Below are 72,089 nucleotides of genomic sequence, written 5' to 3'. Positions count from 1 at the left end.
GAGTGCGGAACCTGTTTAGTTTTAACGTTAATTTTTATTATTACTATCTGTATGGTGACGGTGTCATTTTGATAGCAGGAGCATGAGAGTGTGCATAACCTTAACAAGGACTCTAGCCTGTGTGAGTGCTAACACAGAGCTAGGCTATGCTGCATCGCAAGCTAGGTAGTGTGTGTTGTAGCTGCCCACCCAGGGCGGGAAATGTTGTTCAGTATAAGAAATCAATTTACCTGTTGTTGGTATGGGGAGTTAACAGGGGGGGGGGGGGTTATCACGCTTCAGCACTAAATGGCAGTGGTGGCGAGGAGAGACGTTAGGGTACCTACAAGTTCAAACAAATGTGTTGCATAATTATAGGAACATAATTGTCAATGACTCAAGTGACTAAAAGAATTAGTTGGAATGTGCGGGGACTAGCTGATGCGACGAAACGCCAAAGTGTGTTTAATTATATGATGCGGTTCCACCCAGCTATATACTGCTTACAGAAAACTCATTTGACTAAACAATCATTGCATACAGTGAGTAAGGCCTGGGCGGGATTTTCGTCGCATGCAGTGTTCTCCTCACATTCAAGGGGGGTAAGCATAATGGTACACAGAAGTATCCGTTTCTTATGTTTACAGGAGCATGTAGATGAGGAAGGCAGGTTTATATGTTTATTTTGTGAAATAGATGGAGTGCGCATGGTTCTGATATCAGTTTACATTCCTCCTCCATTTTCGGGGGTCCCTTTAAGGAAAATATTTGATATCCTAGCGCAATATGCTAGTGTCCCTTGGTTAATAATTGGGGATTTTAATAATGTTCCAGATGAGCGAATAGATAGATGCAGAGTTCACGATATTGGCAGGTATCAGAGAACGTCTCCTCTTAACCGCCTCCGGACCGCCTAACGCAGGATTGCGTTCCGGAGGTGGTCGATTCATTCCTCATTAACGCGCCGGCGCGTCATCTCACGAGACGCGAGATTTCCTGTGAACGCGCGCACACAGGAGCGCGCGTTCACAGGAACTGCAGGTAAACGAGCTCATCTACAGCCTGCCAGCGGCGATCATTCGCTGGCAGGCTGTAGATCCGATTTTATTAACCCTTGAAAGGTATATTAGACGCTGTTTTGTTAACAGCGTCTAATATACCTGCTACCTGGTCCTCTGGTGGTCCCTTTTGCTTGGATCAACCACCAGAGGACACAGGCAGCTCTGTAAAGTAGCACCAAACACCACTACACTACACCCCCCCTGTCACTTATTAACCCCTTATTAACCCCTGATCACCCCATATTAGACTCCCTGATCACCCCCCTGTCATTGATCACCCCCCTATAAGGCTCCATTCAGACGTCCGTATGTGTTTTGCGGATCCGCGGATCCACGGATTGGATCCGCGGATCCACAAAACACATACGGACGTCTGAATGGAGCCTCCAGGGGGTGATCAATGACAGGGGGGTGATCACCCCATATAGACTCCCTGATCACCCCCCGGTCACTGATCACCCCCCTGTAAGGCTCCATTCAGACGTCCGTATGTGTTTTGCGAATCCGCGGATCCGCAAAACACATACAGACGTCTGAATGGAGTTTACATTCCTCCTCCATTTTCGGTGGTCCCTTTAAGGAAAATATTTGATATCCTAGCGCAATATGCTAGTGTCCCTTGGTTAATAATTGGGGATCTTAATAATGTTCCAGATGAGCGAATAGATAGATGCAGAGTTCACGATATTGGCAGGTATCAGAGAACGCCTCCTCTTAACCGCCTCCGGACCGCCTAACGCAGGATTGCGTTCCGGAGGCGGTCGATTCATTCCTCCTTGATGCGCTGGCGCGTCATCTCACGAGACGCAAGATTTCCTGTGAACTCGCGCACACAGGAGCGCGCGTTCACAGGAACTGCAGGTAAACAAGCTCATCTACAGCCTGCCAGCGGCGATCATTCGCTGGCAGGCTGTAGATCCGATATTATTAACCCCTGAAAGGTATATTAGACGCTGTTTTGTTAACAGCGTCTAATATACCTACTACCTGGTCCTCTGGTGGTCCTTTTTGCTTGGATCGACCACAAGAGGACACAGGCAGCTCTGTAAAGTAGCACCAAACACCACTACGCTACACCCCCCCCTGTCACTTATTAACCCCTTATTAACCCCTGATCACCCCATATTAGACTCCGCGGATTCGCAAAACACATACGGACGTCTGAATGGAGCCTTACAGGGGGTGATCAATGACAGGGGGGTGATCACCCCATATAGACTCCCTGATCACCCCCCGGTCATTGATCACCCCCCTGTAAGGCTCCATTCAGACGTCCATATGTATTTTGCGAATCCGCAAAACACATACAGACGTCTGAATGGAGCCTTACAGGGGGGTGATCACCCCATATAGACTCCCTGACCAACCCCCTGTCATTGATCACCCCCCTGTAAGGCTCCATTCAGACGTCCGTATGTGTTTTATGGATCCGCGGATCCGCAAAACACATACGGATGTCTGAATGGAGCCTTACAGGGGGGTGATCACCCCATATAGACTCCCTGATCACCCCCCTGTCATTGATCACCCCCCTGTCATTGATCACCCCCCTGTAAGGCTCCATTCAGACGCCCGTATGTGTTTTGCGGATCCACGGATCCGCAAAACACGGACACTGCGGATCCGCAAAACACGGACACCGGCAATGTGCTTTCCGCATTTTGCGGATCCGCACATTGCCAGAACTATATAGAAAATGCCTTTTCTTGTCCGCAATTGCAGACAAGAATAGGACATGTTCTATAGGCTCTACAAAAAACGCAGGGTTCAGGGGGCGAGCGTAAAGATAGCTCAGGAAGATTTAAGATGCCATTTGATTCAGGTGGCAGATAGGAAGAGACAGTTCTACAAACAGCAGTTCTTTTCAGAAGGGGAAAGTGTAGGACATTTACTCTCGGTTATTTCAAAAGCCCAACAGGGGTCAACGTGTATAACAGAGTTAGTAAATGGGCAGGGTCAGAGTAAACGGACTACTGGGGAAATTCTAAAGGTCATGGAGGACTTTTATTCTGATCTTTACACATCCAAGACGAGTCGTGTGGAGTCAGAGATGATAGATTTCCTGCATGGCATTGACCTCCCTAAGCTGTCACCTGAGAATAGGATAATGTTAGATGCCCCTATTAGTTTAGAGGAACTGGATGTAGCACTAGATTCCATGGCAAATGACAAGGCCCCAGGCTCAGATGGGCTCCCTGCGTAGATATACAAGAAATTTAGGGGTGTTCTGCTCCCGGAGTTGCTAAAGGTTCTCCAAACAGTCTTTAGAAGCAGGTTCTCTTCCAGCTACAATGCAAGATGCTCTTATAGTGGTACTGCCTAAGCCAGGAAAGGACCCCAAGTTACCTGATTCCTATAGGCCCATCTAACTGTTAGCAGCGGACGTTAAAATATTAGCTAAAGTTTTGGCGATGAGATTATCAACGGTAATACTGACAATAGTGCACCCTGATCAGACTGGTTTTATGCTTCAGAAATCCACTTCTATAAGGCCTCATGCACACGACCGTATTTTTTTGCGGTCCGCAAAAACGGGTTCCGTTTTTCCGTGATCCTTGACCGTTTTTTCGTCCGTGGGTCTTCCTTAATTTTTGGAGGATCCACGGACATGAAAAAAAAGTCGTTTTGGTGTCCGCCTGGCCGTGCGGAGCCAAACGGATCCGTCCTGAATTACAATGCAAGTCAATGGGGACGGATCCGTTTGACGTTGACACAATATGGTGCAATTTCAAACGGATCCGTCCCCCATTGACTTTCAATGTAAAGTCAGGAGTTAATATACCATAGGATCAGAGTTTTCTCCAATCCGATGGTATATTTTAACTTGAAGCGTCCCCATCACCATGGTAACGCCTCTATGTTAGAATATACTGTCGGATATGAGTTAGATCGTGAAACTCAAATCCGACAGTATATTCTAACACAGAGGCGTTCCCATGGTGATGGGGACGCTTCAGGTTAGAATATACTAAAAGAACTGTGTACATGACTGCCCCCTGCAGCCCCCCCCCCCCCGTAGTTAACACATTGGTGGCCAGTGCGGCCCCCCCCCTCCCTCCCCTGTAGTTAACTCATTGGTGGCCAGTGGGCCCCCCTCCCTCCCCTGTAGTTAACTCTTTGTTGTCCAGTGGGCCCCCCCCCCCCTCCCCTGTAGTTAACTCGTTGGTGGCCAGTGGGCCCCCCTCCCTCCCCTGTAGTTAACTCATTGGTGGCCAGTGGGCCCTCTCCCCTCCCTCCCCCTCCTAATTAAAATCTCCCCCCCTATCATTGGTGGCAGCGGAGAGTACCGATCGGAGTCCCAGTTTAATCGCTGGGGCTCCGATCGGTAACCATGGCAACCAGGACGCTACTGCAGTCCCGGTTGCCATGGTAACTTAGCAATTTGTAGAAGCATTATACTTACCTGAGAGCTGCGATGTCTGTGTCCGGCCGGGAGCTCCTCCTACTGGTAAGTGACAGGTCTGTGTGGCGCATTGTTTAATGACCTGCCACTTACCAGTAGGAGGAGCTCCCGGCCGGACGCAGACATCGCAGCTCGCAGGTAAGTATAATGCTTCTACAAATTGCTAAGTAACCATGGCAACCAGGACTGCAGTAGCGTCCTGGTTGCCATGGTTACCGATCGGAGCCCCAGCGATTAAACTGGGACTCCGACCAGTACTCTCTGCTGCCACCAATGATAGGGGGGGAGATTTTAATTAGGAGGGGGAGGGAGGGGAGAGGGCCCACTGGCCACCAACGAGTTAACTACAGGGGAGGGAGGGGGGGCCCACTGGCCACCAACGAGTTAACTACAGGGGAGGGAGGGGGGCCGGCCACACTGGACAACAAAGAGTTAACTACAGGGGAGGGAGGGGGGCCTACTGGCCACCAATGAGTTAACTACAGGGGAGGGAGGGGGGGGGCGGCCGCACTGGTCACCAATGTGTTAACTACAGGGGGGGGCTGCCCCCTGCTGCCTGGCAGCACCTGCCAGGCAGCAGGGGGCAGTCATGTACACAGTTCTTTTAGTATATTCTAACCTGAAGCATCCCCATCACCATGGGAACGCCTCTGTGTTAGAATATACTGTCGGATCTGAGTTTTCACGAAGTAAAAACTCAGCTCTGAAAAAGCTTTTATCTTCGGATCCGTCTGTATTAAAATAACCTACGGCCACGGATCACGGACACGGATGCCAATCTTGTGTGCATCCGTGTTCTTTCACGGATCCATTGACTTGAATGGGTCCGTGAACCGTTGTCCGTCAAAAAAATAGGACAGGTCATATTTTTTTGACGGACAGGATACACGGATCGCGGTCTTGGCTGCAAAACGGTGCATTTTCCGATTTTTCCACGAACCCATTGAAAGTCATAGGGGTCCGCGAAAAAAAACTGAAAACGGCACAATGGCCACGGATGCACACAATGGTCGTGTGCATGAGGCCTTAACATAAGAAGAGTTTTCTCTAGTATACAGTGTACAGCAGATAATGAGGGTGACAGAGCGATTTTATCACTAGACGCGGCCAAGGCGTTTGATAGTATAGAGTGGGGCTATCTATGGTGTACACTGCGGACAATGGGCTTTGGGGAATGCTTCATTAAGTGGGCACAAACGCTATACTCTGCACCAAGGGCACGTATTAGAGTTAATGGAGAGTTGTCATCAAGCTTCAAGCTGTTTAGGGGGAAACGGCAGGGATGTCCACTGTCTCCTTTGTTGTTTGCGCTTGCAATTGAGCCCCTAGCGGCTGCGATCAGGTGTTCACAGGCGATTGTGGGATTTAAATATGGTTCTGTTCACAATAAGGTGGCCATGTATGCTGATGACACCTTGCTGTTTCTGGGAGACACGTCGACATCCCTGGCCGAGTCTATGTCATTGCTTGGTCGCTTTGGAGGGCTATCAGGCCTGACTATAAACTGGCACAAATCGGCTCTTATGTTCTTAGATGGACAGGTATCCTCGGCTATAGCTACAGTAAACAATATCCCCTGCGTTAAGACTATTAAATATTTAGGGATCAACATATCATCTAAACTGATGGACTTTGAGGAGTTGAACCTGTCCCCAATACTGATAAAATTCAGACTTCGCTCCAAGACATGGTGCAAACTGTTTTTGTCAGTGATAGGCAGGGTTAACCTGATCAAGATGGTTATGATGCCCCAGTTATTATATGTACTACACAATGCCCCGACGTGGATACTACTTGACAGATTTCGGAAAATCTATTCTATATTTAGGGACCTGATATGGAAGAAAGGCCAATCCAGAATTAAATTAGAGACCTTACAATATCCAAAGGAAGCAGGGGATCTGGCGGTGCCTAATCCATGGTTATATTACCTGGCGGCACAATGTCAGCACTTTAGGGGATGGAAAGATAGTGACATGACGGACATGACAGGTCAAATATTGAAACACGCATTGGGGGTTAAGGAGTTATTGTGGATATTGGAAGGATCAGGAACACCCTTTGTAGATAGTCGTTCACATTTGGTGTGTCTAATGAGGAAGGTTTGGGAGAAGGTCAATCAGTTGAGGGGTGCAGTCGGAATCACGGAACTTACACCTCTATGGAACAATCGCAATGTACCTGAATTCTTACATCTCAGAGGATTTACCAAACAATGGCAGGATAGTGACCAAATTTGGAGATATAATGGAGAAAGAGGTACTCAAAACATTTACTAAACTACAGGAGGAGTACGGTATACCAAAGAACAGCTTTTACCAGTTTTTACAAATAAGGCATGCATTTAATGAGATGTGTAAAAATGACAATACCAAGATACGTAAAGATGCGTCTTTACTAGAGTTGAGCGAACACCTGGATGTTCGGGTTCGAGAAGTTCGGCCGAACTTCCCGGAAATGTTCGGGTTCGGGATCCGAACCCGACCCGAACTTCGTCCCGAACCCGAACCCCATTGAAGTCAATGGGGACCCGAACTTTTCGGCACTAAAAAGGCTGTAAAACAGCCCAGGAAAGAGCTAGAGGGCTGCAAAAGGCAGCAACATGTAGGTAAATCCCCTGCAAACAAATGTGGATAGGGAAATGAATAAAAAAAAAAAAAAAAAAATTAACCAATATCAATTGGACAGAGGTCCCATAGCAGAGAATCGGGCTTCACATCAGCAGAGAATCAGTCTCTTCATGCCATAGCAGAGAATCTGGCTTCATGTCAGCAGAGAATCAGTCTCTTCATGCCATAGCAGAGAATCTGGCTTCATGTCAGCAGAGAATCAGTCTTCATATCATAGCAGAGAATCAGGCTTCACGTCACCCACCACTGGAACAGGCCACTGTCACATATTTAGGCCCCGGCACCCAGACAGAGGAGAGAGGTCCCGTAACAGAGATTCAGGCTTCATGTCAGCACAGAATCAGTCTTCATGTCATAGCAGAGAATCAGGCTTCACGTCACCCACCACTGGAACAGGCCACTGTCACATATTTAGGCCCAGGCACCCAGGCAGAGGAGAGAGGTCCCATAACAGAGATTCAGGCTTCATGTCAGCAGAGAATCAGTCTTCATGTCATAGCAGAGAATCAGGCTTCACGTCCCCCACCACTGGAACAGGCCACTGTCACACATTTAGGCCCAGGCACCCAGGCAGAGGAGAGAGGTCCCATAACAGAGATTCAGGCTTCATGTCAGCAGAGAATCAGTCTTCATGTCATAGCAGAGAATCAGGCTTCACGTCACCCACCACTGGAACAGGCCACTGTCACACATTTAGGCCCAGGCACCCAGGCAGAGGATAGAGGTCCCGTAACAGAGATTCAGGCTTCATGTCAGCAGAGAATCAGTCTTCATGTCATAGCAGAGAATCAGGCTTCACGTCACCCACCACTGGAACAGGCCACTGTCACATATTTAGGCCCCGGCACCCAGACAGAGGAGAGAGGTCCCATAACACAGATTCAGGCTTCATGTCAGCAGAGAATCAGTCTTCATGTCATATCAGAGAATCAGGCTTCACGTCACCCACCACTGGAACCGGCCACTGTCACATATTTAGGCCCAGGCACCCAGGCAGAGGAGAGAGGTCCCATAACAGAGATTCAGGCTTCATGTCAGCAGAGAATCAGTCTTCATGTCATAGCAGAGAATCAGGCTTCACGTCACCCACCACTGGAACAGGCCACTGTCACACATTTAGGCCCAGGCACCCAGGCAGAGGAGAGAGGTCCCGTAACAGAGATTCAGGCTTCATGTCAGCAGAGAATCAGTCTTCATGTCAGAGCAGAGAATCAGGCTTCACGTCACCCACCACTGGAACAGGCCACTGTCACATATTTAGGCCCAGGCACCCAGACAGAGGAGAGAGGTCCCGTAACAGAGATTCAGGCTTCATGTCAGCGCAGAATCAGTCTTCATGTCATAGCAGAGAATCAGGCTTCACGTCACCCACAACTGGAACAGGCCACTGTCACATATTTAGGCCCAGGCACCCAGGCAGAGGAGAGAGGTCCCATAACAGAGATTCAGGCTTCATGTCAGCACAGAATCAGTCTTCATGTCATAGCAGAGAATCAGGCTTCACGTCACCCATCACTGGAACAGGCCACTGTCACATATTTAGGCCCCGGCACCCAGACAGAGGAGAGGTTCATTCAACTTTGGGTTGCCCCGCAATATAATGGTAAAATGAAAATAAAAATAGGATTGAATGAGGAAGTGCCCTGGAGTACAATAATATATTGTTAAGGGGAGGTAATTAATGTCTAATCTGCACAAGGGATGGACAGGTCCTGTGGGATCCATGCCTGGTTTATTTTTATGAACGTCAGCTTGTCCACATTGGCTGTAGACAGGCGGCTGCGTTTGTCTGTAATGACGCCCCCTGCCGTGCTGAATACACTTTCAGACAAAACGCTGGCCGCCGGGCAGGCCAGCACCTCCAAGGCATAAAAGGCTAGCTCTGGCCACGTGGACAATTTAGAGACCCAGAAGTTGAATGGGGCCGAACCATCAGTCAGTACATGGAGGGGTGTGCACAGGTACTGTTCCACCATGTTAGTGAAATGTTGCCTCCTGCTAACACGTTCCGTATCAGGTGGTGGTGCAGTTAGCTGTGGCGTGGTGACAAAACTTTTCCACATCTCTGCCATGCTAACCCTGCCCTCAGAGGAGCTGGCCGTGACACAGCTGCGTTGGCGACCTCTTGCTCCTCCTCTGCCTTCGCCTTGGGCTTCCACTGGTTCCCTTGTGACATTTGGGAATGCTCTCAGTAGCGCGTCTACCAACGTGCGCTTGTACTCGCACATCTTCCTATCACGCTCCAGTGTAGGAAGTAAGGTGGGCACATTGTCTTTGTACCGGGGATCCAGCAGGGTGGCAACCCAGTAGTCCGCACACGTTAAAATGTGGGCAACTCTGCTGTCGTTGCGCAGGCACTGCAGCATGTAGTCGTTCATGTGTGCCAGGCTGCCCAGAGGTAAGGACAAGCTGTCCTCTGTGGGAGGCGTATCGTCATCGTCCTGTGTTTCCCCCCAGCCACGCACCAGTGATGGGCCCGAGCTGCTTTGGGTGCCACCCCGCTGTGAACATGCTTCATCCTCATCCTCCTCCACCGCCTCCTCATCCTCGTCCTCCTCGTCCTCCAGTAGTGGGCCCTGTCTGGCCACATTTGTACCTGGCCTCTGCTGTTGCAAAAAACCTCCCTCTGAGTCACTTCGAAGAGACTGGCCTGAAAGTGCTAAAAATGACCCTTCTTCCTCCTCTTCCTCCTGGGCCACCTCCTCTTCCATCATCGCCCTAAGTGTTTTCTCAAGGAGACATAGAAGTGGTATTGTAACGCTGATAACAGCGTCATCGCCACTGGCCATGTTGGTGGAGTACTCGAAACAGAGCAACAGGGCACACAGGTCTCGCATGGAGGCCCAGTCATTGGTGGTGAAGTGGTGCTGTTCCGCAGTGCGACTGACCCGTGCGTGCTGCAGCTGAAACTCCACTATGGCCTGCTGCTGCTCGCACAGTCTGTCCAGCATGTGCAATGTGGAGTTCCACCTGGTGGGCACATCGCATATGAGGCGGTAAGCGGGAAGGCCGAAGTTACGCTGTAGCGCAGACAGGCGTGCAGCAGCAGGGTGTGAACGCCGGAAGCGCGCACAGACGGCCCGCACTTTATGCAGCAGCTATGACATGTCGGGGTAGTTGCGAATGAACTTCTGCACCACCAAATTCAGCACATGCGCCAGGCAAGGGATGTGCGTCAAACCGGCTAGTCCCAGAGCTGCAACGAGATTTCGCCCATTATCGCACACCACCAGGCCGGGCTTGAGGCTCACCGGCAGCAACCACTCGTCGGTCTGTTGTTCTATACCCCGCCACAACTCCTGTGCAGTGTGGGGCCTGTCCCCCAAACATATGAGTTTCAGAACGGCCTGCTGACGTTTACCCCGGGCTGTGCTGAAGTTGGTGGTGAAGGTGTGTGGCTGACTGGATGAGCAGGTGGAAGAAGAGGAGGAGGAATCTGAGTAGGAGGAGGAGGAGACAGGAGGCAAAGAATGTTGCCCTGCGATCCTTGGCGGCGGAAGGACGTGCGCCAAACAGCTCTTCGCCTGGGGCCCAGCCGCCACTACATTTACCCAGTGTGCAGTTAGGGAGATATAGCGTCCCTGGCCGTGCTTACTGGTCCACGTATCTGTGGTTAGGTGGACCTTGCCACAGATGGCGTTGCGCAGTGCACACTTGATTTTATCGGACACTTGGTTGTGCAGGGAAGGCACGGCTCTCTTGGAGAAGTAGTGGCGGCTGGGAACAACATACTGTGGGACAGCAAGCGACATGAGCTGTTTGAAGCTGTCTGTGTCCACCAGCCTAAATGACAGCATTTCATAGGCCAGTAGTTTAGAAATGCTGGCATTCAGGGCCAGGGATCGAGGGTGGCTAGGTGGGAATTTACGCTTTCTCTCAAATGTTTGTGAGATGGAGAGCTGAACGCTGCCGTGTGACATGGTTGAGATGCTTGGTGACGCAGGTTGTGGTGTTGGTGGTACATCCCATGTTTGCTGGGCGGCAGGTGCCAACGTTCCTCCAGAGGCGGAGGAAGAGGCCGAGGCGGTGGCAGCAGCAGAAGAGGCTGAGGCGGCAACAGCAGAAGAGGTAGCAGGGGGAGCCTGAGTGACTTCTTTGTTTTTAAAGTGTTTACTCCACTGCAGTTCATGCTTTGCATGCAGGTGCCTGGTCATGCAGGTTGTGCTAAGGTTCAGAACGTTAATGCCTCGCTTCAGGCTCTGATGGCACAGCGTGCAAACCACTCGGGTCTTGTCGTCAGCACATTGTTTAAAGAAGTGCCATGCCAGGGAACTCCTTGAAGCTGCCTTTGGGGTGCTCGGTCCCAGATGGCGGCGGTCAGTAGCAGGCGTAGTCTCTTGGCGGCGGGTGTTCTGATTTTGCCCACTGCTCCCTCTTTTGCTACGCTGTTGGCTCGGTCTCACCACTGCCTCTTCCTCCGAACTGTGAAAGTCGGTGCCACGACCTTCATTTCATGTGGGGTCTAGGACCTCATCGTCCCCTGCATCGTCTTCCACCCAGTCTTGATCCCTGACCTCCTGTTCAGTCTTCACACTGCAGAAAGACGCAGCAGTTGGCACCTGTCTTTCGTCATCATCAGAGTCGTGCTGAGGTGGTATTCCCATGTCCTCATCATCAGGAAACATAAGTGGTTGTCCGTTAGTGCATTCTATCTCTTCCACCCCTGGGGAAGGGCTAGGTGGATGCCCTTGGGAAACCCTGGCAGCAGAGTCTTCAAACAACATAAGAGACTGCTGCATAACTTGAGGCTCAGACAGTTTCCCTGATATGCATGGGGGTGATGTGACAGACTGATGGGCTTGGTTTTCATGCGCCATCTGTGCGCTTTCTGCAGAAGACTGGGTGGGAGATAATGTGAACGTGCTGGATGCACTGTCGGCCACCCAATTGACTAATGCCTGTACCTGCTCAGGCCTTACCATCCTTAGAACGGCATTGGGCCCCACCAAATATCGCTGTAAATTCTGCTGGCTACTGGGACCTGAGGTAGTTGGTTCACTAGGACGTGTGGCTGTGGCAGAACGGCCACGTCCTCTCCCAGCACCACGACCATGTCCACGTCCGCGTCCCTTATTAGATGTTTTCCTCATTGTTTCCGTTCACCACAATTTTGAAAATGGCAAATTTGGGAATAGTTTTTCTACCCAGAAGAAAAACTGTGCTTTTACGGTCACTACAAATAATTTGACCAGCTAAAACAGTACAGATTTGGTTGAATAGAAATGTGAGGCCTATTTTTTTTGCGCTGTGTGACAGGTATACCTTTAATCACAGAATTAGACTTGTATCTGCACGGTAGCGTGTGTGTTAAGTTTTTCTGAATGACACTATCAGCACCTTGAATCTAAGATATCCTTTTTGGGATAGATTTAAAGTAGGCCTGATATAGCATAAACTACTTATTTTGAGAATGGCAAATTTGGGGATAGTTTTTCAACCCAGAACAAAAACTGTGCTTTTACGGTCACTACAAATAATTTGACCAGCTAAAACAGTACAGATTTGGTTGAATAGAAATGTGAAGCCTATTTTTTTCGCGCTGTGTGACAGGTATACCTTTAATCACAGAATTAGACTTGTATCTGCACGGTAGCGTGTGTGTTAAGTTTTTCTGAATGACACTATCAGCACCTTGAATCTAAGATATCCTTTTTGGGATAGATTTAAAGTAGGCCTGATATAGCAGAAACTACTTATTTTGAGAATGGCAAATTTGGGAATAGTTTTTCAACCCAGAACAAAAACTGTGCTTTTACGGTCACTACAAATAATTTGACCAGCTAAAACAGTACAGATTTGGTTGAATAGAAATGTGAGGCCTATTTTTTTTGCGCTGTGTGACAGATATACCTTTAATCACAGAATTAGACTTGTATCTGCACGGTAGCGTGTGTGTTAAGTTTTTCTGAATGACACTATCAGCACCTTGAATCTAAGATATCCTTTTTGGGATAGATTTAAAGTAGGCCTGATATAGCAGAAACTAGTTATTTTGAGAATGGCAAATTTGGGAATGGTTTTTCAACCCAGAGCAAAAACTGTGCTTTTACGGTCACTACAAATAACTTGACCAGCTAAAACAGTACTGATTTGGAGGAATATAAATGTCAGGTCTATTTTTTAGGCGCTGGGTGACAGGCTCAACTTGCCCCTGATGTAGTATATGGCCAAAAAATAACCACACTATTGATGGTTAAATGCACTTGGGTGACACAGGCTCAGCCTGCACCTGATGTAGTATATGGCCAAAAATTAACCACACTGTTGATGGTTAAATGCACTTGGGTGACACAGGCTCAGCCTGCACCTGATGTAGTATATGGCCAAAAATTAACCACACTGTTGATGGTTAAATGCACTTGGGTGACACAGGCTCAGCCTGCACCTGATGTAGTATATGGCCAAAAAATAACCACACTGTTGATGGTTAAATGCACTTGGATGACACAGGCTCAGCCTGCACCTGATGTAGTATATGGCCAAAAAATAACCACACTGTTGATGGTTAAATGCACTTCGGTGACACAGGCTCAGCCTGCAGCTGATGTAGGATATAGCAAAAAATAACCACACTATTGATGGTTAAAAGCACTTGGTGGTAGCTTGTGCTGGCGCACCACAAGCCACAAAATGGCCGCCGATCACCCCAGAAAAAAGTGATATAAAAACGCTCTGGGCAGCCTAAAAAAAGTGAGCAATTCGATATTAGCACTTCAATGATCCACAGCTGGAGATCGATCACAGAATGAAGTCTTTTGGAGGAGTTAATCTGCCTAATCTCGCCCTAACGTCGCAGCAGCAACCTCTCCCTATGCTTGAATCAGCAGAGTGACGTGCAGCGCTACGTGACCCAAGCTTATATAGAGGCTGGGTCACATGCTGCACTGGCCAATCACAGCCATGCCAATAGTAGGCAAGGCTGTGATGGCCTCTTGGGGCAAGTAGTATGACTCTTGTTGATTGGCTGCTTTGCAGCCTTTTAAAAAGCGCCAAGAAAGCGCCGAACACCGAACCCGGACTTTTACAAAATTCGGTAGGAACCCAGTACAGTTCGGGTGCGCTCATCCCTAGTCTTTACGTCTAATAGTGGAGAAAGGGGATAAAAAAGGGATCATTTCAATGATATATCAAATGTTACTGAATAAATATCTGGAAGCGTTTCCCCTGTCCAGAATGAAGGGCTGGGAGAAAGATATAGGGGAAATATCTCAGGAGCAGTGGGAAGCTATATTAGAAGCCATACCGACAGTATCATTGAGCGAAGGTGGGAAGTTGTCTCAACTTTCCATTGCACACAGAGTCTATAAAACTCCGGTCTTTTTACACCGCATTGGCATCCGAGTGGATGCAAAGTGTCCACGATGCCAAGCAGAATCGGTGGATTTATTGCATATGCTGTGGCAATGTTCACAATTAGATGGCTTCTGGTTGGACGTGTTGGCAATGATTCAAAATATCTTTTCACTGCAGATACCTCGGGAACCAAAAGTATGTGTCTTGGTTTATGTGTCAGATATTGGGAAAGAGGAGACAGATAGGATTGCAGCGAGCAGACTATTATATGTAGCAAGGAAATTGATTGCCCTACATTGGATTCAGTCATGCCCTCTAGTCATTGAAGAATTTAGAAGGAAAGTTAACACGATGTTAGTTTATGAGAAAATGGTGTTTAAGAAGAGAGGATGTCCGCAAAAATTTGAAAAATTGTGGGGCCGCTGGAGGTCTAGCTCCGAATGAAAATCGGAGAAGTCCATAAAGTGCTGAAGTGGGAGTTGAGGGGGTGGAGGGGTGGGAAGGGTATGCTGTGGTAATATTAGCATTTATATGGATACCTGTTGTATTATACTCATTAGTAGAATTGATTTTGTATATCAAAATATTGGATATAATATGCTTGTATTTATAACAATGTTCTATTGATGCACATTTTTACAATAAAAATGATCTGATTTAAAAAAAAAAAGAGATGCAGGAAAGATCAACAGGACAACAGGCAACTCGTATATAAACATTGCACACTCCATATCCCAGCAACAAGCTAAAACAATGCACCCTCCTCCATATCCCAATTTATTAAAGTTGTTCGTTCAAGGAAGATTTTTGTTCAGGAAAACCAGCATACGAACTCGTTCTGTGTCCAGTCTACTTGGTTTCCTATCAACTATGATGCCTGATGTGCTGAATAGTCTTTCTGAAATTACAGTGGAAGGTGGTGTAATTAAGAACTTTTTAGAGAGTGTTCTCAAATTCAGATATTTTTTGTTTTCCTTCAAGTACTTGAAAATATCAGAGTACGCATTTACCATATTTTTCGCCCTATAAGACGCACTTCCCCCCCCCCATCCAAATGGGGGGGGGGGAAAGTTAGTGCGTCTTATGGGGTGAATATAGGTGTGAACATAGGGTTAAAAAGCATGTCCGGCGCTTGTGGCCTCTGAAGTCACTGTACCTGCAGCGCTGCTGTGCTGCGATGCGATCATATGTCCGGCGGCGCTTGTGTTGCTTGGCAAAAGGAGCGATGCGGGTGTTCGTAGGCTGTGATCGGGTGCCGCTGCAGATGGTGATGCAGGGGCTGGTCGGCTCTGCGGGCTGTTCGTGGAATGGACCGGCCGGCCTCAGCAAGTGCTGGATGGTAGGGACCGGCCGGCCTGAAGCGCGGTTATGGAGGGGGGAGGAGGAGGAAAGTTGAAGCGCAGGAGCAGGAAAACGAGGGGCGGAGAAGGCATGTGTGACAGGGAAGTCTGCTCCGCCCCTCATCTCAGTCGTCACACTGCCTGCGCCCATAGAGGTATGCCATGTTCAATAACTCTGAATGTCAGTGAATGGACATTCAGAGGCTGAAAAATTGTCCAGATCGGTGTTTAGCACATTATCAAACATTTCCTTCCCCCACTTCACATTTACTGGTGGCAAAAAATTTAACTGGCTGCATGCAGAGCTGTGCCCTGCCAGAAAGACATCCCTAAGGTACCCCTAATGACCCCACTGCTAATAAATTGCCCCCCCTCCTAATAAAGTGCCCCCCCTCCTAATTAAGTGACCCCACTCCTAATAAAGTGACCCCACTCCTAATAAAGTGACCTCACTCCTAATAAAGTGACCCCACTCCTAATAAAGTGACCCCACTCCTAATAAAGTGACCCCCCCATATGAAGTGACCCCCTTATTAAGGCGTCATGCAGACATCCGTGGAGCACTGTCCGTGATATCCCAGCCTGCCGTCCTGCTGAGTGCATGAAGCGCATGTTGTCATTGGTTGCTATGAAGCTGTGCCCTTTGTGCACTCAGCAGGATTGGATTTCACGGACCGTGCTCCTTGGATGTCTGCATGACGCCTTAAAGTGTCACTGGATGCCCGCTTTTCCCAATAAGTACCGTATGTCAGCAGCATATTCCCCCCCCCCCCCATAACTTGTGTCAGCAGCAGATCCCCTCCATAACATTTTCATCCACTGATGTTCTTAGCTACAGTACCCCCTTAATTGTAGTGCTAACAGTTCTTCCATTACTGTATTCTATTGCAGAAAATTACCGTAGTCTCCTGCTGCATACTGTACATTTCTGAACGATGTCAAAGCAGAAAAGGCTTTCTTATAAAATCCCTTTTAAACTAGAGGTGATAAAATACGTCAAAGAGCATGGGAACAGGGCAGCGGAGAGACATTTTGGGCTGAATCCAACTGAAAAGATGATTCGTGAATGGAGGAAACAAGAGGATCGGTTGGAGAATGCGGAGAAAAGTAAACACACTTTTCGTGGGTGTGCTGCAAAGTGGCCACAGCTAGACGTGGACATGAAAGAGTGGATCACATGTCACAGGAACAACGGCTTCTCAGTATCCACAAAAATGATCATATATGAAGCCAAATGTCTTGCTGCAGAGAAAGGCTTTGACGACTTCACTGGATCGGCATCATGGTGCTACAGATTCATGAGAAGATGTGGCCTTGCTATGTGCACCGAAACAAGAATTGCACAAAAAATGCCCAAAGAATGAGTCCAAGATTCTTTCTTTTCATAAATTTGTGCTGGATTCAAGAAAGAAACATGGCTATGAAATAGGCCAGATTGGGAACATGGATGAAGTCCCGTTAACCTTTGATGTGCCATTGAATAGGACCATCGATGTGAGAGGCACAAAAACCGTAATGGTGAAGACCTCAGGACACAAGAATATGCATTACACGGTTGTCTTGTCCTGCTGCGCAGATGGCACCAAGCTGCCACCAATGCTGATTTTTAAAAGGAAGACCATGCCAAAAGAGGTGATCCCATGAGGAGTGATTGTCCATGTTCACGACAAAGGGTGGATGGACGAAAATGGCATGAAAGTATGGATCGAAAAGGTGTGGTCCAAACGCACTGGAGGACTTCTGAAGAAACCTGTTGCCCGCGCGATCATCATGACGTACTATTACGTCAAATTGCGGGAATGCATTGGTTCCCATGACGTAGTAGTACGTCATAGGTCGAGAAGGGGTTAAGGACTATTGTGTGTGACAGCAGCAATATATGTTTGTAGCGCAACCTGAGCATAGGAAGGGACAGAGTGTAGGGAGTGTTATTGGAAGATTTTTATTATTTTCAGAGACCCAAAAGTCCTTTTAAGGACTATTGTGTGTGACAGCAGCAATATATATTTTTAGCACATCCTGCTCTAAATAGCGTCTAATAGGCAGCTGCGGACAGTGAAATTATCCGCGCCACATCTCCTGTGTAAAGTGCGCGCATCCCTAAAATATCAGTGACATCCAGTGTACTTTTTCCGTAGACAGTGTCCGCTGCGGACAGTTAAATTATCCACGCCACATCTCCTGTGTAAAGTGTGTGCATCCCTAAAATATCAGTGTCATCCAGTGTACTTTTTACGTAGACTGTGTCCCCTGCGGACAGTTAAATTATCCGTGCCACATCTCATCTGTAAAGTGTGCGGATCCAAAAAATACCTGTGACATCCAGTGTACTTTTTCAATAGACGGTGTCCGCTACGGACAGTGACATTACCAGTGCCACATCTCCAGTGTAAAGTGTGGGCATCCAAAAAATATCAGTGACATCCAGTGTACTTTTTCAATAGACGGTGTCCGCTACGGACAGTGATATTACCAGTGCCACATCTCCAGTGTAACGTGTGCGCCTAATAATTTTATCTGTGACATGCAGTGTACTTTTTTACGTAGATGCTTTGGACAGTGACATTACCAGTGGTACCTCTCCTGTATAACGTTTCCTCATCCCAAATACCTGTGACATTCCCTGTAATTTTTTATTAGCCGCTGGTGACAGCATTGACATTATCTGCGGAATATCTCCTGTGTGATGTTTCCACATCCCAAATAACTTTTGAAATTTTTTTGCGCATACACTTCCAAATCCTACGCTACTGTACGTGTGACATACTTTAAAGCATATATCACATTCAAAATGAAGAAGGCAAGCAGTAAGGGACGGGCAAGTGGCCGTGATGCTGATGGGGAACGCAGAGGCCGTGGCCGTGGGCGCGTTGAAACTGTGCCTGCTGCCAGAGCACAAGAAAAACTGTCATCCACGATACCTAGCTTCATGCCCCAGTTTGCAGGGCGACGCAGGACACCACTCTTGAAGTCAGACCAGTGCGACCAGGTGGTCCATTGAATTGCAGCCCTATAAGATGCACTCCCCCCCCCCCCAACCAAATGGGGGGGAAGTTAGTGCGTCTTATGAGGTGAATATAGGTGTGAACATAGGGTAAAAAAGCATGTCCGGCGCTTGTGGCCTCTGAAGTCACTGTACCTGCAGTGCTGCTGTGCTGCGATGCGATCATACAGTACAGACCAAAAGTTTGGACACACCTTCTCATTCAAAGAGTTTTCTTTATTTTCATGACTATGAAGGCATCAAAACTATGAATTAACACATGTGGAATTATATACATAACAAAAAAGTGTGAAACAACTGAAAATATGTCATATTCTAGGTTCTTCAAAGTAACCACCTTTTGCTTTGATTACTGCTTTGCACACTCTTGGCATTCTCTTGATGAGCTTCAAGAGGTAGTCCCCTGAAATGGTCTGCCAACAGTCTTGAAGGAGTTCCCAGAGATGCTTATCACTTGTTGGCCCTTTTGCCTTCACTCTGCGGTCCAGCTCACCCCAAACCAGCTCGATTGGGTTCAGGTCTGGTGACTGTGGAGGCCAGGTCATCTGGCGCAGCACCCCATCACTCTCCTTCATGGTCAAATAGCCCTTACTTTCAAAGTTTTCCCAATTTTTCGGCTGACTGACTGACCTTCATTTCTTAAAGTAATGATGGCTACTCGTTTTTCTTTACTTAGCTGCTTTTTTCTTGCCATAATACAAATTCTAACAGTCTATTCAGTAGGACTATCAGCTGTGTATCCACCTGACTTCTCCTCAATGCAACTGATGGTCCCAACCCCATTTATAAGGCAAGAAATCCCACTTATTAAACCTGACAGGGCACACCTGTGAAGTGAAAACCATTTCAGGGGACTACCTCTTGAAGCTCATCAAGAGAATACCAAGAGTGTGCAAAGCAGTAATCAAAGCAAAAGGTGGCTACTTTGAAGAACCTAGAATATGACATATTTTCAGTTGTTTCACTCTTGTTTGTTATGTATATAATTTCACATGTGTTAATTCATAGTTTTGATGCCTTCAGTGTGAATCTACAATTTTCATAGTCATGAAAATAAAGAAAACTCTTTGAATGAGAAGGTGTGTCCAAACTTTTGGCCTGTACTGTATGTCCGGCAGCACTTGTGTTGCTTGGCAGAAGGAGCGATGCGGGTGTTCGTAGGCTGTGATCGGGTGCCGCTGCAGATGGTGATGCAGGGGGTGGTCGGCTCTGCGGGCTGTTCGTGGAATGGAGCGGCCGGCCTCAGCAAGTGCTGGATGGTAGCGCAAATTCCCAGCCACCCACCCACAGGCCATAGCACTAAATGCGCAGCTTTCCAAATTACTGGCCCTCGAAATGTTGCCATTTAGACTTGTGGACACTGAGGCCTTCCACAGCCTGATGTTGTAGGCCGTCCTGTGGTACTCTGTCCCCAGCCGCCACTATTTTTTCAGGTGTGCCGTGCCCGCCTTACACCAACATGTGTCCCGTAACATGCCCTGACCAACACAGTTACTGGGAAAGTCTACTTAACCACGGACACATGGACAAGTGCATTTGGCCAGGGATGCTACATTTCCCTGACCGCACACTGGGTGAATGTTGTGGAGGCCGGAAGCGAGTCGTACCCTGTGATGGCACAGCTGCTATCGACACCATGGATTGCGGACCCTACGTCGATCAGGGTTTCCGCCAGCACCTACGTTAGTGGCTCCAACCCCCACTTTTCCTCCTCCGCCTCCTCCTCCACTTCCATCTCCAAATTATCTGCATGCAGCACCAGTCAGTCATCAATCGGTTGCTGGAAGCAGTGTAGCACTGCAGTGGGGAAGCGGCAACAGGCCAAGCTGAAGCTGATATGCTTAGGGGACAAACAGCACACTGCCGCAGAGCTGTGGCAGGGGATAAGAGACCAGACTGAGCTGGGGCTCTCGCCACTCAACCTAGAACCAGGCATGGTTGTGTCTGATAATTGCCGTAACTTGGTGGCGGCTTTGGAGCTCGGCAAGCTCACACACATACCATGCCTAGTCCATGTCTTAAACTTAGTGGTTCAGCGGTTTCTCAAAACCTACCCCAATTTGCCCCAGCTACTGGTAAAGGTGCGCCGCGTGTGTGCACATTTCCACAAGTCATCGACAGCTTCAGCTGGTGTGTCAACGCTGCAGCAGCCCTTGAAATTGCCAGCTCACTGGCTGTTGAGCGACGTGCGCACGCTCTAGATCTCCACGTTCCACATGTTGGCCAGGCTTTGTGAGCAGCAGAGGGCAATAGTGGAATACCAGCTGCAACATGGTCGTCAGCTTTCCAGTCAGCTTCCGCTATTCACAAGCGAGGAGTGGGCATGGATGTCTGACCTCTGTGAGGTTTTAAGAAACTTTGAGGATATCAACACAGATGGTGAGCGGTGATAACGCTACTGTATTATCAGCGTAACCATCCCACTTCTGTGTCTACTCAAACGCTCGCTGATCACAATTAAGGACGAAGCATTGCATGTGGAAGAGGTAAAAATGAGGGAAGACATTAGACAGGGTGATAGCCAGACCACCCTCAGTTCGTCTTCCGCTACAGAGGGTAGTACCCATGGAAGTTTAATTCCATCTATTCAGCGTAGGTGGGCTGAGGAGAAGTAAGGGGATGAGGAGATTGAGAGTGATCCTCCTGATGACGACAGCGAAGTCTTGCCTGTTGGTGCTCTGGCACACATGGCTGACTTCATGTTAGGCTGCCTTTCCCACGACCTGCGTGTTATACGCTTTTTAGACAACACGGATTACTGGTTGTTCACCCTTCTCGACCCCGCTACAAAGAGAACTTCTCATCTCTCATTCCTCTGGTGGAGAGGACGAGCAAAACAGAGTCCATAGTTCCTTGGCCAACCAAGGAGGGGAGACAAGGGGAACACACAGCAGTTCCAACAGAGGTAGGGCAACACTCTCCAAAGCCTGAGACAGTTTCATAACACCCTGCCAGCACCTTCACCTTGATGCGTGGACTAGTGTCACAAGGAGAGAAACATTTTGGAAGATGGTGAAGGAGTACATAGCAGACCGTGTCAGCGTCCTCAATGATCCCTCAGTGCCTTACAACTACTTGGTGTCCAGCTGGACACGTGGCACGAAGTGTCGCTCTACGCCTTGGAGGTGCTGGCCTGCCTTGCCGCCAGTGTTTTGTCTGAGTGGGTATTTAGTGCTGCTGGTGGCATTATAACAGATAAGCGTATCCGCCTGTCAACTGAAAATGCTGACAGGTTGACTCTTATAAAAATGAACAAGGCTTGGATTGACCATGACTTCTCGACTCCACCAGAGGAAAGCTGATGAACATAAAGGCACTTTAAATGTGTTGTTTATAATGTACTGAATACACTGTATTCTCATGCACCTTTTCCACCACAAATAAGGGTATATGGTTGAATCTTCCTTTTCTCATCCTCCTTCTCCTCTTCCATCATATCAACAGATGCTTATTCATCGCATATAATGCCCTCGCATATATGACCTTCGCATATAATGTTTTACAGGGTCACCTCACCAGCAGGCCCGCACCTAAAATCTTTTACAGGGTCAGCTCACCAGAAGGCCCTCGCATATAATTATTTACAGGGTCAGCTCACCAGCAGGCCTTCACCTACAATCTTTTACAGGGTCAGCTCACCAGCAGGGCTTCACCTACAATCTTTTACAGGGTCAGGTCACCAGCAGGCCCGCACATAAAATCTTTTGCAGGGTCAGATCACCTGCAGGCCCGCACCTAAAATATTTTACAGAGTCAGCTCACCTGCAGGCCCTCAACTAATTATACCTAATAGGTAATTTGCGCACATGCTGCCTTGATTGGATGTGGTAGCAGTAGCTGTTTCTCAGGCTCCCTCTCCGGAATCAAACCATGATTCCCCCCGTTACCCATGGTCTTCATGGTTTGAGCTGAAAATAACATCGAACATTAATAGGGCAGACATCCAAATGGATCGTTGCCGTCACGGGGATGTGCAATCGGCCAAAGGTTATCTAGAGTCACCAAAGCGGCAGCAGGCCCTCTCCCATAATGTTTTAGATGGTCAGATCAGCAGGCCCTTGCACAAAAATGTTTTTGAGGGTCACCAGGAGGCCATCAATCATAATTTTTCAAGACTGTGTATGATACCCTCTTTTATGTGTAACAAAGGGTGTATTGGAGTGCCGGTTCCTTGTAAATTTTGGCAGCCCTTTCAGTTAGTGCATAGGTTTTCTGAATGTAGGAGTCCCACTACCTAAACAATTGTACCGCAATGTGAATGAGTCCCTCCTTTATGTGATATACAGGTTGTATCGGAGTGCCTCTTCAATGTTTCCTCTAAAATCGATTTTATCTTCGGTTTGGCGCGTATTATTGTCAGTCTGTAAAAGTGGCATACTACTTGGACAACATTGTTCCCAGCAGCGACCTGGGAGTCCAAGATGCATCCAGACATCCTCCCCAAGCTGTTCCCAAAACATTTCGGTGGGGTTTCCATCAATTTCTGACCTTTTCCCATGAACCAGGCACCCTCCCCTCTTCAGAGCAGGGGGTGCCTGGTTTAATGCCCGGGATCTCCCATTGACTTCTATTATACTTAGGTGCTCGGTAGAGCACCCGAGCACTTTGGTGCTCGATCAACACTAATAAATATATCAGAGATCTCTCCCATCATCTATTTAACCCCAGGACTGTGACGAGGGGACCTCCTCTGCATCTGGAGGAAAGAAGGTTTGTACACAAACAGACTGTAGAAGAGGATTATTTACGGTAAGAGCAGTGAGACTATGGAACTCTCTGCCTGAGGAGGTGGTGATGGTGAGTGCACTAAAAGAGTTCAAGTGGGGCCTGGATGTATTTCTGGAGTGTAATAATATTATAGGCTATAGCTACTTGAGATGGGTCGTTGATCCAGGGAGTTAATCTGATTGCCTGATTGGAGTCAGGAAGGAATTTTTTTTCCCTTAAGTGGGGAAAATTGGCTTCTACCTCATAGGTGTTTTGTTTTTTTTTTGCCTTCCCCTGGATCAACTTGCAGGATAACAGGCTGAACTGGATGGACAGATGTCTTTTTTCAGCCTTATAAACTATGCTACTATATTACTAGTTCTGGGTACCAATCCATAGAAAGCATGCTCTGGAGCTGGAAAAGGTACAAAGGAGAGCAACTATGCTGATAAGGGGCATAGAGGGTCTTAGTTATGAGGAAAGATTAAAAGAATTACATTTATTTAGTCTTGTGGAGAGAAGTCTAAGGGGGGGGGGGACATGATTAACCTATACAAATATATAAATGGGTCATACAAAAAATATAGTGAAAAGCTGTTCCATGTAAATTGCCCTCAAAAGACAAGGGGCACTGCCTCCGACTGGAGAAGAATAAGTTCAGTCTCCTGTGGTGTCAAGGCTTCTTTACTGTAAGAACTATCTGTGGAATAGTTTACCTCAGGACATGGTCACAGCAGAACCAGTGGGTTGTTTAAAAAAAAGGGCTTAGATGAATTCTTAAATCTACAAAAAAAAGCTAATGACATTAATGCTTATGAAAATGTATGGAAATCTGGGTCTCACTCCCCTTTTTCAAAAATTGATGTCCCCTTCCCTTGGTTCAAGTTCATTAACTTACATCTTTTTCAACCGTATTAACTATGTAACTATGTATAAAATGCATTTGCCAAGAATCTCACATTTATATAATGAGCATAGTATTAGCAGTAGTATATTTTCTACAGTTAGTATTGCACTATTGTATGTATTGTGTTATTTGTGTTTACAGAGTGCTGTTGCATTGTGCTTGTTTTTGCTTTTGTGCTTTCAGCCATGACAACATCAACCTGCACATTGTGATGTGCTGACTAACCCCCTTTTTTATTTGCCTCTGTATATTTATGTCCCCTATTCTTAGCCCTCTGCTCCCACCGCCTCCTTACCCTAGCTTAGTAATGGCGAACCTATGGTATGGGTGCTAGAGGCGGTACTGAGAGCTCTCTGTGGGCACCCACACCCTGGAAATTGTCTAAGGTGTACCAATATGCCTTAGACTTTTACTACCATTCATCAGTGCAGGGCGCACTATGAACAGCACAGGCAGCGCATTGAATGTCTCCCCTTAACCGTTCATCCAAGACATCTAATATACTGTATTTGGCCCACATTTGGCACATTTTAAAATATAGAAAATCTGGGTGTGAGTGACTAATATGTTTGTATATACACTATACAATACGTATAAGGAGCAATGTGTTAAAGCCCTGCACTGAGTACACCTACTAGATTGCCTGCTGCTACAGCTACAAAAAAAATATAATTATAGGGAAGGGGCCCTCACTAGATTTTTTGCAAAAGGTTCTTCACTAGCCTTAAACCAGTCCCAATCAGAAAAGTAATAGCCAGTGGTTTGTGGCAATACATTTTATATCCGGGGGAACATTACCTAAATACAACTACGCAGTGATGCCCCTGGTGAACCATATGTCTGATGGGAAATGGGCTCCTTATTTATTAAGCCCCATAGCAGCTGCTATGGTTGCTACCCTTGTAGTTATATCCATTGAATCATACAATCTAACAATGCGACGCTTAGATCAGAAATGGTTGTGCACTCCTGTTATACACAATGAATAACATTCCTCTGCAGGCAGGAGAGAAAGTCTGCAGATGCTTAGTAATACTGCTGCCTTAGTAACACTGCCAATTAGACTAGCAAAAGTCTTCCAGGGCTCCTAAAGTCAAGAGTTAAAGGGATATTCCAGTTGCTAAAAGTTATCTATTATCCACTGAATAGGATAGTATAGAGGGATAACTAATTAAATGGTAGTAGTCCAACTAGTGTTGATCGAGCACCATAGTGCTCGGGTGCTCAGGCCGAACACATCGGGATGCTCGGGTGCTCTACCGAGCTCCCGAGTATATTGGAAGTCAATGGGAGATCCCGAGCATTAAACCAGGCACCCCCTGCTCTGAAGAGGGGAGGGTGCCTGGTTATCGGGAAAAGGTCAGAAATTGATGGAAACCCCACCGAAATGGTTCGGGAACAGCATGGGGAAGATGTCTGGATGCATCTTTGACTCGCTGCTGGGAACAATGTTGTCCAAGTAGTATGCCACTTTTACAGACTGACAATAATACGCGCCAAACCGAAGATAAAATCGATTTTAGAGGAAACATTGTTAGGAAACATTCTTTCCTGTATATTTACTTGAATGTAAAGTGCAAGTGCTGCCAAAAATTTCAAGGAAGAGGCACTCCGATACAACCTGTATATCACATAAAGGAGGGCCTCATTCACATTGTGGTACAATTGTTCAGGTAGTGGGACTCCTACACTCATAAAGCCTATGCAATAAGTGAAAGGGTTGCCAAAAATTACAAGTAACTGGCACTCCAATACACCCTTTGTTACACATAATGGAGGGCATTACACACAGCCTTAAAAAATTATGATTGATGGCCTGCTGGCGACCCTCAAAAAAATTTGGAGCAAGTGCCTGCTAATCTGACCATCTAAAACATTATGGGCAAGGGCCTGCTGCCGCTTTGGTGATTCTAGATAACCTGGGGCCGATCGCATGTCTTTGTGACGGCGACGATCCATTCGGATGTCTGCCCTATCAACTTTCAATGTTATGTTCAGCGCCAACCACGGTGACCACGGGTAAGAGGGAATCAGTGTTCAATTCCAGAGAGGGAGCCTGAGAAACGGCTACAGCTACCACATCCAAGCAAGGCAGCTGGCCTGCAGGTGAGCTGACCCTGTAAAAGATTGTAGGTGAGAGCCTGCTGGTGAGCTGACCCTCTAAAAGATTGTAGGTGAGGGCCTGTAGGTGAGCTGACCCTCTAAAAAATGATATGTGAGTGCCTGCTGCTTAGCTGACTATTGAAAAAAATTACAGTCTACAAAGCAGGCTGGGGTTGCCTGAATACTTCAGCTAGGAATAATGGAATAGGACTCCGGTTCGATTTTGTTGGTTTTCAGAACTGGAGCCATGATTAAGAGGGACGGCCGGGGGCATTCATATTGCGCCACTAGAGGTGAAATTCTTGGACCGGCGCAAGACAAACCAAAGCATTTGCCAAGAATGTTTTCATTAATCAAATACGAAAGTCGGAGGTTTGAAGACGATCAGATACGTTGTAGATAACGTCGTAGTTCCAACCATAAACGATGACGACCGGAGATCCGGACACCGTCTACGGAAAAATTACAATGTATGTCACAGATAAATTTTTGAAGCGCACACGTTACACTGCAGATGTGGCCCTGGTATGGTCACTGTCAGAAGCGGACACCGTCTACGGAAAAATTACATTGTATGTCACAGATACATTTTTCAAGTGCACATGTTACACTGCAGATGTGGCCCTAGTATGGTCACTGTCAGAAGCGGACACCGTCTATGGAAAAATTACATTGTATGTCACAGATACATTTTTGAAGCGCACATGTTACACTACAGATGTGGCCCTGGTAAGGTCACTGTCAGAAGCGGACACCGTCTACGGAAAAATTACATTGTATGTCACAAATGAAATTTTTTTTATAGCGCACACGTTACACTGAAGATGTGGCCCTGGTGAGGTAACTGTCAGAAGCGGACAACGTCTACGGAAAAAGTACACTAGATGTCACTGATATTTTAGGGATGTGCACACTTTACACAGGAGATGTGGCACAACTAATCTCACTGTCCGCAGCAGACACAGTCTATTGAAAAAGTACACTGGATGTCACAGATATTTTTTCGATGCACACACTTTACACTGGAGATGTGGCGCAGCTAATCTCACTGTCCGCAGTGGACACCGTCTATTGAAAAAGTACACTGGTTGTCACAGATATTTTTTGGATGCGCACACTTTACACTGGAGATGTGGCAAGGATAATTTAACTGTCCGCAGAGGACACCGTCTAACAGGGCTCGAGTCCTGCGGGAACGACGTTCCTGCACTTTTTTCATAGCAGGAACGCCATTCACTTTCAGGGCCGTCTTTAATGCCGGGCAAAAGGACCAGGGAGAGGTGAAGGCTTTGTGCTCACCGCTTCCTGATCCTCGGCTGTCAGCTGTGCAGGGCTGCGCACATGCATGAGGGCTGAGGCGCTCTGTGACGTCACGCTGTGCGCAGCCTTCACAGAACAGCCGACAGCAGGCTGCAGATCGCGTAGGATGAGAGGAGCGGCGGCGTCCAGGAGCAGGAGAGGGTAAGTGTTTTTTTTATTTTATATTTTATAAAGCTGATGGAGAGGCGCTGACTGGGGGCTGATGGAGAGGCACTGGGAGGCCACTAGTGAGAGACACTGGGGGCTGATGGACAGGCACTGGGGGCTGGTGAGAGGCACTGGGGGCTGGTGAGAGGCTACTGGGGGCTGATGGAGAGGCACTGGGGGCCGGTGAGAGGCACTGGGGGCCGATGGAGAGGCACTGGGGGCCGATGGAGAGGCACTGGGGGCAGATGGAGAGGCACTGGGGGCCGATGGAGAGGCACTGGGGGCCGATGGAGAGGCAATGGGGGCTGATGGAGAGGCTACTGGGGGCTGATGGAGAGGCTGCTGGGGGCTGATGGAGAGGCACTGGGGGCTGGTGAGAGGCACTGGGGGCTGATGGAGAGGCACTGGGGGCTGATGGAGAGGCACTGGGGGCTGATGGAGAGGCACTGGGGGGCTGATGGAGAGGCACTGTGGGCTGATGGAGAGGCACTGGGGGCTGGTGAGAGGCACTGGGGGCAGGTGAGAGGCACTGGGGGCTGATGGAGAGGCACTGGGGGCTGATCAAGAGGCTACTGGCGGCTGCTATGAGGCTACTGGGGGCTGCTATAAGGCTACTGGGGGCTGCTATAATACTAATAGGGGCTGCTTTAAGGCTACTGGGGACTGGTGGAGAGGCACTGGGGGCTGATGGAGAGGCACTGGGGGCTGATCGAGAGGCTACTGGGGGCTGCTATGAGGCTACTGGGGGCTGATATATGGCTACTGGGGGCTCCTATGAGGCTACTGGGGGCTGCTATGAGGCTACTGGGGGCTGCTATGAGGCATGGGGCTCTTATCTGAGGTCTGATTGGGGGTCATTCATATTGGGGTCTGAGCTCAGGTGTGATCTGAGGTCTTATTGGGGTCTTATTACCATTGGGGATCTTATTGGGGCTGTTAGCTGAGGTCTGATTAACATTGGGGGTCTGATTGGTGGTCTGACCTGAGGTGTAATGAAAAATATTTTTGATCTGGAGCAGCTTGGAGAAAAAAAGGCCTCACAGTCTCCCACACTCCTTCTGCCCGGCCAAGCCTGTCAGCACCACTGAGGCCAAGCCTGCCAGCACACCTGAGGCTAAGCCAGCCAGCACTCCTGAGGCCAAGCCAGCCAGCACCCCTGAGTCTTCAGAATTGTATATATAATAGTAAATGATATATAAGGGGAGCTTATAATATGAAAGAGACGAATTACGCCTGAACAGACATATAGCGCAAATTCCAGTTTTTGTTTTGTTTTGATCACAACGTGTACATTTGGCTCAGTCCTTAAGGGGTTAAAAACACAGTTACTAAAGGGTGGCAAACAGAATCACAAACCATATGTAATTAAGGACACAACTTCCGGAATAAAAGGGAATAATGACAGAATTTTTTATTTATTTTTCTTGGGGGGGGGGGGGGGGGCGTCGGGGTGGCAGTGGATCTTGACCCCTGCCGTCTACGGAAAAAGTACACTGGATGTCACTGATATTTTAGGGATGCGCACTCTTTACATAGGAGATGTGGCGCAGCTAATCTCACTGTCCGCAGCGGACACTGTCTATTGAAAAAGTACACTGGATGTCACAGATATTTTTTGGATGCGCACCCGTTACACTGGAGATGTGGCACTGGTAATGTGCTGACCCCTCCCCCCCTTTTGTGTTTGTAGTATTATATATATAGGAGTTGTGGCTGACTCCTATGGTCGTGCACTCCTTTAGCCCCTCTTCTGCCTCACAGGCTGATTTTTAATTAGCAGGAGTATATAGTCTGCTCAGCATGCATGCTGGTATTTGTAGCCCCTGGATTCAATGAAGGCCATTTTGGCTCCACACAGACATAAATCAAAAGGGGCCCAGCATGCATGTGTGACCTGCACTTCCTGGATTTCATGGTCGCTGTTATGGCACCCAACAGGTGAGCTTTAGTGTTAGGACCCGTCTTATAGAGATCGCCTTGGCGTGCGGCAGACGGGCTCAAATGATTTTTTACAAAATGTATTTGCTAAGCATCTCTAAGTTATTAGCATAGCATTTGCAATGTAATATACTTTTGTACTCTACTTTTGGTTTGTAGAGTGTTTTTCACACTGGAGATGTGGCACTTGTAATGTCACTGTCCGCAGCAGACACCGTCTATTGAAAAAGTACACCAGATGTCACAGATATTTTTTGGATGCGCACACTTTACACTGGAGATGTGGCACGGATAATTTAACTGCCCTAAGCGGACACCTTCTATGGAAAAAGTATACTGGATGTCACTGATATTTTAGGGATGCTCACACTTTGCTCAGGAGATGTGGCGGGGATAATTTAACTCTACGCAGCAAACACCATCTACGGAAAAAGTACACTGGATTTCACTGATATTTTAGGGATGCGCACACTTTACACATGAGATGTGGCACGAATAATTTAACTGTCCGCAGCGGCCTATTACATGTTATTCAGTGCAGGATGCGCTACAAACATATATTGCTGCTGTAACACAGAATAGTCCTTAAAAGGACTTTTGGGTCTCTGAAACGTTTTTGTACAAAAAAAAAATTAAATTACGCTCCCTACACTGTCTGTCTCTTCCTATGCTCAGCTCTCCCTGACTACGAATGAGCCGAACACGCGTCATCGTGTGCTATATAGCACCCGATGATGCGTTCCAGCCAGCTAATCACTGTAATGCCAGTAGCCAACATGGCTTATGGCATTACAGTGAGGGCAGTACTCACCTGCACGTTTATTGGCTGTGTAGCAGCCAAGAAACGTGCAGGAAGGAGACTCAACTTGTACCGCCATGTGCCGAGCATCGAGATGCTCGAGCCGAACAGGTGCTGAGGTTGCTCGATCATCACTAAGTCTAACTACTGGAATCCCCACCAATTATGAGAATAGGAGTCCAGTTGGACTCCATGTCCTGGTGGAGTGGCAGGTTGAGAATTCACCCTGCCACTCCATTTATTCTGTAGGCATTCTCTATTCTTACAGCATTTGGCTATTTCTGGTAGTCCCATAGGGAGTGAATGGAGTGGCAGAGCGCATGCTCAACCAAGACAGGGATGTAGGATCCCCATTCCCAAGATCGTTTTTTAAGGTCCATCACCAGTCCATCCACTTCAAACGAGTTTGAAACCATGGGGAGGGAGAACTGGTGCATTTATTAGATAGTGTGTTTTGAATCTATGATGGTATATGTTGGAAACCCACACCTGTTTTTCCTTGCTTTTTTCTACATTAATATTCATTCATTTTATAAAGTTTTTCTTTACTACACAACTAAATGTCCAGTGGACTGTTACCAATGTTAAAGGCACCAACTGAATATAAATGCCCAGCACAAAGTTATGTTGCTAAGTGAAACCTCATGGTTCTGGCTAGGTTTATTATGGCTGCATGGCTGTGGTGTGCAATAAAACACCTTCTGCTTAGAAAAAAGGTTTGTTCTTTCTGCATGTATTTGCAAAACACAAAACGGCTTTCTATGTTGATAATACTTTAGTATGTGTTTATGAGATTTTTACTTTTGAAGGATGAGCTTTGAGGTTTAAGCCTATGGATTCCCAGAGAGTAAAGGCTTTGACTTTGAACACACACGAGATTTGATTTAATCTAGCTACTATCTTTTTTCAGTTGTATGATTAAGTGTTTTCACAGGCAAAGTCCTTTAACCTTTTTTTTTTGCTTTACGTTGTGTAACATGACACTATCTTTCTGGATGCCAACATATAAAAAATCCAATATAGAAGCACACTAACCTAGCTGTCTATCAACTAATAAGTGGAAACTATTATAAAGGGAGTTTTTTGTCTTGTAAGGATGCTTATATTGGAAATGTTCCTTGCTTTCCCCTTTATTAAAAATGTGTCTATTTTGGGGGTCATTTATTATTCAGGCGTATTTCCGGCATAGACGGACGCATGCTCGTCTCATTCATCATTTTCTAAGCCTGGTTTGGGTGAAGAAAATGGTCTAAATGTAAGCCAGCAAGGAAGCTGTCTTACATTTAGACTGGGGCTGGATGCGCCAAAATTATGTAGAGACCTGCGCATCTTCATAACTTTGGTGGATCCACCACCAGATATAGGGGTTATAAAGACCGGCATCTAAAACGCCGGTCTTAATAAATGACCCCCTTTGACTCTGCCTTTCGTTTGTAAAGGCACAATGATAAATATTGGGGAATAAATGCTCTGTGTGCTTGTGTGTGTGTGTGAGAGAGAAATGTTGATCTTGTAAATTTCATGTTTATCTAGTTTGGTGCATTATCTTTTTTTTTTTTTTTCTTGAAACTTCATTTTTTTAAGGTAAAGGATTCTATAATTTTTAAATCAGTGCCTGGATCTAAAAAGTTTTTGTAATTTCACACAATCAGATTAGTATACCCACTGAGTTATTCAATACAATGTATATGTATAGTGTTAGGCTACTTTCACACTAGCGTTTTTGCTGAATCCAGCAGGGCTCAGCAATAACTTTTCCGTTACTGATAATACAACAATCTTCATCTGTTATGAACGGATCTGGTTGTATTATCTTTAACATAGCAAGGACGGATCAGTCATGAACTCCATTGAAAGTCAATGGGGGACGGATCCGTTTTCAGACAGTGTCAGAGTTAAATGGATCTGTCCCCACTGACTTGCATTGTGGGTCATGACGGATCAGTCTTGCTCCGCATCCCATGATGTAAAGAAAACCGCAGCATGCTGCGGTTTGCTCTCCGGTATAAGAGCGCAACCAAATGGAACGGAATGCATTTTGGAGCATTCCGTTCTGTTCAGTTATGTTTTGTCCCCATTGACAATAAATGGGGACAAAACGGAAGCGTTTTTTTTTTCTGGTATTGAGACCCAATGATGGATCTCAACACCGGAAAATAGAAACGCTAGTGTGAAAGCAGCCTTACCTGTGGGGTATAGGTTTGGTTCTAGCATTGTTAAAAAGAGAGCCATGTACCATATGATCACTGGTGTAGCTATAGGGGTCTCAGCCGTCGCAACTGCAAGCAGGCCTTGTTAGTGGCGCACCGCTGACTATGTATTGCCATACTCAGGACGGCAATACAATTAAGTACTGCAGCAGGGGCACCAGAGTGATGTCTCCGTGCCACACCGTTACCTCTGATAGGCTCCAGGCCCAGTCAGCGGTGCGATAATGTAATCATCATAGTGCAACCTGAGCCGGGCAGGGTACGGCTCAGGAAACAGGCCGGAAGAGGCCTGCACCCATCACTGACAGCAGAGGTAAATATCTGCATTTATTGTTTGTTTGGTTTTTTTGTGTGTGCTTTTCTGTGAAGAAAATCTGGTATAAGCTGGTATAAGCAGTCGAGCTTTGCTTAGATCTGGCACATTTTGAGCCTGGAACTGTAATATCAGAAGCATCACTAGTTCCCCAGCTGACCATAATAGAAGCAGATATGGCTCTGGAAGCAATGGTAATTTCTTTGGAGGTTTAGGCCACACATTGCCTCTGTTCCTTACTGCTACAGTGGCCACCACCTTCCTCCTCTGTCACCTCCTCCTGAGCACACTGATCCATTTCCCAGTTCCTGTCCAACACACAATCATCATCAGAATGTGATATGCAATTGTGGGCTCCTTGGCCTCCCTCACAATTCCCTCCTCTGTATTTGCCCTAAGTGCCACTGTTGCCATGGCTACCACTGCCCCTACCTCCACCACCATGGTTTCTATTACTACTACAACAACAATACAGCTATGCATTGGGTTCACCACCTCACCCCCGAACCTCCTCCTCATAGTAGTCCAAATGCTGATGCTTATCACACAGGTCATTAGCAGGAAGACCATATTGAGTATCTTTCATAGTGCAGCGTACTCAAGTTAGGTGTAGAAATGTTCCTGGGTGTTGTAGTGCAATAGACACTAACCTGAGACGGCTGACTCTCTGCAAGGGCAGGTGATGATGAGAAATGTTCGTGACGCCAGTGCCAATTAAACGGTGGCACGCCGTTTGCTGATAGCAGGAATAACTGAGGAACCACGTGATGTTAAAACAGAATTCAAACTTTAGTAGTCATCATGTAGGGACATTGACGGAAGCGCAGTTCCTTTGCAGACAGTTGGTTGCATTACATTTGATGCAGGCAATATATAGCAAGGTGACTTCAGAGTGTTAAACACAGGATTTGTAGTACAGGCGGCTTGCACTCTATTCCTGACTGATCCTGGAACATAGAAAATCTTCTCCAAGGCCCGATGCCCTAACTCTGGCGTATATCCTTGGTTTTATCTCTATCAAGTACCTCCTCTGTTGTCTTGAGTACCTCTTGCTTCTCTGAGCTTGCCTCTGTCTCTCCCTCAGTTTCCTCAGCCTCTAGAAACTTCTGAACTCTCTCAGTGTCCTCAGGCTGATTAGCTGTGGTGTTCCTGCTTCTGCATATATATATTCAGGAGGGGAACCTTTTCCTTGGATCTGGAACCCGGTTACAGGGACTGCATTACCCTCTCCTGGTCCACAGGCTTCAGGCCTGGACTTGACTCTGACATAGCCTAATCTCTGGTTAGACTAGACTACAGACTTCAGACTCCAACCACAACTTTAGACTTCCTCTCCTTTCCCTGACTGGGCCTTATATAACCTAGGGCTCCCTAGCTCCCTCTAGTGACTAAGAGCTGGAATGACACCCCTAGCAGGCCTGTACATGCAAGTTTCACAGTAACAGGGAAATACATAGCATTACAGTTTATAAAGATGACTTCCCCATAAATAAGGGGGGACGACAGCACACAAGTGACCCTTCTGTAGTGACGGGCATTACAGTCCCCGTACACTACATACCCCACTGCTTTAAGCTGAGTACGACCTCGTACTCCATCAGGGCTCGCCCAACTGGAATCTCTACCTGAAACAGAAAAAGAGACATGCAGGCATACATATATGTAATTCATCTGCATTTACATTCATATCAGGTCCAATTGGCAAAAGTGAAGTGTGGTGACAAGGGGCGTTGTTCTCTTCTTCTCAGGATAGTGAATGGAACTGGGGCGCTGACCTGGCACAGCGTAACATTATAACCAGGATAGTCCATGACAATGAATAAGTCCATAATAAAACAGCAAAATAGATAAAACAGTATAAAAGTTCTTGGAGGCTCAAAGAACAAACATGAGTCCGTACCCAGGTTATTTTCCTATTAAATCACAGAGGCTCTCGTGCGGTGGAGTCCATCTCTGGGCACATTTCCTTTAAAAAGAGTAAGAATCTCAGAGGCTCAGGTTCTTTTGAGTCTGTCTCCGGGCACGGTTCCTTAGTATCAAGTTGCACAATATAAAACAAGTGCTGTAATACCCCTGATCAACCTGAAAAGGGGGGTAAGGGTAAAAGGTGCAACAAAGGAACAGGCACAACTTGGCGTGGGATAGCAAAAGCAGGCAGGAGATCCTGGAAACAAACTTGGCTTCGTTGACTTTGATATTTCAGTGGTTAACACCTACCACTGAGCCGTGGATGAACTGGCAGCAGCAACAAAGAACCAGAAAACATAGGACTCCTGTCCTGGAAGGGTTAAGCTTTCAACATCATCATTTCTAACAAAATAAATCAAAGGCTTAGCAGGCTGATTCACAGTGGCATGTCATAATTACCCGGCTCTGCTGGCAAGTACGGCCTGTAGTAGTCCTCTACAGGAGGATGTGCCCACATAACGGTGTCAGGGGGCAGCTGCAAGGTAAAGGGCCCCTAATAGGTATTGGCCCCATGGGCCTAGGGGTAAACCCTCGGGTGGACCGTACCGGTCCCGGCATACTGATTGTGGGTGGTGCTGCATTGGGTACCGCCGCCGCAAGCGGTCCGGTGGGCTCTGTGCAGCAGTTCACAGCAATAGCGGGTCCTCTTTGGGGCCGCAACGGAGCAGTGGTGACAGAAGGTGGTCTACGGGTGGTGACAGGCACCCTTACCTCGTCCTTCTTTGGCGGCGTCCGGATCCTGGCGGTCGCGATCTTGCGCAGCTCCCGCAACTTCTCTTCCAGCCGGACAATCTGGTGACCGATGCTCTCCGTGTCGGAGTCGCTGTCATCTGCTGGCGCCGCCGGCGCAGGTACAGTCAACGATGGCTCGGACTCGGCCTCTGCAGGTTCTGGTGGCGCATCGGGTCTCCGACCCTTCCGGATGTTCTCCAAGGTAACCCGAAGTCCTTTTAAGTTCTCCAGGTCCTGTATGGTCTTCTCCCGACGAGGCAGCTCGGGGGAAGGATAGGGGCTCACCCATTTTTCCAACACGGTTGGCTGCCAGAAGACGTTAGGCCCAATGAAGGAGCTCCGCTCCTGGAAGGCGTGATGGGCCGGCTCTGGAGAGCGTTCAGGTTCCCGCTCGCAGCCAGAGTAGTCTTCTTCTGCCTCCCAGTCCTCAGGTTCTCGCTTGGGACGGGTCACGGCAGTTGCATAAGGGCCTCTCAGGCTCTCGGCAGGGGTGAACTCCACTTCCTCTCCCTCGCGGAGGCTGTGCTGATAGGAAGGGAGGTAGTCTCTCTTGACAGATCTTCTGTTAACATACAAGTCTCTGCCAGTTAGATAATCTTGGATGAACCCGTAGCCACGGGTTTTGTCAAAGGACACCACCAACCCCTTTCTCCTTTCCAGGCGGGGTTGGGTGTTGGTGTGTCGTTCATGGATTGTCTTGGTCAGTTCCTCATAATATATTTTAGTCTTGGTATTCCGCTTTATAGCGGCCTCCCGGATCTCTGCCATTAATGAGGACCATTTGAAAGAGGGCTGAAAGAAGTCTCTCCAGGAGCCATAGCAGGGCTCTGGTTCTTTCTCCCGTGGCGGGCAGGCGGGTTTCTCCGGTCCCGGAGAGTAGGCCGGTGGAGCCTCCTCTGGCTCTACACCAATATCAGTCATCTTTGGTATTTCAGGCGCGGACGTTGCAGCAAAGCGGTGCTCACTCTCCAACATGCTCGATCCTTCTCTGGAGAGCGATAGGGTGGCGCCAATAAGATCAGCCAGCTCCTCCCATTGCACTGGGAGGCCGCCCCCCAGGTATTCAAGTATATGGAAGGCGGAGTCCATGCTGGCCGACATGCAAATGTCCAGATAAGCAGTGGCGCCTGACCTTGAACTCCTTCCCGCAACTTCCTCAAAAAGGCGCCAATTTTTCCCGCCTTTTCGGGATGAAGATGACGCAGCAGCTATTTCAGTAGCCTCAGCGGCCATCTATGGTAGAAGCGCCGTCTATTCACTGACAGCAAGCAGGATGATAAAAAGTCCATAAAACCACACTCCGATGTGGCGATTTCTTTCCTCTTGATAGCGCAACACTGCACAGCGCTTTTTGGAGGTTTTAGGCACACTTTGGGTATGTTTTTCAGTCCACAAAGTCCACTTTAATAAAACAGGCAATTTGTCACTTTGGTCACAGGGCAACTGTATAAGGCACAAAGTTCACGCTTCTTGCACTAGAAAGCGTGCGTATCCTGTTCGTGACGCCAAAAGAGAGGTGCAGCGTACTCAAGTTAGGTGTAGAAATGTTCCTGGGTGTTGTAGTGCAATAGACACTAACCTGAGACGGCTGACTCTCTGCAAGGGCAGGTGATGATGAGAAATGTTCGTGACGCCAGTGCCAATTTAACGGTGGCACGCCGTTTGCTGATAGCAGGAATAACTGAGGAACCACGTGATGTTAAAACAGAATTCAAACTTTAGTAGTCATCATGTAGGGACATTGACGGAAGCGCAGTTCCTTTGCAGACAGTTGGTTGCATTACATTTGATGCAGGCAATATATAGCAAGGTGACTTCAGAGTGTTAAACACAGGATTTGTAGTACAGGCGGCTTGCACTCTATACCTGACTGATCCTGGAACATAGAAAATCTTCTCCAAGGCCCGATGCCCTAACTCTGGTGTATATCCTTGGTTTTATCTCTATCAAGTACCTCCTCTGTTGTCTTGAGTACCTCTTGCTTCTCTGAGCTTGCCTCTGTCTCTCCCTCAGTTTCCTCAGCCTCTAGAAACTTCTGAACTCTCTCAGTGTCCTCAGGCTGATTAGCTGTGGTGTTCCTGCTTCTTCATATATATATTCAGGAGGGGAACCTTTTCCTTGGATCTGGAACCCGGTTACAGGGACTGCATTACCCTCTCCTGGTCCACAGGCTTCAGGCCTGGACTTGACTCTGACATAGCCTAATCTCTGGTTAGACTAGACTACAGACTTCAGACTCCAACCACAACTTTAGACTTCCTCTCCTTTCCCTGACTGGGCCTTATATAACCTAGGGCTCCCTAGCTCCCTCTAGTGACTAAGAGCTGGAATGACACCCCTAGCAGGCCTGTACATGCAAGTTTCACAGTAACAGGGAAATACATAGCATTACAGTTTATAAAGATGACTTATACCAACTTCCCCATAAATAAGGGGGGACGACAGCACACAAGTGACCCTTCTGTAGTGACGGGCATTACAGTCCCCGTACACTACAATAGCACATAGGGTGTTTTTGCCTCTTCTTAGGAAAAAAGAAGGCACTCCACTAGGAGGAGGCAGTGAAAAAAGAGATTATGCAAGTGAAAGGCTTCTCTGGGGCTGTAAGGAGGAGGAGCAGGACAAATGTGCAGACCCTTGGCTCAAAGGCACAATGTCAGACTCACTGGTGACATTGACATCATCCTGCTGTGACTGCGAGGATGAGGAAGCAATCCAGTTTACAATGTCATTCTCCTTGTCCACAGTAACACTCTGATGTCTACCAGAAGCGAGGGAGATCAGTGGCCTGGTGCTACTACTACTGGCTGGATATGTGGTGCTGCTGTTTGCACTACTACAATCACACAAATTCTCACTCGCAGATGACCAGGCATGGGTCGTTAGTTTTCTACCCTATCATTTACCAGGCATTTTATTATGAGGACTATTTAAAAAATAACAAGTCACAGGTTTTGTACACTGATTATTTAATGGTAGCACAATTGCAACCGTTTTTTGGGCAATTAATATGGGCACAATTACATATCCCCTTCTACCATGATACTAGACACTGATATTGATGCACTAAAATGGGCTGAATTAAACTGGTATATTGACACAGTAAAATGCATTGAATTAAAGTGTGCCTAAACTTTCAACTAAACTTTATTAAAACCTACAGTATTCTAATTGTGATAAAAAGAATTTTTGTAATATACTTTAATATATATATTTTTTTTCAGTTTTCCTTCTGAAATAGGCACCTGAGGTTTAGGTACCTACAGGGCTTTGAAATCTGTACACTCATACACTGTTGACATGTCGAAGGTGTACTGATGTATGGATTCTACTGGGGCCACAGTGAGCTGAGTACAGACAGGAGCAAACATAGCTACTGCGTGCTAATGCCAGGCTTTAGTAGAATAAGTTCAGGAAGGAGCAGCAATGAGCTACAGTATGTAGCTCCTGCCTGCAGTCTCAGCTCCTAGACTGTACCGAAGTGGTATACACTGGTACAAACTTTCAACAGAGCAAAGAGAGTGCAGGCATAAAACAGATCAAAGCTCCTGCCCATGCTCGCTCTGCTGAAGCCTGGCATAGCTCACCAGTGATGTGCTATGCAAGGCTTTTATCAAGTGGAGCTGATACAGGCAGCAGGTCCAATGTGTGCTCCTGCCTGAACTCAGCTCTCTGCGGCCCCAGCGAGGAGAGCCGTGAGCTCATGAATATGGGAGCTCATTGGCATGCGCTGGAGCTGTTAGGATTTAAAAGGGAGGGCAGCAGAAAACTACTGACAGATTAAGTAGATGGTCTTTTAAAGAGGTTTCACGGGGGGCGGAGCTTGCCAATGGCCGAGTGAGAAGCACGTACTCAGAGCTCCTGACTGTCTCCGGTAATTACATCGACCCTAGGACACAACCAGCCCACCTGTCTACAAGAAATAAAGCAGGAAGAGAACCTCGTCCACCCCAGCGCCTATGGAAAGAGATTCCGGCGCCATAGAACGCTTCCTGGCTTCCAGCTCTCAGCCGGTGAGTGGCGACAAGGCATCCACGCGTCCCAAGATGGCGGACGCATCTCCTGGTGAGAAGACAGCGGCGCCTGTCGCCGTAGCCGCATCCCCTGACCCTAGCCACTCACCGCTTGCTGTATCGAGGGCCCGATCATACGCAGGGGCTGTTCACAGCCCGTCCTCAGCGATTCCATCCTCACCCGCCATGGCGGACAGCAGGCGTTCCACGCCTAGTTCATCACCTCAGTCGCATTACTCTTCAGGGCGCCCGAACACAGCCATGCAGGCGACACCGTCCTCACTGGAGGAGGATTGGGACTGGAAGGTCCATCTCAAGGCTCTGCCTACTAAGCATGAGCTGAATGCTCTCTTCTCCAAGCTGGAAGCGTCACACAGGCAAGACATAGCTGCTCTACAATCAGACCTTAAGCAAGTGGGTCACAGAGTAGAGGAAGTGGAATCCATTCAAGAACAGACCCTCCAGTCACTTGAGTCTCATCAGCAGATCCTGCAAGATCATACAGATCAGATTCAGGACATATTGAGTCATCTTGATGACATTGAGAATAGACACAGGAGGAACAACCTCTGCATAAGAGGGGTACCAGAATCTGTTCTTCTACATGACCTGGAACATTGGGCTCAAGGTCTCTTTAACACGCTACTTAACAAATCTCCAGATACACCAGTCGAGATCGACAGAATCCACAGAACACTGGGACCGAAGTTTATGGATCCCGCTCGCACACGCGACATTGTGTGCAGGATTCACTTCTTTAAAGAGAAGGAAGCGATTCTCAAAGCTTCTAGGAACATGCTGCCAAGTTTCCCAGATTACCCTGGAGTACTTATCTTGCCAGACCTAGCTAGGCGTACGCTTCTGCTTCGAAAAGTCCTCAAACCTCTATTGATCCTCCTCAAGGACAATGATATTATCTACCGCTGGGGATATCCCTTTCAGCTTTTTGCCAGAAAAGATGGGAAATCTGCTACCTTTAAAACCATCGCTGATCTCCAGAAGATACTGGACACTTTCAACTTACCACCCGTCAGCCTTCCTGATTGGCCCAGACAACGGGAGATAATACCCACGCCACGCAGAGATCCTTGGCAGACGGCGCTCCCAAAACAGCAGAGGCCCTCTAGAAGCTCCCGTTCTTCTAAGGACTGAACTGTCCAACTATTGAGAGGCTTCAGTTTATAGTTGCAATTGATTTCTTTCTTAAAATGGCCTTGTTACACAGGCCCACTAGTTCATTTCTACTGTCCTAACTAATGTTTTGATATGCTGTTTGTGACCTGTTATACTTATTTACCTCATTACTTGCCTCATTACCGCTTGCTGTATCGAGGGCCCGATCATACGCAGGGGCTGTTCACAGCCCGTCCTCAGCGATTCCATCCTCACCCGCAGCCGTACTGCCCTTGTCTTCTCTTACCCCTACTAGGTACTACAACACCTACTGTAGTGTTGTATGTGACGATTAGTCATTACTTAGTGACCATTGAACCGATTATTTGGTTCCTGTTACTCCTCAGATTTCCAGTATATGTCTACTGACTCTCCAGTGTTCCTTTATTGTATTGTGTGTTTGTCCTCCATACTCCTGGTGTTTCTTCCCTTGCGTGTAGTCCAGCCATACGACCGTATCCCTTACCCTTATCATCCACCATGACAGGATTGTTATTAATGCCAGGGGCCTCAACAAACCTGAGAAACGAAACCAAGTCCTATATCGATTTCATTAAAAAAAGGATCATGATAGCATTGATTCAGGAGACCCACTTTAAGATCTCGTCCATACCAAATTGTAGGAACAGGTACTACCCTACTTGGTTCCACAGTCCCCATCCAGATAAAAAAGCGGGTGGAGTCTCTATAGCTTTCCACAAAGCTTTTCAGCCTAAGGTTTTAGCCTCTGACATTGATACTAAGGGGCGATATATTTTCCTTAAGCTCACACTTAATGACCACATATTCACCGTTGCAAATGTGTACTTTCCTAACCAGGGTCAAGCATCCTTTGGGACCAAAATCCTAAGACGACTGGCTGGCTTTGCCGAGGGTTCCCGTATCATCCTAGGTGGCGACCTCAACATGACCATGAACCCCGAGCTGGATTCCTCTGTGGGTAAGTCCACGATCTCTCCCACCTCATTACGCAAGTTCAGAGCAGCTCTTGCATCTCTCAAGTTAGTAGACTTGTGGAGGGTCTTGCATCCGGGTGTCAGAGATTACAGTTATTATTCCTCTGCTCACAACACATAGAGCAGATTGGACCATCTCTTCGTATCGCAGAGCTTCCTGGACCTTGATCCCCGATGCTCGATCGATTCCATGATATGGTCAGATCATGCTCCAGTATTCGGATTACTGTCCCCAACCCACACACTTCCTCGCACATTCACTTGGAGATTAAATGATAACCTCCTAAATGGCGCTATCTGTGCTACAGATGTAAAGAAAACCATTGCTGACTTTATCACTGACCATCGGTCAGATACCACTGCCCCACCTCTAAAATGGGAAGCACTTAAATGTGTTGTCAGAGGCGTTTTTTTGTCTCATGGGGCTCGGCTCAAAAGAGAAAGGGCTCACAAGCTGGTCACACTCCTTACAGAACTAGACGCTAAAGAAGCCATCAATAAAACTTCTGCCTCAGATTCTTCTTCGAAAGGTCAGATTCACGCCCCGCTTGAAATCGCACGTGAGTTTCGGACATACTACTCCGACCTATATAATTTAGATCACATACACGCACATTCTCCTAGACCTTCATCCCACGACATACAAAATTACCTATCTCAATTTGGTCCCTCGAGTCTCCCAGAGGATGCATCTTCTGGTATGGAGGATGATTTCTCCTCACCAGAACTCCTATCCGTCCTTAAAGACCTCAAAAATGGGAAGAGTCCCGGCCCGGATGGGCTGACCGCACGTTTCTACAAATATTTCAAAGACGACCTGACTCCCATGCTCCTAGAAGCATTCAACTCTATATCTGTCACATGTCCTTTCCCATCTCAAACCCTCCAGGCTCATATTACGGTTATCCCCAAACCAGACAAGGACCATTCCCTTTGTTCAAACTATAGACCTATCTCCCTTCTTAATAATGACTTAAAAATATTTGCTAAAATGTTAGCTTTAAGATTACACCCCCACATACCAAATTGTATTCATAGAGAACAGGTGGGATTCGTTCCAGGACGAGAGGCCGCGACAACACCGTTAAATCTATAAGCCTGATCTCTAAAGCTAAACAACTAAAGATCCCTATGTGCTTGCTTTCGGTTGACGCAGAGAAGGCCTTCGACAGGGTCAGTTGGCACTTCCTGGAAAGGACCTTAACGCATATTGGTCTGGGTCCCAAAATGATTCATAGAATCATGGCCTTATACACTGGTCCTACTGCTCGGGTTCGTGTCAACGGTATTCTGTCGGATCCTCTCCCTATCACAAACGGAACACGACAGGGATGCCCTCTCTCCCCGTTTCTTTACATACTAGTTATGGAATCCCTAGCTAATGCCCTGCGAGCCAATGACGCGATTAAAGGTCTTCACATTGGCAATGTAGAGCATAAACTCTCACTGTTTGCCGATGATCTCTTGTTATACCTAACGTCTCCTAGAATTGGACTCCCTTCGATACTGAAGGAATTTCAGATTTTTGGGGCATTGTCCAACTTTAAAGTTAACATCCAAAAATCTGAACTTCTAAATATCACCCTCCCCCCCCGGAGATGTTGCCGCCCTTAAGGATTCATTCTCCTTTAAATGGGCCCCAAATAAGCTTAAACACCTGGGAACATACATCTCACCTGATACTTCCCATTTGTGCTCGGATCGGCTCATGCTGAGAGGATACCCTACCTAAGCCTATACTCCCCCGCCTACTAGAAGCAGCAGAGTTATGCCGGAACTGCTTATTGAAGGGTAGCCTAAAGGGGGCTACCCCAATGATGAGACCTGAAAGAAGGGAGGGCTCCTGGGTGGGTCGAAAGCGTTCGAACCGACAAGTGGGGGCAGGAGGGACAGGTTTAAATAGTGAACGCTCCGCCTCCCCTCACACAAATGCGGCACTCTTAATTGCCTACCACTTGTGCTCGGATCGGCTCATGCTGAGAGGATACCCTACCTAAGCCTATACTCCCCCGCCTACTAGAAGCAGCAGAGTTATGCCGGAACTGCTTATTGAAGGGTAGCCTAAAGGGGCCAAAAAGAACCATGCGTAGGAGTGTTGAAAGTTTATAATAACAGAAATTACAACACCAAAACTTGGAAGCCAGTGACATGTCGTTTTGCAGATCCGGGATATAACGCATGTAACATGCGGAACTCCAGCGACCCAACCGTTCAATAATATGTGCCGGCACCTTATGCATGGACGCCGCGGCTGCAGCGCCAATGCGTAAGGAATGTCCTGTGATCGAGAGGGGATCGACCCCTGACACTGCCAACCGCACCCGAACGTACCTAAGAAAGACCGCGGTGGTTAGCCGGGCATTGCCTAGTGCGAGTAGGGGAGAGGATGTCGGCTCGGATTCAATGCTACGTAGCCAAGCATCAAAGGCTCGCACCGGACACCACCTATTGGTCGTGGGGAAGTATCTGACCTCCACCGATTCCCCCGGCCGTGACGTCTTGGATGAGGCCAAGGTGAGCACGTAGATGGACTCGCGCCGGACGAGCTGACCCCTCCGCAAGCACCCGGCCGGCGTGCTGGCGCCCATGAGCTCGTCTGGCCTGAGGAACCCATAGAAGGCCAGATACAAGGCTGTTACTACCAGTGCGCTTACCTGTGGGCCGAATGGTTCGCCCTGTAGTTTGCCTATCACCAACCCGAACAAGCGGCCGGTAAAGGCTGACGCACCTGTCGTTTCGCAACAGACACCTTGCGCAAACCCTTCAACGCCGCTTTGATCGGGTGGGCGGAGAAGAGTGACGGTAGGTCCGGATGTAGCATGTACCAACGGTGCTGAATACCTGCCGGTATAGTTAACAGTGCTATAGGACAGGTTTAATTGAGAGTGGCAAAAACCCTGACGAAGCCCAATAGGTGAGTGATAGGCCCCCGGCCAGTGGCCGGGTAGGTGTTCTCATATCTCTGAAACAGGCGCCAAGCTGTCTTGTAAGCCCTCAGAGTATTACTGGCCAAGGAATTGGCCATCAGTTTCTTAGCTATGGTGAGATGAGAGACTAGTCCCAGCGCAGCTGGGCCTGGTGAGGAATTTTTATTTATTTTTTTCTCTCCGTGCGTGAGAGACTCTAATGGCGGAGTCATCTGTGTAAACCTAAAGCGGAGAAGCCATGCGCGAGAGACTAATGGCGGAGCCATGCGTGAGAGACTAATGGCGGAGTCATATGTGTAAAACTAAAACGGAGAAGCCATGCGTGAGAGACTCAGATGGCGGAGTCATATGTGTAACTAAAACGGAGAAGCCATGCGTGAGAGCCTCTAACGGCGGAGTCATATGTGTAAACCTAAAACGGAGAAGCAATGCGTGAGAGACTCTAACGGCAGAATCATATGTGTAAAACTAACGCGGAGAAGCCATGCGTGAGAGACTCTAATGGCGGAGTCATATGTGTAAGCCTAAACGGAGAAGCCATGCGTGAGAGACTCTAATGGCGGAGTCATATGTGTAAACCTAAAACGGAGAAGCCATGCGTGAGAGCCTCTAATGGCGGAGTCGTATGTGTAAAACTAACGCGGAGAAGCCATGCGTGAGAGACTCTAATGGCGGCGTCATATATGTAACCTAAACCGGAAAAGCCATGCGTGAGAGACTCTAATGGCGGAGTCATATGTGTAACCTAAAACGGAGAAGCCATGCGTGAGAGATTCTAATAGCGGAGTCATATGTGTAACCTAAAACGGAAAAGCCATGCGTGAGAGACTCTAATGGCGGAGTCATATGTGTAAAACTAACACGGAGAAGCCATGCGTGAGAGACTCTAATGGCGGAGACATATGTGTAAACCTAAAACGGAGAGGCCAAGCGTGAGAGACTCAGATGGCGGAGTCATGTGTGTAAACCTAAAACGGGGAAGCCATGCATGAGAGACTCTAATGGCGGAGTCATATGTGTAACCTAAAACGGAGAAGCCATGCGTGAGAGACTCTAATGGCGGAGTCATATGTGTAACTTAAAACGGAGAAGCCATGCGTGAGAGACTCTAATGGCGGAGTCATATGTGTAAACCTAAAACGGAGAAGCCATGCGTGAGAGACTCTAATGGCGGAGTCGTATGTGTAAAACTAACACGGAGAAGCCATGCGTGAGAGACTCAGATGGCGGAGTCATATGTGTAAACCTGAAACGGAGAAGCCATGCGTGAGAGATTCTAATGGCGGAGTCATATGTGTAAACTAAAACGGGAAAGCCATGCGTGAGAGACTCTAATGGTGGAGTCGTATGTGTAAAACTAACACGGAGAAGCCATGCGTGAGAGACTCTAATGGCAGAGTCATATGTGTAACCTGAAACGGGAAAGCCATGCGTGAGAGACTCAAATATATATATATATATATATATATATTTTTTTTTTTATACTATAAACCACTTAAGCAGCTCCCGTATGGGCACAGCTCTGAGTACGAGCATGAAGAGCATGGTATAACGCAGATCACCTGCACAGACTAACTAACATCCTGTGCCTAAATAACCCCCTTGGAACCTAATGTACGGCCGGCAGCCGGAAGCCAGCCACCGCCTATGATTTGCTCCCCCTGACCGAGCCTAGTACTCCATCCCCTGATCCCTGCCTACCTAACGGCACGGCGGCCCGTGCCAGACTTTATTAAAGATGAGGAGCCTTTGCCCCCAGCCGCGTGGGGAGCTCGCGCTGCTCCCTGGCAGAATGCACCAGTGCGGGGGAGCCCCCCCCCCAGCTAGGGCCGACCAACCGCCGGCTGGACACTCGTACCGCATGGGGAGCAGCGCCGCCCCCTGGCAATGTGCACCGGATCAGAGGGAGCCCTTCCTTTACCGTGGGCCCCGGCCCCCGCTGGTTTGAATCGTGGGCCGCGTGAGGAGCCGCACAGCTCCCTGGCATTGTGCACCGGTGCGGGAGTGCCCCCCCTCACCTAAGGGCTGGTTGTTGTGACTGGAACCCGCTGGGAGACTGAAGCCTGACCGGACCTACCTGTGACCGTGAAGGCTGACCTCCCAGGCCGTGGCTGACCCGCGTGCGTAGACATGACGCAACTACCCGTAGATGCCCACCCAGTGCCTGTAGTCACCGAGTCTGTGGATGTGACCGCCTCGCCCCTGTAGTCCCGAGGGGACCCTGCATCGTGAGTAGCGGTAACGGATCCCCTCCTGCAGCCGTGGTAGTATTACCTCACGAGTCTGTCGTCGTGAGGCTACTGCCTGCCGTTGTAGCCGGCCTTAATAATGAGTCTGTAGTCGTAACGGATCTGTGCCTGCAGTCGTGGCAGGGCTTTAGAGCGGGTCTGTAGTCGTGACAGACTGATGCCTGCAGTCGTGGCAGGACTTTATAACGTGTCTGTAGTCGTGACAGACTGATGCCTGCAGTCGTGGCAGGGCTTTATAACGGGTCTGTAGTCGTGACAGACTGATGCCTGCAGTCGTGGCAGGACTTTATAACGAGTCTGTAGTCGTGACAGACTGATGCCTGCAGTCGTGGCAGGGCTTTATAACGGGTCTGTAGTCGTGACAGACTGTTGCCTACAGTCGTGGCAGGGCTTTAGAGCGGGTCTGTAGTCGTGACAGACTGATGCCTGCAGTCGTGGCAGGGCTTTATAAGGAGTCTGTAGTCGTGACAGACCTGGCAAAGCAACATTCCTATCTATGCCCAAATTTATATTTCATTTATATATATATATATTTTTTTTTTCTCTCTCTCTTTCCCCCCCACCAAAGGCCACGACTGTAGGTGCCACCCTGTAGTAGATGCGCCAGAGGCCTGAACATAGCAGTCCACCATCCCCCGACCCCCAAGCCTATGCAGGAGAAAAGAGGGGGTTGGCCCACGCATGCACCACCCCTGACTCACCTGGCGGCCATGACAGCCACCACCCCACAGTATCGTAAGTTAGCCAACCGCCTGTGGACCTGGATAAACCAGGACAGACATGTGAGTGAGCGCACGCCGGCTGGGTGACCCTTCACTCATGCCACCGCTCCCTAGGTAACCACCGGATTATTGCGACTGCGCCCGAACCACCCCCTGCCTCACCGTATGGGCTTACGGGCGGCCCGGCTGCGTGCGCAAAGTGAAGTGGCCAGCCCCCCTCCTTGAAGCCCTCTTTATACTTGCTCCTTAAACATATTCCAAATATATTAAACACTTTTTTTTTTTTTTTCCTTTTTCCCCTGCCTTAGTATCTAGCCACTGTGCCTAAGCAAGGGAGCCCTGCGCCTGGACTGCAGTACCAGTATGGGCCTGTAGATGTTGCCCACTAACAAGCCAGGACCTGCTGGAGCGCAGCAAGTCAGTGAGCTGCACTGTGGAGCCGATGGCCGGCGTGACGGATGCCCTGGGTATGCGTGCGGACGTGTGACCCGTCGCTGCTGAGCCACAGGTGAGGGGTGCCCGCCTGGGGGACGCTGCATGTGGGAGCGGGGGTGCTTGGTGCAGGCCTGGAGTGGATCGGAGTGCCTGGAGCGGGGTGCCTGGAGCCGGAATATGTAATTATCTACGAGTGTGTAAATAGATACCACAGAGTCCACCATGCAAAATAGGTGATATCACTGGGGTGCCGGAAGCGAACGGGAGTGCGGGCAGTCGCCAGCGCGGCTGGGGACCGGTGGCACGCTCAGCAGCCCCGCATGATACACATAACGAGACGGGTGTGCAGCCACCCTGCCTACCTAATCACCGTAGCGACGAGCCCGACGCAACCGATCACCCGATCCTCCAGTGACGCACGCCCTTCTCTGACACCAACCCACAAGCCGATTCGAAAGCGTTCGAACCGACAAGTGGGGGCAGGAGGGCCAGGTTTAAATAGTGAACGCCCCGCCTCCCCTCACACAAATGCGGCACTCTTAATTGCCTACCACTTGTTCAAGCTCAATTATCTGCCTATGCTTCATACCATTGAAAATAACCTTCGATGTTGGTCGACCTTAAATGTATCCTGGTTCGGTAGAATAAACACCTTAAAAATGGACGTTCTGCCCAGACTCCTATACCTGTTTCAGACGATCCCCTGTCGGGTCCCCACTTCTTATTTCGCTCGATTAAGGAGACTTGCTTCTCGCTTTATGTGGGGTAGGTCCAAGGCCAGACTGAACTACAATCTTATGACTAGATCAAAAGAACACGGTGGCACGGGTCTACCCGACTTCCTATCATATTACAGAGCGGCGGTTGCCAACTGTGTAATTGACCTCACTCACAATCTTGACAGGAAGTTGTGGGTTGAATTAGAACATGCTTTGGCCCCGGGCCTAGTCCCTGGCATCTTCTGGTTCCCAAAAAACACCCTAACCCAACTGCCCATCCAAAGACTTTCGCCTTTCCTATCTTCCTTAGTAGATATCTGGTCTGGGTTTGCCTCCACAGCTCGATTGGCCACGATCCCTGGCCCATTCACAAACATATCTGGACATCCGTTGCTGCCAGCTGCACTATCAGCCCTACCATCTCTTGGGTTACAATCCAAACCTCAGGTCAGGGTCAAAGACATATATTCCGTCAGGGGGTTTATGGATCTTAAAGACTTAGGGCATCTCATACCTAACTCACCCGGACGATGGTTTCACTACCTCCAATTGCGCAGCTTCACTGGATCTCTGGCACCCGGTTCGCAACACCAATCCTCCTTATCTGATTTTGAGAAACTATGCCTAGCTACCTCTGCTCCTGGGCATTCTACAGGGTGGGCCATTGATATGGATACACCTTAATAAAATGAGAATGTTTGGTGATATTAACTTCCTGTTTGTGGCACATTAGTATATGTGAGGGGGGAAACTTTTCAAGATAGGTGGTGACCATGGCGGCCATTTTGAAGTCGGCCATTTTGAATCCAACTTTTGTTTTGTCAATAGGAAGAGGGTCATTTGACACATCAAACTTATTGGGAATTCCACAGGAAAAACAATGGTGTGCTTGGTTTTAATGTAACTTTATTCTTTCATGAGTTATTTACAAGTTTCTGACCACTTACAAAATGTGTTCAATGTGCTGCTCATTGTGTTGGATTGTCAATGCAACCCTTTTCTCCCACTCTTCACACACTGATAGCAACACCGCAGGAGAAATGCTAGCACAGGCTTCCAGTATCCATAGTTTCAGGTGCTGCACATCTCGTATCTTCACAGCATAGACGATTGCCTTCAGATTATACGAGATGTGCTGCACCTGAAACTACGGATACTGGAAGCCTGTGCTAGCATTTCTCCTGCGGTGTTGCTATCAGTGTGTGAAGAGTGGGAGAAAAGGGTTGCATTGACAATCCAACACAATGGGCAGCACATTGAACACATTTTGTAAGTGGTCAGAAACTTGTAAATAACTCATGAAATAATAAAGTTACGTTAAAACCAAGCACACCATTGTTTTTCTTGTGAAATTCCCAATAAGTTTGATGTGTCAAATGACCCTCTTCCTATTGACAAAACAAAAGTTGGATTCAAAATGGCCGACTTCAAAATGGCCGCCATGGTCACCACCCATCTTGAAAAGTTTCCCCCCTCACATATACTAATGTGCCACAAACAGGAAGTTAATATCACCAACCATTCCCATTTTATTAAGGTGTATCCATATAAATGGCCCACCCTGTATATCCCTCATATATGCCATTCTGAATTCGGGAAAGATCGGGGATGACACGGGGGAGTTCCCTGCTCCGGTTAAGAAAATTATGCAATCATGGGAACACTCTCTTATGCCTGATCAGTGGAAGAGATCTCTTTTATTCACCCATAAGTCCTCGATATCTTGTAAGATTCAGGAACTCAATTATAAGATCTGGTCTAGGTGGTATAGGACTCCGGTTAAGCTTAGCCAGTTTTACCCCTCTGTCCCGGACACATGCTGGAGGTGCCTGAACTCTAGGGGCATCATGAACACATTTGGTGGGACTGTCCAGGAGTAGCCACACTATGGAGTGATATTTTCATGCTATATGATCATCTTTACAAAACCCACACACCTCCATCTCCCCAGTTGGCTCTTCTCTCAGTTTACCCGGGTAGAATTAATTTGGTCAAGAAAGGCATCCTTAGATTCTTTATCATAGCAATGCGCCAAATCATACCCCGGGTTTGGCGCTCAACAGAAAGCCTTCTCAGAGTTACTTGGGTTGGGGCTTTAGATTGTCTGGCGCGCCTGGAGGAGCTAGGTGCCGAAGACCAGGGATCTGGCGTGGCACATTCTAGACAATGGGAAGCCTGGTACCAGTTCCGAGCGTTGGCAAATTTTTCGGGTTGGTTGACCTCAGGTACTATTACTTAACGTTCTCATGTTAGTTTTACTGCTATAAAATCTTGTCTGGATTACAAGTGCACTACCTCTCCCCTCCCTTCCTTCCCCCTTCTTCCCCTTGTCCCTCTGTCTTGTCTCATCCCCCCTCCATTCATCTTGAATCGATGATTGCTGACTTTATATTTGTATGGAGCTATGATACTTGAATACGTATTTTTCCTATGACTCATTATGTCTATGCTTACTATGGTTTTCAATAAAGACAAATTGAACCATAAAGAGGTTTCACTGTATTTTTTGATAAGCGCTAAATACATGAAAAGTAATTTTTATACTGTTTTAGGATGATAATTATTTTTTTATTGCTTTTATTGCTTTTTTCATATATTTATTTTATTTTAAAGTGAATTTAATGTGGCATCAATCAGTAAAGATTATGAAATACCTTAGGTCAGTGATGGCAAATCTTTTAGAGACCGAGTGCCAAACTGCAAACCAAAACCCACAAATTTATCGCAAAGTGCCAACACAACAATTTACCCTGAATACATCAGTGCAATCTAGTATATCTTCCATGTACATTCAGTGCACTGCCTGTGCTGTTCATAGTGCGCCCTGCGCTGATGAATGGCAGGAAAGGTCTAAGACATATTGGTACTTAGCCATAATATATTTACATATATTATTCTATATTTAGAATATATAATATAATATATGTAAATATATTATGGATAAAAACATCAGTAGTAGTTTCCCACATATTATGCATTCATATATATCAGAAGTATGATTTTATCTAAATATACAGTACAGACCAAAAGTTTGGACACACCTTCTCATTCAAAGAGTTTTCTTTATTTTCATGACTATGAAAATTGTAGATTCACACTGAAGGCATCAAAACTATGAATTAACATATGTGGAATTATATACATAACAAACAAGTGTGAAACAACTAAAAATATGTCATATTCTAGGTTCTTCAATGTAGCCACCTTTTGCTTTGATTACTGCTTTGCACACTCTTGGCATTCTCTTGATGAGCTTCAAGAGGTAGTCCCCTGAAATGGTTTTCACTTCACAGGTGTGCCCTGTCAGGTTTAATAAGTGGGATTTCTTGCCTTATAAATGGGGTTGGGACCATCAGTTGCGTTGAGGAGAAGTCAGATGGGGTTTCTGCTGGGATTCACACTCCCATGCTGGTACATTAGAGGCAAGGATGTTAACCACTACACTATACAGCTACATGTTAACCTGCACAGAAATATAAAATAAGTCTTCTGCTGAATAGGAATACTCACTAAATCAGAAACTACTATGAGGTTTTTCTGACATAGTTTAGTACTCAGCTTTATAGCTGAGTGGATAAGGTCCTTTTCTCTAATGTACAACATTGGGAGTTCAAATCCCAGCATAAACTTTTAAAAAATTAGATTTAAATACACTGGAGTGTCCCCAAGCACTGACTCCATATATGGATATACAGTCCTGATCAAAAGTTTAAGACCACTTGAAAAATGGCAAAAAATCATATTTAGCATGGCTGGATCTTAACAAGGTTCCAAGTAGAGCTTCAACATGCAACAAGAAGAAATGGGAGTGAGATAAAACATTTTTTGAGCATTCAATTTAATGAAAACAACGAATAAACTGAAACAAGCAGTTTTTCAGCTGATCAAAAGTTTAGGACCACATCTCCAAAAAAAAAACTAAACCCCCCAAAACAGAAATCCAACCTCCAAACATGAACTCAGTAATGAGTAGCGACGCCGTTATTGTTTATCACTTTAAAAATTCATTTGGGCATGCTTGATGCAAGCGTTTCCATGAGGTGAGTGGGAACATTTCTCCAAGTGGTGAAGACGGCCGCACGAAGGCCATCTACTGTCTGGAACTGTTGTCCATTTTTGTAAACTTCCCTTGCCATCCATCCCCAAAGGTTCTCAATTGGATTTAGATCAGGGGAACACGCAGGATGGGTCAAAAGAGTGATGTTATTCTCCTGGAAGAAGTCCCTTGTCCTGCGGGCATTGTGTACTGTAGCGTTGTCCTGTTGAAAAACCCAGTCGTTACCACACAGACGAGGGCCCTTAGTCATGAGGAATGCTCTCTGCAACATCTGGACATAGCCAGCGGCCGTTTGACGCCCCTGTACTTCCTGAAGCTCCATTGTTCCACTGAAGGAAAAAGCACCCCAGACCATTATGGCGCCATCTCCACTGTGGCGCGTAGAAAACATCTCAGGTGGGATCTGCTTGTCATGCCAGTAACATTGGAAACCATCAGGACCATCAAGGTTACATTTTTTCTCATCAGAGAATAAAACTTTCTTCCACCTTTGAATGTCCCATGTTTGGTGCTCTCTTGCAAAGTCCAAACGAGCAGTTCTGTGGCGTTCAAGGAGACGAGGTCTTTGAAGACGTTTTTTGTTTTTGAAGCCCTTCAGTCTCAGATGCCGTCTGATGGTTATGGGGCTGCAGTCAGCACCAGTAAGGGCCTTAATTTGGGTCGAGGATCATCCAGTGTCTTGACGGACAGCCAATTGGATCCTCCGGCTCAGTGCTGATGAAATTTTTTTGGGTCTTCCACTTTACTTTTTTGTTCCATAACCCTCAGAATCATTTAAGAATTTAAGAAATTCCAAATGACTGTCTTACTGCGTCCCACCTCAGCAGCGATGGCGCGCTGTGAGAGACCCTACTTATGCAGTTCAACAACCCGACCAAGCTCAAAAAGGGAGAGTTTTTTTTGCCTTTGCCATGACAACGTGTGACTACCTGACAGAAAATGACAATGAATCCACATCTTTGCACAGATTTGGCCTTTTAAAGGCATGTGGTCCTAAACTTTTGATCAGCTGAAAAACAGTCTGTTTCAGTTTATTCGTTGTTTTCATTAAATTGAATGCTCAAAAAATGTTTTGTCTCACTCCCATTTTTTTCTTTTTGCATGTTGAAGCTCTACTTGGAACCTTGTTAAGCTCCAACAATGTAAAATATGATTTTTTGCCATTTTTCAAGTGGTCTTAAACTTTTGATCAGGACTGTAGCTATATATGGAGTCAGAGCAGGGACTCAAAAGCCAAACTAGAGTCCCGACACCCTCCCCTCTTCAGAGCAAGGGGTCCCTTCCATTGGGTTCGGGTGCATGGTAGACTTTGCTCGCTCAACACTATTTGCCATCACTGTCCTAGGTTATCAACATAGAAACTATATAAAACTCATTAGGGAACCAAACACCAAGCACAAAATATACTGTATTACTATAAATTTGTACTATAAACAGTTTTTTCATTAGAAAAAAATTCTATTTGGCACTGGAATAGCAAGAGTTATACTGTACATAGTATAATCAGTGCATTCGATTTTGAGTCAGGAAGGAATTTTCTTCCCCTAAAATGAGGAAAATGTGCTTTTTCCAAATGAGGGTTTTCTGCCTTCCTCTAGATCTACTTTGCAGGTTAAGTGGCTGACCAGGGTGGAAGGATGTCTTTTTTCAGCCTTACAAACTATGTTACTATGACTATCATCACACATATTACAAATTCCATAATCAGTTGAATTGTTAACCACTTCACATCCGCACATAGGATATAAACGTCCTATGGGTGGATGTTTATCTCTGAATGGACGTTCTGGAATGTCCATTCAGAGATGGCAGCTGCACGCTAATCGTAACCCAGAGAGAAGGCAGGGAAAGTTCCCAGGTGTCCCTGCCTTTTAGATCGCTATATACACAGCGTTCAACGAGCGATGTGTATACATATCAGGAAGCGCTATGCGCTTCCTGTCCCGACCCGGTGGTCATGTGACTGGCGGAGCAGGGAGAGTGCAGGAGCTGTCAGGTCTTCTACAGACCTCGATCAGCCTTGCACTGAGGCTGTGCAGCATTGTATTCTTCTGCACTGCCTCTCTGGGGGCTGTATTTCCCCTGTAACAATAAAGTGGTTTAAAAAAATAATAATAATAAGGTTTCACATGTAAAAAAAAAAAATTCCCCAATTAAGTAATTAATTTAAAAAAAAAAATTGTTTTCTTTTTAATAAAATAGACATATTTGGTATTGCCGCGTCCGTAACGACTGGCTATATAAATATATCACAAGATCCACCTCGTCCTATAAACACCATAAAAAATAAAAACAGTGTCAAAAAAAGCCAAAAAGTTCAACTCCATGTGATCTAAAAGGCGTATGTCCCACAAAATGGTACCAATAAAACCGTCACCTCATCCCGCAAAAAATGAGCCCCTACAAATCGCTTAAAAAAATGAAAATAAAATATAGCTCTGTAAAGGGGGAATATTAATCACCAATATTTATGCAAATATCGGTAATTAATATTCATAAATAGGAGGAGTCAGCTATTGATAACTCCGCCTATTTATGCCTTTATATAACAATAACAATATTTTCACTATGCCTTACACTGATCGCTACACTAGCTGCATGCGCCTTACTGACTATTGCCAATAACTACACGTTACACAGATAGATACAAATATAACAGTATTTATTAACAATACACTGCGCAATACACTAACAATACAGCACTAATTATACAGTACTCAACTACACTACACGTTCCCAATTCCGCCCATAAACTAACTATACAATACACACATTCAATATTAACAGCCCACCCACCTAGTACTATAAACTGTCCCTATGGGGTAGACGAAGGTTAACGGTGGTCTTACAAGGGTGTAAGCCGACCTCAAAGCATTAAAGGGTTATTAGGGGTATATAGGGTTACCAGGGGAGTATAGGATTACCAGGGGAGGATAGGGTTACCAGGGGAGGATAGGGTTACCAGGGAAGTATAGGGTTACCAGGGGAGTATAGGGTTACCAGGGGAGTATAGGGTTACCAGGGGAGGATAGGGTTACCAGGGGAGGATAGGGTTACCAGGGGAGTATAGGGTTACCAGGGGAGTATAGGATTACCAGGGGAGGATAGGGTTACCAGGGGAGTATAGGATTACCAGGGGAGGATAGGGTTACCAGGGGAGTATAGTAGTGGGGTATATAGTAGTGGGGTATATATATAGTAATAGGGGGGTATATAGTGAGTGGTGAGAGTGGTAGGGGGTATATAGGGAGAGAGAGTAGTGGGGTATATAGTGGGGTATATATAGTAATAGGGGGGTATATAGTGGTGAGAGTGGTAGGGGGTATATAGGGAGAGAGAGTAGTGGGGTATATTGCAGGGGGGTCCGGAGGGTAATGCAGGGGGGTCCGGAGGGTATATGGAGTGATACTTAGGATTGATGCTCGTTAGTCCAGGGGTCGCTCGTTCGTCTAAGGGGGATCTCCTTCAGCGGCGGGGGGGCGGCATGGCTCTTCTTCCCCAGTGCTGGGTCCGTGGGATATTTATATCCCACGGCCCGCACTGCCGCACCGCCCACAGGGTGGCGCGCGCGCGCGCACGCGCGCACACCACTATTGGAGACACGTGGGCCGTCGCAGTGAGATGATGTCACTGCGCCGGCCCGTGCGTCTCCTGAACGAGCGCATCGGGGCCGCGCTTTCATACCAACAGGCGGGGGAAGCCTTTGATCTCCCGCCTGTGGTATTTAGCATTCCGGCCAGCGAGATGTTAATTTCGCTGCCGGAATGCGCATAATAGAAGAAGGGGAGAAACCTCCTCTCCTTCTATCATGTATAATTGTCTCCAGCGGCGCTGGTGACAATTATATCAAAGGGCTCAGATTCTGTGGAATCTGAGTCCTTTGAAGTTATCAGGATGACCAGACCTTAGTCTGGTCATTCTGATACAATCAACCAGATTGCATCTGTGTGAATGCTTGGGGGACATTCACACCGATGCATCTGGTTTCAGATGTATGGAGGGGGGGGGGAATATCATATAATATATATCTATATATGTGTATGGATGCATGGGGCACATCCATACACATGTATACACCAACATAGGGGACAAATACACACACATCAGGGGGCATAAGGGGCCCAGTTATATACATGTATACATATCCTAATATGTATACACATGTATACAAGGGGCCACTGCCCTATACATATTATAAAGGGGGATTATAGAAATACATATACATATATATATAGAAAAGGGGGCCACAGTATATATGCTAAGGGTGCATATATTTCCCACAGGGGCCACCATGAGTCCCTGTGGGCACCCATGGGCAAATGCGCACAGATGCTTGGCACATCTGTGCACATCATCCCAGGATGCGGTAGTACATGTATGCATATATACCATACATGGCCGCACGTGATTGCATGCATGTATGGGTATATATGCATACGTCTCAACTCTTCCTCAACAATCCCCCTGTTGTCGGAAATACGACAATATCTTGGGAGAAGGGTTGAGATGTATTTGCCTCCCCTTCCCCCTCAACCCCATCTTCAGTGATAGTTCAGGAAGAACTGTAGTGTCCAACAGGTTCTTAGGTACCTAGACATCACCCCTCCAGGTTTCCTCTGACCTGCCGGTTCACCGTAACCTACTCCTCCATCCACCGGGCACACCATCTTCTTCTTTAGAACTTTCTTGACCTCTTTTATCTTGATCAGTCCCTCCTACTGTCATCTTGGACTTCCGGAGCGGCTTGACCCTTGCAGTCTTTGACTGGTCTTCCGTTGTTAGCCCCCCCTGGGGTTGGGGTGACCACACTCTTACTGTCTCTCGGTAATGCTGCCGATCTTCAAGTCCATCCCGCCCCAAAGGAATCTGGAGCGGGTTGACTTTCGCAACCTTAGTCTTTTACTGCGCCAACCTTCAGGTACGACTTTTGCCAACATCTTGTGTTCAGTCTGGGTAGGTGCGGTACTCCCATGGACAGGTTAGTAGGTCTTTACTAGGCAGGTCAGTTCTTCCATAGAGCGGGGTGATGTCTCGGAACCCAAATTCTAACGGTGGAGAACACCTCCGCCACACTACACATCCAGCCCTTCCCTTATGAACTTCACTATTCCAGGGTTCAAGGTGGCAAATGACAAACAGAGGGGCCCTGTCCCTGTCGTGTCCTAATCTAATCCCCATTCATACAAAACATCTATCACAATTCCCCTTCCCCTCCTCCAACCCACCCACACCCAAAAACATTTATATGCAATACTATGAGGTCTCAGGATGGGCAGGGTGTACCTCCCAAAACCTCATACGCACCAGTCCAATATACATCACATAGGGTCTCAAGATCAATTAGAGATTTTCCATCCTGAATCCCCCCCACATGAATTGTCCTGTCTTTAGAATCTTCCTCGGCTTCAGGGCTTGGTGAAATCAAGTCCTGAGCCTCCGGCGATTGTGTTCGTGAAGTGCTGTCTGGTTCTGGCTTAGTTGGTCCGTTAGTCTCTTGACCCTCCGGTACATCCACCCCAGTCCTATGTACATGAGACCGACCAGAACCAGTAGCACTATCACCGGGTGTATCAGCAAATTAAAAAACGAGGTTGCCTTAGGACTGTATCCAAAAAGACTCTCCCACCATGAGATCTTTGAGTCCTTGTCCAAAGCTGTGGCAACTGCGGTAATTTTCATTCGGTCATGGGTAAGTCGAATAGTGGCCTGTTTCTCCGTCTCCCGAAGATGTTGTAAGATTTCTTCCTCTTGGCTGAAATCCATCAGGAGCTGTTTAAGTTCTTTGCCGAGGCCAAGGGGAATCTTCTGAAGTCTCACGGGAACATCGGGGCGGATGTCGAGTCTTCTTTCCGGGGTGATTGGGGTTCTTCCTTGCTGTCCTGCGACGTCCAGACCTAGAACGGGGCTAAGGGTACAGTACGCTCCGGGGAAGAGTGTTCCTCGCTCGGTACAATTGAATCCATAAATTGTATATGACCCATTATTCCCTTGGTACAAACACCAATATCCCTGTCCCAAGTATTTTAAAGAGGATGAAGGTATTGGGTTGACCTTCATCTCACAGGTCCCCTCGGTGTTCCAACACTGGTGCCCAAGCACCCGATCTCGACCACCCTGACATAGGATGGCATCCTCTCTCAACCAACATCCTTCTGTGTCAAACAAAGAAGGATGGCCTTCTTCATAGGTTAGAACGCTCGAGGGGAGCTGGGGATGAAGTACCGTTCGGTTGTTCATCACCGTACCTAGATTGATGACACTGTATCCCTGTCTAGTGCGACCGGACACAGGTGCCAATGACGAAGCAGTACAGGTTGAATTTCGACACCCATGCCACTGAACCGCCCACCAGTTGGTATGGTTGATGGCGAAAGGAGAGATCAGTGGACTTATTCGCTGGCGGAGGTTGAATGGGTAGTGGCCGTTGTGTAGTGCTGAGACAATATGTTTAAGGTTGTCCGAGAGTTCACTTTGGACCTGCGTACACGCCAGAGCAAGCTGAGCCCGATCCTGCTCCTCTAACAGACCCACCACTAACCTCCTAAACTTCTCACGTATAGCAGAAGATAGAGAGGTGGTGGCATCAATGTGCGAATGCTGTAAACCCTCTAGGACGTGGTTTACATCAAGCTGGGTCCTGAATCCTTCCCCGGCATGTCGCGCAACTTCTCCAAGCTTATTTCTCAGGACTTCCATATCCATAGTGTTCAGGGCGCCCACTCCCAAAGCGCCTCCGCCAAGTCCCATAGCCACTAGATCTCTCCTCCCCCTGTTCTTCCTGCGTGGGGGGTCGTCTTTTCTTACCTCTTGTCCCGCCTCTATCCAACCTCTTACCATGTCAATTTGGTTCCTGACGAACTCCTCACACCTGTGATCCCAATGGTCAACTCGGAAGTCATCTACGGAAATTCTCCAGGTAAATAGGATGAATTTGGCGTCCGTGATGATTTTCCAGGGGGATGACAGTTGAGGAGCTACAGGATCTGCCAATTGATGGATAGGGGCGGTGCAAGAGTCGGAATGTGGTTTTACCGGTTGGAGATCTTCTGTATCGTAGGGGACCCTCACCACTGTTGCACAGATCTGTCCCCTTCCTTTGAAGGGGTACCACTGATCGTTTTCTCCAGCCTGTAACACTACTGTAGCTTCCCTACAGGTTTTGTTTGGGACAGATAGACCCACTGAGTAAAGGTCCAGCACCCCTCGTCTGCTGTCTCACAAAAAGGCCATTTAAACGAACCATCTATATTGATGTCAAAGTTAATATCTCTACCCCTGGGGTCCTTCCAATCGGAAGACACATACCTCCCCCGGTATTCTTCAGTCATAGGAGTACCATCCATCCATACATCCACCGTAGGGGTGTCTATCCCGTTGCACACCAAATCCCAACTCCAGGGATTAGTGTCCAACATCACCATCTGGGTTTCTTGCTCCCAGTGAGCATAGGTGACAAAATAGTATCCTGTCACCTCAGAAACACAGTTGTCTCTCATGATGGTGATCATGAAAGACTGTATGGATGGAGATCCCCTTAACCGAGCATACCTGGGGTCCTTTGCGTCGGTCCGTACCTTTAAAACTGTGGCTCGATATAAGCCTTCCAGTTTCACCAGACCACTCTGCTCGTTCCAGATGGCTTGACCAGAGTCACTGCAGTTTAATTTTAACATCATTATATTGGTTCGTAAATAATCAGTGGACACATGTCCCTGAACGTAACTGGATTCCCTGGTGATAATCATCTGGGAATCTCTTAACATGCAATAAGACTTCAGGGTGCCTTTTACTGGAATGGGCCTATCAAAATATGTCCTAACCCTTAACCTGTCTAGGCTATCCTTCTCCAGGAAGGTAGCCTTCAGGATGTGCCAACCGCTGTACTCTGCCCCAGTGACATCTTCAGGACTCAGTATTCCCTTCTTAGTGCATAACACCGTAGTAGTGTTAGCTCTCACTTGCTGGTATGGGTGCAAGTGTGGGTCTTTAGATACCCATCTTAAGGATTTGATAGGTGTAGGGTCTGAGTCCTGAAAATGCCTAAATTCCTTGAGACAGAGGGCGTGTAAGTCATGTTGAATGGCAGACACATTCTCCACTGGGGTATAATGCTGAATTACACCGTTGGCAAAACCCTCTCTTTGGAAACCATACAGATACCACTGACCTGAAGTAAAGGCGAAGTTCTCGTATGGTTTCCGGATTTTGCCACCCAAACATTCCACCATTAAAAGGCCGGGTCCATTAAGTGATATGTTTGCCATATCAATGTTAGTCCCCAGGCCCTCCCCTGAAGAGGCCGACCCTGCCGTCAACATGCTTACCGCCAGTGTCACAAGCTGGAGACATATCCCGTTCAGAGAATGCCTAGCTCTTCCCTGGTCAAGTGGTCCCATGGCGTGTCTCCCTCTTGTGTTCTGTAATTAGATGGAGTGTGATCAGTGGAATGGATTTATCATCGACCCACCAAGCCCTATTACCCCTCCCCCCCTTCACCCAACTCAGAACGGTATATGTTATTGAGTTGGGGAAGCTCGGGTGGCTTTGGCTTGGTCGATGTGAATCCACAAGAGTTCCTGCCGTCTATGGGATTTCTTTTTGTTGGTGATTGGCCTTTGCACTTTCAGCATGGTGTCTTCCATTACTTCAAGGACCTTGTATGGTCCTTCCCAGTTTGCGTCCCAGGGGCCAGCCCGACGGAATACTTTTACCATCACCATTTCTCCTACAGCGGGCATTGGCGTTTCCCCCTGTAGATACGGTTTGTGTAGCCGTATTGCTGCGTGAGGCAGTAGCTCTTTCAGGTTCTGTTGAACCTGTTGGAGAAACATGTCTCTGGCGATGGCGTCTTTCGTGGGCTCTGACACTTGAGGTTCGTTGGGGAAACATAGGGGCATCTTACGTCCGGTCATCAGTTCATACGGGGAGATACCGGTACTGGAGGCTTCGGTGGCTCGAATACCCATCAGCACTGCTGGAAGATAGGTTACCCAAGAGGAACCCTTCTCCAGCAGCGCCTTGGAAAGCCGGGTTTTGATGGTCCGGTTCATCCGTTCCACGATACCCGCTGACTGAGGGTGGTAAGGCACATGAAACCTTTGCTTTATGTCTAAGAGACCACAAAGCGCTTTCATTACCTTACCCGTGAAATGTGTCCCTCTGTCTGATTCTATCACTCTGGGGATACCCCATCGTGACAGAACCTGTTCCCAGAGAACACGGGCAGTCGTGGAAGCCGTTTCATTGACCGTGGGGATGGCTTCTACCCATTTCGAGAAGACATCCACTATTACCAATGCGTAACGGCAGTTACGACTTCCGGTTGGTAATGGTCCAATGAAATCGATTTGTATCGCGGACCACGGACCATCCGCAGGTGGAACCCGTTGCAACACTGGTTTCAGGGCGGATGCCCTTGGGTTGACTTGAGCACACACCAGGCACTGTTGGGTAACCTCCTCTACTGAATGGGACATCCCTGGCCAGTATAATTTGTCTCTCAGGAGAGGCAAGAGTTTATTCCGGCCAAGGTGTCCAAACAGTTGGTGGTTCAATCGCGTCAGTTCTGCTTGCAGATGTTGCGGGACCACCGGAAGAGGAAGTTGCTGAGTACCGGTATCGTAACACAGGATCCCTTGTTGTACAGACCAGGGGTGTTGAGGTGATTTGATGTGTGTCATTAGAAGAGGATCCTTAGATTGTTCCTCTTCAAATGACACCGGGCCGTCACTCAGATGGGTACGTGCTGCAATCCGGTGAGTTGGTAGCGGCACCATGCCCGGTTCCCGGAGGGTACCAGACACTGCCGCTAGTTTGGCCAACTCGTCTGCCTTGTTGTTTCCCATTATCAAAGGTTCATCGCCTTTTTGATGTGCCGGGATTTTGATAATGGCTGCTTCCGTCATATGTGCCATGCCCCACTCCCACAGCTCTTTCAGGACCGACACATGAGCCAGAGGTTTGTTTTGGCTGTCTACAAAGCCTCTCTTCTTCCATATGTCAAGATGCAGGGTGAGGGAGCGAACTACATACGAGCTGTCACTGTATATAGTTCGTTTCCCTGGGGGCTGAAGAAGCAGAGCTTCTTTGACCGCCTCTAGCTCTGCACGCTGTGCTGACATGTGACCCGGTAGCCTGACAAGACTCTGGGTACCAGTGGTCTCATCCAGTACAGCAAAACCCGTGACATATTCTCCTTCCAAATAGAATCGAGAGCCATCAACAAAGATGACTCTGTCATCTGGACATCTGTCGGTTCTGAACATCTGTGGAGAGTCGTCCAGTTCGGGTTGGCCACAGTCATGTTCGGTTCCAGTCAGGTTTAGCAACTGAGACAGAACATACTTGGCCTTATGGTCCACCTGCAGATTCCGGCCACTGAGATCCATGATCCATCTCCCGAATCTCTGTTGGGAGACTCCAGGGAGAGTATCACGGAGCAAGAGGGCTAAAGGAGAATGTGGAGTCTGCAAGGTGAGGGGTCGGAAGCCTACAATATGCTCGGTAGTCTTGACGGCATAGTGTATGGCTGCCAATTGTTTGGCACATTCATCGAACCCTCGTTCGACGGGTGAAAGTAGCCTGGAGAAATATCCCAGCGGTCGGGCCTCATACCCTACTTTCTGAAGAAGGACCGCTGCGATAGACTCCATCCCTGCATGCGCCTGTATGGCCATTTCCCCATCTGGATGTGGAGTAGCCAACACAGGTGCAGAGGATAGGTCCCTTTTCAAAATTGAAAAGGCCTCTTCCTGTGTCTCGGACCAGCCTTTGATTGAGGGTTCTTCCCCTCTAAGGAGCTCATAGAGAGGTTTTGCTTTGGCAGCAAAGTCCTCTATGAATTCCCTCATAAAGTTGGCCACCCCCAGGAATTTTCTCAAATCCTGAAGAGTGCCGGGTCTGGGTAGCTTCACCATGGCTTCCACACGGGCTGTCATGATTCCTTTGGTTCCAAAGGAAATTTGGACCCCAAGGAAGGTTACCTCCGCTTTGGCCAAATTTGCCTTATGGGGACTCAGCTTGAGTCCTGACTTTGTCAGGAGTCCCAGCAGCTCTTTCAACAGAACCAAATGTTCCTCTGTGGTTTCTGTATGCAAGAGCAGGTCATCCACGTATTGTAGAAGGCATTCCGGTCGTGAGAACACACTCAGTACGGCCGCCAATGCCTGATGAAAATACGTGGGGCTGCTGTGTAACCCCTGAGGCAGTACAGCAAACATGTACTGTTTGTCCCCCACCGTAAAGGCAAATTTGTACCGGCATGACTCCGTGAGTTCGATAGAGAAGAACCCGTTAGCAACATCTAGAGTCGAGAATACGCGGCTTTTGCCGCTTATTCTGGCCATGATGTCGGGAGTCTGGGCCACCACTGGAGCTGACATTGGGGTGTATTTATTGAGGATCCGGAGGTCTATGGTGAGCCTCCATGCACTAGTGTCCTTTTTCTTGACTGGCCAGAGGGCATTGTTGCATTTTGAATTACCCTCAATAACCACACCCCTAGTCTTCAACTCCTGGACCATGTCCATAATTGAATGGGTGGCTTCTGGTGGAAATCGGTATTGGCGTTGAGGTGGAGGGTCAGGACCCTGAATGTCCACCTGAACTCCAATCAGTCTGCCACAGTCATTTTTGCTCTGGGCCCACAGTTCGGGATGCTCGTACACAATAGGCTCCAGGTCTAGATTATGTGAGACCTCAGGCCACTTGTGTTCGAGCATGTCAGTAGAATTTTCTACTGCTTGCAAAGGTGGTCCCAGACAATGGCGTTGGATAACAAACACCTTAGCTCGTCTGGGACCCTTCCACACAATGCAATTTGCCAGATCCAGGATCCACCCATTTTGTGTCATTACATCGGTTCCGATAATGTTGTCAGAACCGGGGTAATACCACATGGGGATCCTAAGGGTCATGTAACTGGTGATCTGGACGATTACTTCCTCTATTCTGTGGGCCTTCACTCCCCCTTGTTGGTGATCAAATCCGATCACCACACACTGAGGGCTGTTGGGATGTAAATCATGTTTGACATTGGTAATGGAGATTTCCGCACCAGTGTCAAGCATGATTTCAGTGTCCTGATTCTTTATTTTGGCTTTTATGTGGGGTCTCCCTGAAGAATCCAGTATAGAAACATAGAAACATAGAAACATAGAATGTGTCGGCAGATAAGAACCATTTGGCCCATCTAGTCTGCCCAATATAATGAATACTATGGATAGCCCCCGGCCCTATCTTATATGAAGGATGGCCTTATGCCTATCCCATGCATGCTTAAACCCCTTCACTGTATTTGCAGCTACCACTTCTGCAGGAAGGCTATTCCATGCATCCACTACTCTCTCAGTAAAGTAATACTTCCTTATATTACTTTTAAACCTTTGCCCCTCTAATTTAAAACTGTGTCCTCTTGTGGTAGTTTTTCTTCTTTTAAATATGCTCTCTTCCTTTACCGAGTTGATTCCCTTTATGTATTTAAAAGTTTCTATCATATCCCCTCTGTCTCTTCTTTCTTCCAAGCTATACATATTAAGGTCCTTTAACCTTTCCTGGTAAGTTTTATCCTGCAATCCATGTACCAGTTTAGTAGCTCTTCTCTGAACTCTCTCTAGAGTATCTATATCCTTCTGGAGATATGGCCTCCAGTACTGCGCACAATACTCCAAGTGAGGTCTCACCAGTGTTCTGTACAGCGGCATAAGCACTTCACTCTTTCTACTGCTTATACCTCTCCCTATACATCCAAGCATTCTGCTGGCATTTCGTGCTGCTCTATTACATTGTCTTCCCACCTTTAAGTCTTCTGAAATAATTACTCCTAAATCCCTTTCCTCAGATACTGAGGTCAGGACTGTGTCAAATATTCTATATTCTGCCCTTGGGTTTTTACGCCCCAGGTGCATTATCTTGCACTTATCCACATTAAATTTCAGTTTCCAGAGTTCTGACCATTCTTCTAGTTTTCCTAAATCCTTTTCCATTTGGCGTTTCCCTCCAGGAACATCAACCCTGTTACATATCTTTGTGTCATCAGCAAAAAGACAAACCTTACCAGCGAGGCCTTTTGCAATATCACTTATGAAGATATTAAACAAAATCGGTCCCAGTACAGATCCCTGTGGAACCCCACTGGTAACATTACCTTGTTTTGAATGTTCTCCATTGACTACAACCCTCTGTTGTCTGTCACTCAGCCACTGCCTAATCCACTCAACAATATGGGAGTCCATGCTCAATGACTGCAGTTTATTGATAAGTCTTCTATGTGGGACAGTGTCAAAAGCCTTACTAAAATCTAGATATGCGATGTCTACTGCACCTCCACCGTCTATTATTTTATTCACCCAGTCAAAAAAATCTATAAGATTTGTTTGACATGATCTCCCTGAAGTAAACCCATGTTGTTTTTCATCTTGCAATCCATGGGATTTTAGATGTTCCACAATCCTATCCTTTAATAGGGTTTCCATTAATTTGCCTACTATTGATGTCAGACTCACTGGTCTATAGTTGCTCGATTCCTCCCTACTACCTTTCTTGTGAATGGGCACGACATTTGCCAATTTCCAATCTTCCGGGACGACTCCTGTTACTAATGATTGGTTAAATAAATCTGTTAACGGTTTTGCCAGCTCACCACTAAGCTCTTTTAATAATTTTGGGTGTATCTCATCAGGCCCCTGTGACTTATCTGTCTTCACCTTAGACAGCAAACTTAGAACATCTTCCTCTGTAAAGATACATGCATCAAACGATTTAATAGTCATTCTTTCTAGTGGAGGTCCTTCTCCTTTTTCTTTTGTAAAAACTGAACAGAAGTATTCATTAAGGCAGTCGGCTAGCCCTTTATTCTCTTCTACATACCTTCCGTCCTTTGTTTTTAATTTAGTTATTCCTTGTTTTAATTTCCTTTTTTCATTTATATATCTGAAGAATGTCTTATCCCCTTTTTTCATAGACTGAGCTAGTTTTTCTTCTGCCTGCGCTTTAGAAGTTCTTATAACTTGCTTGGCCTCTCTCTGCCTAATCTTGTAGATTTCCTTATCTTCATTGCTCTGGGTTTTTTTATAATTACAAAATGCTAGCTTTTTATTTTTAATGATTTGGGCCACTTCTGCTGAGTACCACATTGGTCTCCTCCTTTTTTTGCTTTTACTGACGAGTCTAATGCAATTTTCTGTTGCCTTCAATAATGCACCTTTTAAGTAGTCCCATTTCTCCTGGACTCCATGTAATCCGTTCCAGTCTGATAAGGACTCATTTATGACTAATTTCATTTTTGAAAAGTCTGTTTTTCTAAAATCTAAAACTTTTGTTTTTGTGTGGTGGGACTCTTTCACAGTTCTTATATTAAACCACACTGACTGGTGATCACTAGATCCCAAGGTTTCGCCTACAATGACATCATATACCGAATCCCCGTTTGTGAATACCAAATCCAAAATGGCCTCCCTCCGGGTTGGCTCCTCAACCACTTGTTGTAGAGATAACCCCAGTAGGGAATTTAGAATATCTGTACTCCTGGTAGAACTTGCTATTTTGGTTTTCCAGTTTATATCTGGAAGATTGAAATCTCCCATAATGATAACTTCTCCTTTCATTGTCATTTTAGCTATTTCTTCAACTAGTAGATCATCTAGTTCTTTAACTTGACCAGGTGGTCTATATATCACACCTACACGAGTTACTGCATGGTTAGCAAACTGCAACGTAACCCAAACTGACTCTATGTTGGCCTCACCAACTTGTATTAGGTTAGATTTAATGCTATCTTTCACATACAGGGCCACTCCTCCTCCTTTCTTGCCTTCTCTGTCTCTTCTGTATAAAGAGTACCCTGGTATGGTTATGTCCCAGTCATTTCTTTCATTAAACCATGTCTCCGTAACAGCCACTAAATCTACATTCTCAGATGCCATTATTGACCCAAGTTCATTGATTTTTTTACCTAAACTGCGAGCATTTGTAGACAGGACTCTGAGCTTATCATTTCTTAACCTCTGTGCTTCTGACCTGTTCTGGCATTGTTTCGGGGGGCAATTGGACTCTTTTATTTTCACTCTTTTGCCCCCCCTTCCTAGTTTGAATACTCTTTCGCAAATTCTTGGAGCTGTTCACTAAGTACATTTGTTCCTTTGAGAGAAAGATGCAAACCATCTTTTTTGTACAGTTCCTTTCTATTCCAAGTAGAGCTATCATGAGAAACAAAGCCAAATCCTTGCTCTTGACACCATTTACCAAGCCATATGTTGAACTCCTTTATGCGCCTCTGCCTATCATTCTGAACATTATGCACAGGCAGAACTTCAGAAAATGAAATGGTGGATGCAAAATCCTGTACGTCATTACCAAGTGTGATAAAAGATTTTTTCACCTCTGACACTTCATTGCAAGCCAGGTCATTTGTCCCTAGATGGACAAGAACATCCACGTCCCCTTCCTGCTTTGCTTGCTTAACAATATTAATAATACGTCTTCTATCTCTTCTAGCAGTAGCCCCAGGGAGACATCTCACAAAACCATTTTCTTTGATAGGACATACTGGCGCCAGATCTTTAGGGATCCCTGATCTTCAGTCAATTTCCACCAGACTCCCCGTAGGTACCTGTGAGGTACATACTGCCACTTGTGGGTTCTTGCTATGGAACCTTGGTGTGGATTCCGGGGATTCCACACCCGTTACCGAATGTGCTGGAACGTTCGCCACAGACACACGTTTTGGTGTCTGGACCTGTGAATATCCCAGATTTCTCTCAACATATTCCCCCCCTGATTTGGCATAATTAGGTTTCATCTTGAAACCGTTATTATTGCCTGTTCTCTCAGAATTAGTCCGGTTATTACGTGACCATTGTGGACAATTCCTCTTTATGTGCCCATATTGCAAACATAGGAAGCATCGAATGCCTCCCATCCTTTCCAATGGCGGGGCTGTGGGGCGAATAGCCGAGTTACCTTTTGTGTGCTGTACCCGTTCATCCTGAGATGAATCGTGTACCGGCGCACGCTCCGTCACTTTGACAGATTTCTTATTGAGCAGTGTATCCTGTCTGCACTGCTCAATAATCATAGCAGCATCCGTGAGGGATGGCTCCCTAGCTGCACTCAACCGGATTGCAGTGTCAAGGTATGGGAATTTTTCCACAAACATACGTATCATACCCTGTGGAATTCCGATACCGTGATCTTTTGTAACCCTTCTGTACATTGCTTCAAACCGACTACACATAGACAGAGGTTCGTCATGTATAGTGGGTTTGAACTTGGACAGGATATCCGGAGTGACGTCCCAATGGCCCGTTGCCAGTCTCATGAGTATGGAGAGACGTTCCTCCTTGTCATAAAACTGTCCATTCATGGGTTGCGTCCTCCCCGTTACCTCATACCTTTGGTTTAGGTGTGTAGGTAACCATAACTTGAATAACTCCATGCGATATTCGTGAGCCACTGAATACTTGTTACAGTGACCCTCGAAGATATCACATGAAGTAAACGGATCTACACTGGGATCATATTTTGGGATCTCCTTGCAGATCCGTAACAGGAAGTTTATCCTTTCCATACTGGAATGGTTAGGATCAGGGCCGCTGATAGAAATCATGGGGCCCCGTACAGCATACATGACGGGGCCCCCTTCAGCTCCACCCCCTGATCCCTCCTTCAGCCACACCCCTGGCCCCGCCCTTGGCCCCTCCCCAGACGCCGCCTTGAAACAACATGCAGATTTGTCTACAAGTGATATTTATGGCGCTGGGGGGTCGTCTGTGAATGGCGCTGTTATGGAGGGGATCTGTGAATGGCACTGTTATGGAGGGGATCTGTGAATGGCACTTTTATGGAGGGGATCTGTGGATGGCACTGTTATGGAGGGGATCTGTGGATGGCACTGTTATGGAGGGGATCTGTGGATGGCACTGTTATGGAGGGGATCTGTGGATGGCACTGTTATGGAGGGGATCTGTGGATGGCACTGTTATGGAGGGGATCTGTGGATGGCACTGTTATGGAGAGGATCTGTGGATGGCACTGTTATGGAGGGGATCTGTGGATGGCACTGTTATGGAGGGGATCTGTGGATGGCACTGTTATGGAGGGGATCTGTGGATGGCACTGTTATGGAGGGGATCTGTGGATGGCACTGTTATGGAGGGGATCTGTGGATGGCACTGTTATGGAGAGGATCTGTGGATGGCACTGTTATGGAGGGGATCTGTGGATGGCACTGTTATGGGGGGATCTGTGGATGGCACTGTTATGGGGGGATCTGTGGATGGCACTGTTATAGAGGGGGATCTGTGGATGACACATACCGTATATAGCATCTTATGCTATGTGTCATCCACAGATACCCCTCCATAACAGTGCCATTCACAGATACCCTCCATAACAGTGCCATCCACAGATCCCCCCCAAAACAGTCATCCACAGATCCCCCCATAACAGTGTCATCCACAGATCCCCCCCATAACAGTGTCATCCACAGATCCCCCTCCATAATGGTGCCATCCACAGATCCCCCCCATAAGTGTCATCCACAGACCCCCCGGCCCCCCCCATAAGTGTCATCCACATGACAGACCCCCACCCCCCATAACAGTGCCATCCACGGATCCCCCGCCCTCCCTATAACAGTGCCGTCATGACGTCATCCATATAGATCCCCCCCCGCCACTCACAGTAGTATACATTAATAAATCGGTGCAGCCGTGCAGGCTGCAGACAGTAACTTTAATTTTAGCACAGGCACAGCGCTCATCTCTTTACTAAAATACTACCTTACATTCAGCTCCTGCCTCCTCCCTCCACCCTCCAGCCTCCAGTAACAAGTGCGGGCGGCAGCGCTCACTCACTGACGTCACGCGCCTGCGCCGCCTAGTGGGAGGAGCAGGCGTGTGACGTCAGTGAGTGAGCGCCGCCCCCACACTGCCTGCTGTTACTGGAGCCAGCCCACTGACAGCAAAAAAATTAAAATGGCTCGGGAGTCGGCAGCCCGGGCCCCCCTGCCAGCCGGGCCCGGTACAACTGGGCCAGCTGTACTGGCCTATCAGCGGCCCTGGTTAGGATAAAAATCTTCCTGTCTTTCCGGACGCGTTGGCGGATTGGAAGTGGTAAATGGCCAACCACTTTCCTCTCTCCAATCATTGCCCTGTTCCTGGGATCGGTTGCTACTATTCTCCCTGGGTGTGTGGGTGAAATGTATCGTCCGTTCCACCCGTCCCCTAGTGTCTACTGTATCGGATGTTTGATCCGTGGAAGATCTTGGCGCTGTCGCCGCTATCTCCCCCTGTGCCATTTCCGAAACACAAACCTGTTTCGTGGGCACCATACTGTTAGCACCAGGCCGTGACAGATTCGAGATGACCTGCTGCAAATCCGCAATGGTTTGCGTTTTTGCAGTCAGGTCCTCTCGAAGTTGAACAATCATGTTATCCATAGATACCGTATTGTTCCTGAACTGGTTTATCTCAGTGTACAGTCTGAGCAGTTCCTTATCCATGTCAGAGTAGAAACTCTCCTTGTCCGAGAGTCTAGACTCTAACACGCAAATCTCCCTGCCCCTCTCGACCGTACACTGGGATTTCTCTTGTAGTTGTGTTTGTAATGTGTGTAACTGTTTAATGTTCTCAACACAACAATTGCAGTGGAAGTTTGCAGTGTTGGAAACTTCCTCTGCCTTTGCCGTGCTGTTAAGTGTTTCCAGATGTTCCGGCTTCCAAATGATATCCTCAAAGGTGTGAACCAATTTGGCTAACATTTGGAGCCGTTTTTTGGTTTTTTTAAACATGCTGCGATTAATGCAGAGTTTGTCATGAGCGTATGCCTGGTCCAATAAGGTGGACCATAGCAGTTCAGTGGATTTGTACGTGGTGGGGATGATGGGGTTGTATGTGCTATGTTTGCTGAGGTGTTGCAGTGTGGCGAAGTTCATACTTACTTTTTGACGAGAGGCCATCTTCATTGGTGTCGTTGTTGGTTGTGCTG

The sequence above is a fragment of the Bufo bufo genome, chromosome 5 (assembly GCF_905171765.1).
Source record: "Bufo bufo chromosome 5, aBufBuf1.1, whole genome shotgun sequence".
In the NCBI taxonomy this organism is placed as follows: Eukaryota; Metazoa; Chordata; class Amphibia; order Anura; family Bufonidae; genus Bufo; species Bufo bufo.
The sequence above is the reverse complement of the archived record's forward strand: the minus strand, read 5'-3'. Positions refer to the sequence as shown.